Consider the following 67,147-nt stretch of genomic DNA (forward strand, 5'->3'; position numbering starts at 1 on the left):
CTTTTACGTAATGATATTAGTGAGGCCTTAATAGTACTTTCATACTTCTCTGTCGGATCACAAGGGAGTTGTTTTATAGAAATTTTCATCTGCCAGTTGGCGAAGCCCTTCTTTGATGTAGTCAGTCCTGTCGAGTACAACCACAGCACCACCCTTATCAGCACGTTTAAGGACGATGCTCTGGCTGTCACTTAAACTGCGCAAAGCCTCCCGCTCCTCTTTGGACAGATTGTTGCGAATGGGTCGGTGCTTTTCATATTCCCAGATTATATCACCTTGGACGGCTCAAATGTACATGTCTAGATATTTGTCTCATTGTTCACCTGCAGTCCAAGATTTATCTGAAAATTGATTTTGTTGCGTGATGCTTCGATCATGAAAATATTCTTTTAGACGCATGGTTCTGGCAAAGTTGTCCAAATTTTGGTGAAGTTTAAACTCATCAATTTTGCCAGAGGCGGGGCAGAAGGTTAGACCTTCTGATAGCAGCTTTGTTTGCGCAGGTGGCAAAGATTTGCTGGAAAGATTAACCACATTGGTGACATCAGTGCTCTTTTGTGGAGATTGACGAGAGGTAACAGGTTGATCTGTATACGTTGTGGGAGGATTGCTGGCGGAGAATTTTAAAGTCGGCCACGCACCGTCTCGCCTCAATTTCTTGTCCTTCTTGCCCTGAATTGTCAATCTATTTTTTCCTTCGTATTTGGCCAGCTCTTCTGTTTCTGACTGCGTCAAGCTTGACTGTTTTAGTCGCGGCTTTTCTTCCTCTTTAAGTTCCGCGGCCCTACGTGTACTGTGTTGTATTACGACCTGTGTAAGCCTAATAGATGCATCTTTTAAGATATTGCTTCAAACTGTGAGGGTGACCCTCTGCTACGGGAACTTGTACCATTTCACTTATATCCTCCGAAGAAGGGTGGTCCACCAGCCGAAACTGTTAGGATTAAATAAATATTTTATTGTTTTGTTTCCTATAATGCACTATTCTCGATATATATATATATATATATATATATATATATATATATATATATATATATATATATATATATATATATATATATCTTCAAAATACGAAAAAAGTTATGAACAAGGAGTGTCATTGGAGCCGATGTTTTGACACGCGTTGCAAAATGCAACAATGGGCCCTGCACAGCACAAGAATGCTGGTTGAACGCTGTAGCGTGTTCATGAATTTTTCACCTCACAAAGCCTTGGCAGTGGCAATAAATCTTCACTGCACTGAGAGGTTCATCCTTTGCACTGTAAACACAATGAGAAGATAGCCTTCTTTTGCTGTCAAATGTTCGTCAAACACAATAAATCAATCAATCATTAAACATTATTTGTGTTCTTTCCACAAACAGACAAAGTTGTGGCAAATGCCATCTGTCTACCGATAGCTTGACGAGCCCGCTGCCCCCTTACAAGGTCTAATGGCAGCACAGTGACCATTACGTTTGCATACAAGTTCAAGAAAAAAAAGAAGGTACAATAATATAAAACCACACATCCCTTGGAAACATAGGTTTGAATTGGAGAAGAAAAATAAGCGTGATAGAAGAATATATACGTATTTTAACCTCTAGCATTTACAAACTTCAAGCGTAAGTTGCCCTATGCACAAGAACACATATCGTGATTATATAATAATTGAGAGAAAAGGTCAGGTATGGCACAAGCATAGAAACGAATTGTTGAATATAACTATTATTTTAAGAAAATACCAATCTGTTAGTAGTACCAACCTGTAATTTGAATATGTATTTCGCTAACAACTGGATGCGGCCTGCCGTAGAAAAAGAAATTTTAGGACAGTATCTCTATCTCTGATGTTTGTTTGAAACAATATGCTATTGTTATCAGGAAACATATATAAGTCAAATTTTGTCAACAGTTTGTCAGTGAGGTTTTGATGACCACAATAAGGTTGACTTAGCTAAAATTTTTGAAGCTTCTTTTACTCATTGCATTCTGAAGCGGCTGGCAGCTGAAATATTGTTCCTTGTACTTGGTCGTTTCTTCTTTTTGGCCAGTCGGTTTTTTAGAACGCGTAAAATTTGCACACTGATTGTGCGATAAAACATGAAGTCGTGTCAGACTGAATTTTATGCTTGTGTTCATTTCTTTCATTGTGAACGGTTACCTCAAAGGGCCAGTAAAAAAACCCAAGTCGAAAATTTGTCCCGAAGCGAAATATGCCCATGTTTTCTATGTGTACATGCTGTCACAAAAACTCTTCGCATGCATGCTATAATAAGAAAGCTACAGGGTTGAAACTTCAGTTTCGACAGGTTTCAAATTTTTGCTCGGTCTCGCCACCATTCCCTGCCATAGAGAGAGATGCATGTCGTAGCCTGCCGTCACAACTACGGGTTCGAGCTTGTTTACTGCCCCTTTAAGGGATGCGATATAGGTCTAAAAGAGCTATATCACAAGCTCTCACTGGATTGGGCACCTACCTCAACGGTCTCGTCTTGTCCCCTGAATTTGCTGCATACGTATCCGTAAAAGTCCTGGCACGGGTCCACGCTTGGGCTTATTCTAGCTCGAAGCCATTGAGCAGCGATGCGGCAGATAGGCGTCGAGCATACACGTGGGTTTTCGCCTGGGTTCGAGGGTACAGGAACCACCGCATGCGTCTTATTTGGCACAAACGCTGGTGGTAGCGGCAGAAAGTCAGGAACTGACACCGTTGGAATCCACAGCCCGGAATGAGTATCGATCCCCTAAGAAGAACGAAAGTGTGAACTTCATTGCATGCGTGTAGTTAATCAAGTGAGGAGGGCTTACTAAATATGTTGAGAGAGCTGCCTTTCAGAGAACCCACAATTCAATTTTTAATGGCCTTTTTCCGCCCTCTTTTAATTTGGGAAGTATAACTTCTTAGACTGGTAGAGACCTTGAGATTTTCTTCACAAGTAATAATAATAATAATAATAATAATAATAATAATAATAATAAACAGAAAAAAGCAATGCGAGACCAGTTCCTACACTGCAATTGTCTACAAAGAAATTCTTGGAACCAATCATGATGTTGGGCATATTTTGGGAAAGCCGGCAGGCCAATGAAAAATAAAAAAACTTAGAGGCAAGATTTGTGATTTCGGCTACTTCTCTTTTCAACGAGCACCGTTAACATTAGTGTCGAATTTCTTTCTATTGTGGCATGTGCTGAGTGACTCGAGTGTTCGCCTCGCCATTGCTTCACGCCAAATGAGGGTACTGTTACGTTCTTTGAGTAGCTCATCCTATTGCTTATACCTACAACTGCACCATGCATTCGAAAACAGAAATATCGACAGAAAAATATACCAGAAATTTGGACGCACCAAAAAGACGACGAAAGTCTAGCTCGCATTTATGAAAGGCGCCGTGAGTATACAGGCATATTTTATTTTATATAACGTAGCACGAGAGCGCTTGCGTGTATGCGCTAACACATACGGTGAGGAGTATGGGTTCACTTGATTTCTCTAGTCTTGCTCAAAATGAACAATGTTGATTCATTCTCTTGGAGCTGTTTATTATGGCCGAATTTTCAACGAAGATGAAGTTTGATAAATATTCATTTGGAGCGATGTACACGCATAAGGGACGACGACAGAGGATGAACGATAGTGGAAGTTTATAACGAAGTATCACCGGTAACTTTACGAGGGCAAAAGAAAACGGTTAGTACACTTCACATTAAGGCGCGCCAGGCAAGGTCACAGAAGAGATGATGGGCAGCTAGCTCGTTGTGCTTTTGGCTAGGCTTTACACTGCCAGCTCTCCCACGCCCCCGATTTTATACAAAATATGGTTGTTACAGGCCCCGCATTCCTGCTTCTCTTGTTGACCACCTGTACTGAGTGATTGCGTAGTGATTTAGCGCACGCGCGTCGAACACTATTTTCTATGACACACGGCCAAATCCGAGCTTTGGAGACCTGCTGTAACAATAAAATGCCATAGTTTTGGTGCAAGGGTCAAGCAATGAATAAGGCAGAGACAAGTTAGAAGCTGACAAGTTAGAAGGATAACATTTGTAGAAGCACTGTGAATAGTGAATATGAGTTGGAGAGGCAAGCAGGTCACATCAAGAAAAACTTGATCACCGCCACAAGCCACGCTCAGAATGGGGCTGTTGGTGAGAAACGGAGTATGAACGCAGATTACTTTAGGTCATGAAACAAAAGATGTCGCTTGTTAGGGTACTTGCTTGGGCTGGTTGGTGTCTATAAACTGTTAGGCTAGTGACTGTGACTGAAGTCGCACGTTAGTTTTTCTGCAATGTTTCGTTTTTTCAAGTGCTCTTGTTAATAACATACTCTTAATAATGTAACAAAAAATAAGACAGCTTGAATCTGAGGTAATGCATTGGCGCTGCAAAGCGTTGCATTCACGCCAAGAAATCATGCATTGCGTGCGTGAGTACTTCAAACAGAGCCATTGCACACTCCACTCTAGCCGCGACGCACTCGAAACGCTGCTGGCTGTGTGCTGAAACCTACAGCATAACCACAGTGGCAGAGTACAGCAGATGCAACTTTATGACCGTGGTGACGTTTGCGTTGCCCTTGTCAATGTTCGCGGAAGTTAAACCCCATCAATTATTATTGATTCCGGAACATTCGTTCATGGGTGGAAACGTTCTCCTCCCCGAAAGCTACGACTTTAAATAGATGATTAAAATAGCCTTCAGTTTTAATTGTGTAAAAAAAAGAATAACACCTACTAGTTTCCAATATTATCAAGACATAAATAAAAAGTTATGACCGAGTGATTCCAGATAAATACATCGAAACAAGCAGACTTCTTATATTTTTTCGTCACAGTACATGACTTCTAAAAATAATCACACCTAGGGAGCCGTTGTTGATGCTCTTGCAGTATCATGTTGTTTTTCTCTTGATACATTATTTTGTTGGTGTAAACAGCACGCTTTGTGCAAAAATGCGAGGGTCAGAGTCCCATTGGCGGCCCCGGTGGCCTTAAGATATAAAAGTTAAAATTTAAAAAGAAAGAAAGAAGAACACCTGGGTGCTTTGATTGACGTTGAACAGCCTATAGAGTGGTTGGTGTTACCGTGGTTATACTTTACTATGCCTGGTATCGCGAAGTAGTTTTTTCGTGTAAAACCGTTACATTTATTGCTATCGCTGAAGTGTAAACGAGTCAATAAGAATCCTTCCGTGCCCTTTGAGTTTTCTGCTATCTTAAGAATCTACTCAACTGCGAATGGAATCAATACTTTTGTTATACCAGATTCAAATCAAGCATTACTTCAGTCAGCCGCCTGGCAGAGGTGCGTCACCAGATTTATCAGGTCATCGTTGTCGTAGTGAGAGAACCCTGAATGACTAATCGTCTCATCGCAAAGTAAATCATCAGAACGTTTTCAGTGTGCAAGCAGGTGGTTTAGGCAAACGTATTGTAACAATAACCACTGCTGTTTGCCAAACAAGAACAACGATTTGACTATGACGGACGGCGAGGTGGAGGGCTGTGAAAGTATTTATGACTCGGGGTTGTTTAACGTACATGAAATCTAAACCCAAATGTCTCAAGTATTCCCGCCTCCATCGAAAATACGGTTGCTGTGGCCGGCAATAAATCCAGCGACCTTTCGGTCAGCCGCCGAGCACCGTAACTAGACCACCGTGGAGGAATTCAAGCAAACAGTTTTATGTGCTTAAAAAATTGCATTAGGCAATGTCACTCTTACATTCCTTTCATATTTTTCTGGCACATCTTGAGGCACTCGGTATACAAGGTCTCGCTTGTTGCTTTGCATCACTTATTCTCGAAGAGGGCTTCAATCTAAGCTCGCCTTGCAACGGGAAATGTTTAACATAGCACTACACTGGATGAAATATGATGCCAAGACTGTCGTTTACTCCTGTCGATTACCGATCATGAGTTGTGGTTATTTCGACCGGGGGACTGCTCTTGTAATGGCTTCCTCGAGCCCAGCCGGAGCTAAGCTTGGTGGTGGGTTGAGTGGGGAGACGTCCTTTAAGCGCGGAAAGAGGTGAGCGTCACGTGAGCTGGGCAAGTGCCAAGGGGTGTCAAAGTGTCCCTCAACGGAGTACGTTATGTTGGGCTAGTTGGTACATATTAGGCTGAAATACGTGGCGCAAGGTTAACAAAGAGAAAAAAAGACGAGACAGAAAGAACGCGTTCAGCAACATTCGGTGTTCGGAACAGTGCAAGAAACATATTGATCAGATCTGTGTTATTCTAATGTACAATTCCATGCGTAATTACGCAATAGTGCAGCTTGTGAACAAGTTACCCGGGATGATTTTAACACACTTACCGTTGTGTGAAGTTCTTCAGATGGCTGAAAGTACGGGAGGTATATGACCGCGAACACGCTGCCTATCACTACTAGCACCAGTGTGACCACGAACAAGAACAAGACACGGTCATAACCAGGTCGCTTGCTGAACTTCTCAGAACTGTGTTCTTCAAAGAGCAAGAAGTTGTCAGGTATCCGGGCCCGTTGTTCCTGCGCAACGAACATTGAGAACCCGACAGTTACGCTTGAAGCCGGCGTATTCAATTTTGAGGGAAATAACCACGCTACAGAACGGCATTGATAAAGCGTGCTGATTTATTCAATAGCAGGCGTTACGCATAGTACGACGAGCATCGTCATAACGTATTGCTACCTTAAGTGGAACTCCACCAATTGGTAAAAACAAAACACCGCCTACGAAAGCATGATGAAATGTTAGAGCCTAAATTAGATAGGGTCTAATCTTATTTGAAAGAATGCCTTCAAAATACAAGCTTTTTCATATAAAACGCTAGTCTATACACAAATTATTCAGTGAATAACAATAACATCTTTGGGTGGATGCAAGCATACTAGAGATACAAATAAGGTGATCGTAGTTGTCTTATCAGATCTCTTTGCAGCTTACCTTATTTCGTAGCTCGTGCAGGCTTGCTGAACATACAAAGTGTACGCACAATTCTCACATTGTTCTTAAAACCTTCGAAAAGTAAACAAAATAAATTACTTTCAGAGCTTTTTCGCGCTATTGTAAAAAAGAGGAGACCACTTTCCAACGAAGTACAGACTTCAGTACCATCACCTCCACTTGCGAGATCGCCTTCCGAAGTAGCCTTCACTTTACGTCCACTTCGCGCCTTCACTTCCAAGATAACAGAGCATAATTGTAGTTTTTGGCACCGTATTACGACTTTTACCTACAGGACTTGAAAAAACCGTAGGCGAAGCACGATGAGCATGGATAACGCTCTTGCACAGCGTAGCATAGAGTGGCTATGGACCAGTTCGTTTTTTTGGTTTAAAGTGCTTGCTCATGTTAGGTTCGTGTGTTTGGAAGAAGGCGCTTTTTATCATATTCTGAGTTTTTTTTTTCGTACGCCGTCATGTTGATTCATTGTTTGTACTTCACAATAAAGTTCAGTGGTAAGTCAGCGGTCATCTTCGTTCGTGTAATTGTCTCCTGTTTTTCCTTGCGCTGTATAGTTACTCTACAAAATTGCTTAACTGGTCTGCCACGAGGCTGTTGCGAACATAAAACGAAAAAAAAAAAACAAAAAAATATCACTCTCCTTGAGCGGCTCACCTCACGAAAAGAAGTAGTTTGCACCGGCTAACGGTATCTGATGCAAAAAGTTTCAACAATGCGTCAGTTCCACTATGAATAACTGAAATGATGCAAATTGATGGCGAGGTTGCACCACGTTTTTTATGTGTGATCAGCGTTGCAATCCGTTGTCAGCGCAAGCTGGGGATAAAACTGCCTCATATCAGAGGTATACGCAACAGACGCGATTGAATGCGGTGCTGGTGCCTGCTTAAAGCGAGCTTGAAACAGATGTTCAGTGCCACTCATGCAGGAACCAGTAAGCTCACAACAGTTTATTGTATGCAACACTCCTCAGTGCACGCAATTTGCAAGGCGGCACAACAGGGGCAGCAATTGTTGTTGACTGACAGTATATTTCAGAGCAACAGCAGCGTAACTAGCAGTGCCTATTCGTGCTACCGAATATACTAGACACTTTAGACATGCTACACCAGTCATTCCAGAGGTTGCTGCAAATGGAGTCAGAGTGTATATGATGCGTAGAACGATTTGGATTACGCACGAGCAGCAAAAAACCTTCAGTAAAAGTATTGCTACATTTTCACGTAAAAGAATCACAAGTTTTTCAAGCAAAAATATTTTGCTACGTGAAATAAAAGCACTGTAGAAGCTACTACACAAGCTCTTCTGCTCTACTGGTTAAGCATTTAGGAAAAGGATTGAACAAAATTGATACTAAAATGTTGGGCGAAATTACAATAACTGCAAATGGGTACGCTCTTTTCTAGAGAACGCTTAGTACATCAACGTATACAAAAGAAACACATCACCATTGGTCTTGAAAGCATCCAGGTGAATTCCGAGCGATTGGAACACAGGCAATGCCCGTGATATGCGCAGGTCACGTAGGCTGCCTAAACTCTGTTAGAGTGTTCAAGCGTGCCTGCGAATATAGGTCCACCCCGAAATGACGTCGGGTGCTTGGGTTTATACGGAATGGCAAGACCCACTATGTGGTATCCTCAAGCACTTGAACGTTAGTGATAACCAACCACCTCTTTATTGCGTGCCGGCCATCGTTTGTAATACATTCAATAACTCGCAAGGTACTTTCTCATTTGCTTTGAACAGAATAAAAAGAAAAATATATTTCAGTAGGCAATGAGGGCGCAATGCTAAAGAGACCGCAAAGTCGATGGACACCTGTGGAGTTGTAAGACTACTCAATTATTGACGAATGCCTCACAGTGGGTATGAACCACTAGAGAAGGTACCAGAACAAGAAGAAGATTTAAAAACTTTGTCTTCACTTTCTTCTCTTCATCTCATGGCTCTTACCAAATGCTGGCGTTGGCCGAGTAGTAGGGAAATTTTTTTCAGGATTTCTCCTAGTGTATTACTCTTATAAGCTAGATATAAGTGATATCAGGAATTTTATTCAAAATTATTGGTAATAAAATATTTAAAACTGAAAAATAAATCAAATTTTTTTCAAACTGTCAAATAGATTCCACAATGGCAAAGAAAACATCCCTGTAAAGGCGCTAAAAGTAAAGTAAAGGCGCTAAAAGAAAGAATAACTGATTCTGTACCATGCAGACCTAGATTCTTAAGAGCTGGTACTACAAATCTTTTAATGACGCGAACCAGTGGCTGGATAAAAATAAATGACTAATTATTCCCGTGTCATTACTAAACACAGCAGAGGGAAAAGCAGTTAACTAGCTCTATGCAGGTATAATGATTCATTGATATGTGGAGTTTAACGTCCCAAAACCACCATATGAATATGAGAGACGCCGTATATAGTGGAGGGCTCCGGAAATTTCGACCACCTGGGGTTCTTTAACGTGCACCCAAATCTGAGCACACGGGCCTACATTTCCGCTTCCATCAGAAATGCAGCCGCCGCAGCCGGGATTCGATCCCGCGAACTGCGGGTCAGCAGCCGAGTACCTTATTCACTAGACCACCGCGGCGGGGCTCTATGCAGGTATAAACTGAAGGATGTAACACGGCAGCGAAATTTCGTTTTAGCCACTTCCATTACTCTCGACCACGATAAACGTCCTACAATTCTGGAGAGGCTGTGAATACACGTTCTGATTAGTTTAAGCGTAACAGTTTTGATTATATATACACATGCAAATTTCATTGGTGTAGTATTAAGTGGTATAGCGTGTGTATGACAGGCCTGTGGCACGGAGGTGACAACAATTGGTTAATTTTAGACCAGTGCAAGTTGAGAATGAGTGTGAGCCAGTTGCATCGTGCCGCAAAAGGACAGGATGCATCATATGGGCCATGGTATTTTCGCCTCCAAAGTGTATTAGTATTAGATGATTGAGTATTAGATATTGAGTATTAGATGATTCCTAGAGGAGAGACAGGGAGATCAAAGTGGAGGAGAGTGGGAAGAGGAGACATGCATGCTAACTGGGGGTGCGGACGTCACAGAAGGGGAGCAGGAGCGAGTGTAAAAAAATTCTACAGGTTCCACGTACCTGGGAATCGACATTATGCGAAGCATGCGGAGGGAAGGTGACCGTGTTGCAATCTTTTTATTGAGAGACACGTCATGAAACGAGGCTAAATATATATGTTCAAATGTTGCCCTCACTGATATATGTTGAAGAGTTGCAAATGTTTATATAACCAGTGGTTTCCACTTGCGCAACGACGCCAACTAGAACATGCGTATTAGCAACACCATAGGAAGTGTTTGACGACGGCATTGTGACATCATACTTGTCTTGACCAAGGCGTCATATTTGTCAAACCATCTCATCCTCCCATGCTAATTTTGGTTCATGCCAAGTTAAGGGGGTGACCACGAGAACAGCCAAATGTCAGCGGATAGAGATAGATAGATAGATAGATAGATAGATAGATAGATAGATAGATAGATAGATAGATAGATAGATAGATAGATAGATAGATAGATAGATAGATAGATAGATAGATAGATAGATAGATAGATAGATAGATAGATACGTTCAATGTCGCTAAATTTCGCCAAGAAATGCTTCGCATATAAACAATTGGCCGCGTATCTGCGTGTTAATCAGCAAATGTCGTCCAAAGATGATAGTCTTGTGTGTGGAGAGAGTGAACAAAAGGTTTTATGTGATGTTCTGCGCAAGAAATTAGGTGAATGGTATTCTGGATGCGCTGCGTCAGAGTGCCTCGAACGTGCAGCGGAGGAGAACGAGTGCATGAAATCAGGTCACACGTGAGTCATGAGCGCCATCTGGCAGTTTTCTTGGAAAAAGAAACACGTGGCTCTGAGACGGGTGCACGCGCCCATTTCAGAGGTGAAGGTGTAGAACGCAAGGCGACGGGTATATGCCACCACAGTCTCGTCTTAGTAAAGCGTTGGAAACACTCGCCTTTTCGTGCAAGCGTTGCACGGTTACCTATGTATGCCTTTTCTAGTAAAAGACGCACGTGCAAACTGTATACGTGTTGTTATGATGCCCCTGACATGCACAATAATTGCTTTTTAATTGACAATCGCACAAGTATGAACGCTGAATCTTGAGCAACATAGGTGGGTGATGCGGATGGGGTCGGCCGGTTCTAGTTCCCGGTGCTGTTAAGAGTGGCGGAACAAATGAATATACAGACAAACAGACAGACCAAAGTTTTTGCGATGAAGGTCCCCAAGAACGACTTCCGTCTTTAAAAAATGAGAGGGTAGGAGTCGCGAATGCGCATTCGGGATGGACACCGCTGGAAAGACTGGAAGTGACGGGCGCAGCCCCCTCTACAAGACGCTTCGCATCGAAAAAAATAGCGTCCATTCAACTTTAGGTGCAGGGTAAAGAACCGTAGATGGTACGACTTTCCAGAGCTTCTCACTACGGCGTCTTATCTAATCATACTCCTCTGTGGAAGCGTGGAAGCGCAGCTATGATACTTATATAGGGTGCATCCATTATTTCATCGCTTCAATCGCTCGCGTCTGTCCACGTGGCCCCTGGCTCGTCCAACGCTGCCTCTGCGGCTCTGAGCAGGTTGCCGTAGTGACTGAGAAAGAATGGGATGCGCTTGGGGAAGAATGGGGTCGCTGAGCGACTGTGAAAGTACCCAGGGATAGGTTCACACTATGCGCTTTGCTACACAGGTGCTGCATAGTCTATACATCGTTTACAAGGGAAGATGTAAAGGATGAAAAACCAGGGAAATGACCTATTCTGGAGTTCCCGCCCCTTATCCGTACCTTTCTCGCAGCCGAAGGCTCTGTGTGGAGGTAGTAAGTGCTTTCAGTTTCGAATGGTATTCTTAGTGCTTCAGTGTAGCTCTGGGGTTTCTTTGATGCGCCATCTGCGTTGGGCACTTCTTTCAGTAAACGCGGTTCGTGAGCTCTCGGAATGCTGCGTTAGCAAACAGGGGGCCATTTTCTGCGACCCAGATGATACCCGCCCTTTGTAACAATGAGGGGTGTATTGCGAGTCAATAGAAATATGTCGAACACCTACGTTATCAAGCGATAGCAGTTACATCAAGGGAAAACGCCCCTTTGCCATCAAAACTACGCACGAAGAGAGGTGAAATGAGCAGGTATTTCGAGCAAGGCCACGCGCAGGGGTAAAAGAGAGTCAGAGTGGTAGTACAGCGGCAACGAGAGATGCATATTTACGAAGCGCGCAATAAGTCTACCGACCTGTGCAGACTATGTTGCTACATTGTGTAGTGGAGAGGAATGAAAAAAAATCTTTCTTTTAATCCTTCAGGACGCATTCAGCGTATAGCGGGCATATTCCACGTAGGGACCGACAGGGAATACCTGGCGGCCGCCTCGTGGGGCTGCTGGTGCAGTGAAATCAAAATTTTCATTGCTGAGCCCTGCCTGCCGACAGCAGTCACATTGAAAATGGTACAAGTAACCTGACATCTTGACGCAGGGTCCGTAGGCCTGCCAGTCGGAAGGTGCTGGTTTTGCCGAATGAGTCATACACTGAATCTTTGACCGGAGTGTTCTAGGTTGTAATTTTCCTAACATGTACGCTAATGTAGAAAAACGTAAGACATTGGGGGCCAGTGTCATACCGAAATGCCCCCTCTCTCTACAGGTTTAGTGTTGTGAATGTGAAACAGCAGCATAATAGATACGAAGTTAGGTGACGTGTCTATGGCTCACGTAGCAGATTTTCATATTTATTAGTGATTTCGAGTTCTAGCACCAAACCAGGCCAACTACTTGAGCTTCAAATGTTTCCATAAAATAAATGTATTTCAATCCAGCTGTCTAGCTTTGTACTTTGGCATCTGTCTTAAGTGCACCTAGAAAGCAAGTGCACAAGGAGGGGGCGAAGAGTTGAGCATTTTCGTTATATGAAAGAAAACCTTCATTGCGATTTTTCGACACCTTTTCATGCCTTCTTTTCGTACAGCGAAAGTTGGCAAAATGGGAGAGAAAATACTTAACCAGGAAATGATCCAGGGGTCCATTAAACCAGGTGTGAAACAGCAACCCTTTTTGCGTAACAAAAACATATCGTTTTCCAGTTCAATCTTCTTGCTCTATTTTTTCGTTTCTATATAAACTAGTATTCGGTCAACACTCAAAAAGTGTAGTAACTATGAACACGCAAAAAAGCATCTGCTGTCTTGCGAACACAAGTATGGCCTTAGTAATAGAGCGTCCATTCGTCCACAGACAACCAACCATCCTGGCAAATGCGGGCTTGCCAAGCGAGACACTAGTGAGCAATCGGAATTTCTGCATTTTGATGCACACCTTTTAATTGTTATGATAGTTCTCTGACTGGCCGCACAAAGAACGTAGGCTGAATACCTTCACCATTGAAACACGTTAACAGCAATGGATATATTCAGTGAAGCTTACGAATGTGTTTTAATATACTTCTTGTGAAATCTTTTTTCGACTCGAGGGCACTGAAACATGACCAACAGATGGATAGAATGAGGTACAGAAGTAACGAATTTACTACCAAAAAGTGCACTTCTCGTGTGGATTCATGGGTGTTCTTGCAGCGCAGCCAAAAACGTCGGAGAACTCCCGCATGTTCATCAGTGGCACTATGCAACGCGCGCGCGGTGATGCGTAGGGTGGTACTGCAGAGTTGTCTTCAGAGCACCCCTTCGCGCAGTGGTTGACGAAGAACAGCTGCTGCACTGACATGTTGAGCCCGGCGAGGTTTTGGTCCCTGTATTCACTCACTGTATGCTCGAAAGCATCATACGCCATCTTGGTGCCCACGAGGTCAGCCAGGTTCTCGCTGTCAAGCTCATCACTCAGCGTTTCTTCCTGGCCACGTAGGGACAGCTGGAAATATAAAACTTTGCGTGGAATACTTATTTTTATACGAATCATTATTTCAGAATGCTTCCAACAAAAAAAGGTGGTAGAGAAGTAGTAGGGTCATTAGACGTTGAATGTATCTGTGTTTGTCTGCCTCTATTTTCTGGGCGTCACATTATTATGCACTTTACGTGCATACGAACACTGCGCAAGTTTGTCCACGTCCTTATGTACTGTACAGTGAGGCCTCGACACTGACGGTTACCAAGTCATTAATTCGGACTCTCTCTACATTTTTACACAATGCATCTTTAGTGGATCATAACTCTAGAACAAATTCGCTCCATTCCGTTACATATCAGCACCTGACTGTCCACTAGTAGCATTTAAATTCAACATATACTTGTGTGTTTGACAAGGAAATGCTCTAACTCAAAATAACGTGTACTATGAACTAACTGAAATTTGTTTGCTTTCGTTTGTACCAATGTTTATGGTGTCCAAAAACAAGTCAAGTAGAATAAACGTAAATGTGGCATATACAGCGCACCATATATACCAAGCTCACGTATGCTAAAACATAACGAAAGAAAACACGAGTGTATTGACTAAATTTTTATTGCAAATATTACAGTAGTGACAGAAATTAAGGGAGATCATGGCGTCAACACTGACTCATGACGACATTACAATGATACTACCGATGTTAAATATTATCAGTTGCTTATTCGGTGCCTTGATGGTGACCTAAGCTTTGCACATTGAAATCAACATTTTTCGGGCAGACGCGACCCTTGTGCATGTTTTCTGCTATTAGGATTCACAAAAAATTACGAAATTGCATTGTCAGTTAGTGAAGCACGGCAGCCGGAACCCACGTTTCGAGATATGAAATGAATGATCTACAACACCACTCGTGAGCTACGAGATAACATTGCTGTGAAAATGACACGTCGTTTGCCACTGACAAGTACAGAAGAAGATACATGCATTTTTGCTTTTATTAGTTCGACGATAGTACTGTGCTTGTCATTGAACTATTCGTATTATAATGCATTGAAAAGCAACCTATTAGAAGGAATTTACAACTAGAGGTATCAGAGAATGGCTGGCCACAATAAACAGAAAAAGATACATATTTCTATACTGCTGTCGGATTTGGCAGCTTTACAAAATATTTGTATGCTTAAGGCAACACTGATCGAATCATGTAGAACATGTCTTCAAGGTATAGACTCCCACGTACGTGCAAAAACAAGGGCATTTGAATTATCAACGTTTCTCCTGTTTCAATATAAAGTACCACGAGCTGCTCACGTGCAGCACTACTTATGCGTGTTCTAAAGTTTAAAGTTCACTGGGAAGTTGCTCACACCTACGTACAGATATACGCTTTCTTGAAAGCACACAGTCCTTACCCTCGAGCGGCTTCTTTGCATGGTCATCATTACATAATCCATATGTACTGTTTAATCTCACGTTATATAAATTACTTTTATTAAATGAAATCTTCTGGGTATTATACATCCTGCTTCAGCCCGTTGAATACTTCATTGGCATAGGCAGCTTACATTTTAATAATTATGATAGTTCTCTGACTCCTTTTGCTACTACATGCGCTGCATCCTGCCGAACCTCTCCACAGGGCCCCTGGGACCACCACTCTACTTTGAAGACTGTTAAATTGACTAGCGTCATGGATAGAACAGATCTGCGCTCTCTGTGAACCAGTTCTCTACGCTTCCTGTTCTATTCAGCCCCACCACAGCACCAGCAGCCTGTCAACACGCAGTTGAAGTAGGACAACCTCAGCCAAAGGCGCACTCCGGAATGTGGGCTCAACTAGCAAGATGTGGCGAAAATTCATGTCAGGTGGGGGGGGGGGGGAATCTTCTGATGTTCATAGACGGGTCTGTTCAACACTTTTGCTCTGCCGTGATAGCAGCCATCGAGTGCCGCCTTCCCTTCTACGCCAGCTCCACGGTAGTTGAATTGGCTTGCCTTCACATATCAGTGAACTACCTCACTTCTACAACGCCCCTGCAGCCCTTGGTGATCCTCTGCGACCCCGGCCAGCACTGCAAGCGCTGCTGCAGCCAGAACGACCTTGGGACCTTGCGACGCTGCTGCACGCCAAAGCGATGCAGTATCACGGCACAAGAGTATCGCGAGAGGATCTCATTGGCAGTTCAATAGTATTGAGTATCTGTATTTCTGTGTCAAGATGCACTTGTAGAATGCATTCCTATATCATTACCGACACAGATGGGCGAAGTTTCGATTATATTGAGATATACGTTGTTGGGCGGTAGTATCACGTTGCACATGTGTAAGGAATGGTCACGTGTGTTTGCGATGTAAAAAGGAAAGTTTTGTGCATAAACATGGAAAAATTATGACACTGCTTGGCAACACAAAGAGGGTAACAAGGGTGTTCCACACACACCACGGCGAATCTCTACTGGATAGAAGTTACGCATGTGTGCTGTGTGGTGTCCTATTTCACTCGCAGCCTCGAAGTGATACCTGTACGTGGCGTGACCGTATGCTGCTAGCAAGTTTCTGAGTTTCGATTACCACCGGAAACCTTGCGACGGCGGCCGTCTTATCAGGATCAGGGCGAACACCTTGGGCGCTGACGACATGCCCAAGAAAACGAAGCTCTTCGAAAGCTAATCGGCACTTCTCTGGCTTGATTGTCAAATCTGCCGAACGGATTGCCTCTAACACTGACCGAAGGCGCTTGATGTGCTCCTCAAATGTAGCCGCGAAGATGACCACGTCGTCTAGGTACACTAGGCAACACTGCCACTTCAATCCGGAAAGCACAGTGTCCATCATGCGTTGGAACGTTGCCGGCGCACAACAGAGACCAAACGGGAGAGCCTTAAATTCGTAAAGTCCGTCCGGGGTAACAAAAGCAGTCTTTTCGCGATCACGTTCATCAACCTCGATCTGCCAGTATCCACTTTTCAGATCTAGTGATGAGAAGAACTTGGCACACCGAAGTCGATCTAACGTGTCGTCGATGCGTGGAAGGGGATATACATCCCGTTTAGTCACAGCATTCAGTTTCCTGTAGTCGACACAAAACCGTAGCGTGTTATCCTTCTTCTTGACAAGCACCACGGGAGATGACCACGGGCTGTTAGAAGGCTGGATAACATCATCTTCAAGCATTTCTCGTACCTGCTTCTTGATGACTTCCCTTTCCTTAGGGGAAACACGATACGGGTGCTGGCATACCGGCCTGGTTGTCTCGTCCGTTATGATCCTGTGTTTTGTAATGCTCGTGCGCCGTACCTTTGAACTGTTGGAGAAACAGCTGCCAAATTCCCGCACGAGGTCGTATAGCTGTTGACGTTGAATCTCTGAAAGATTAGGATTTACGTATATTGTGTCGCAGGCATCAGATGGAAGTTTCACATTCGGTGACGTCGTTTCAAGACTGCATATTTCTGTCACTTCACAGAACTCATGAAGAAACGCTATTGCCGTCCCTTTTGCGATGTGCTGGAATTCGTTACCGAAATTCGTCAAGAGGATGTCTGTGCACCCGTTTCGCAGCTGGATAATCCCTCGTGCCACACAAACGCCTCTTTTCAAGAAAACATCCACGTTGCTCTCCGCCACACCCTCGTAGTCGCTGAATGCATCATTATGCACGAGAACCATTATACTGCTCCGTGGCGGTACAGTCACATCATCGTCGACGACGCGCAGTGGAGTGGTACATCGTTCATCTGATCGTGCTACCTTTAAAGCTTGCTCCGTCGAAAAGGACACGCTCGACCTCTGTAAATTGATAATCGCACCATTAGCTTGTAGGAAATCCATTCCCAGTATCACTTCCCTCGAGCACACAGGCAGGACGACAAAGTCACCGACGTAAGTGAAGCCCCGTATCATGACCCTTGCGGTACATCGGCCGGAAGGGGTTATGAGGTGACCACCTGCAGTACGTACTTGAGGTCCACCCCATTCGGTCAGAACTTTCTTGAGTCGCTTCGCTAATTCGTAACTTATCACAGAATAATCCGCACCAGTATCGATCAAAGCATTGAGCTCTAGTCCGTCAATCACCAACGGCAAGTCTGAAGTAATTTTCTCTGTACTGCACTCCTTTACCTGGAAACAGTCGTCGTTATCAGGCTCGTACCGCAGTGGAGGATCTTCACATCCCAAGTCGCCAGCGGCCTCGCCTCCACAGGTCGCCCTCTTCAGTTTCCCGGATTTGGGCTAGGCGAACGCTGCCTAGACGTGCTTGGGAAGGGACGTGGGCTAGACGAGCGGTAGCGCATAGGGGATGGTGAGCGTGGTTGATGACGACGAGGCGGGTCAAATTCCCGACGTGAGCATAGGTATTCTTCAATCTCGGAAGGTCTTTCGCCGTTTCGCGGACACGGTGCATTGATGGCGAATCCCCTAAGACCAGCTTGACGATATCGGCAGAATCGGTACAGGTGGCCAGCCTCTCCACAGTGGAAACACAAGGGCCTACGTGTGGCATCTCGCCACACATCGCTCTTCCGTGGCATCATCTCTCTCGCACGAGGTGGAGTGCGTGTTGCCTCTACGATTTCAGGCGGGCTGCGCATTGTCTGCACATAAGTACTTGGTGTCTCGATCGGCGAACAGTGCAGAGTAGGTCGCCTGAGCACCTCGGAGTACGTTACCGCCCGTCGTGTCGCCGGCACATCACTCCGCGGCTCCCGCATGGCCTGTCGAATTTCGTCTCGGACAACTTCAGCAAGAGACAGCTCGGGGGTGACATCAGGTGACTGCAGTTTCCTTAATTCTTCCCTGACAACAGACCGGACGAGCTCGCGCAATGTGTCAAGATTATCCACGACGCCTGCTGAGTAGACTCCTGCGGATGCACCGGCTACGTCGCGGTTGTACTGTCGGGCTCTCTGCTGAAGCGTCGTTTCGATGGTTGTTGCTTCCGACCGAAACTCAGCAACAGTACGGGGCGGATTGCGGATGAGTCCCGCGAACAATTCTTGCTTTACCCCGTGCATGAGGTGGCGCACTTTCTTGTCTTCCGTCATGCCAGGATCAGCTCGCTTGAAAAGGCGGGACATGTCTTCGATGTACATCGCGACAGTTTCGTTCGTTCGTTGAATCCGTGTGCGGAGAGCTGCTTCCGCCTTTTCCCGGCGATCACTGTTGGCGAACGTACTCAGTAGCTGCCGCCGAAACTCTTGCCACGACGTCAGAGATGCCTCGTGGTTTTCGTACCACACTCGTGCAGAGTCTTCCAACGCAATGTAGACGTTACGCAGCTTGCCTTCCTCGTTCCACTGATTTAGATTTCCCACTCTCTCGAAATGCTCTAACCAGTCTTCGGCGTCCTCGTATGGGTCACCATGAAACACCTTTGGGATGACCGGTTGGCTTACGATGAGTTGTGCCGGCGTAACTTGGCTCGTCATGGTGGTGGCGGCGCTTGTCTCCGTCACCGATGCCCTTGATACAGAAGGGAGTGGCCCAAATTCTGGCAACTCTCCTCGGATACGGCGGCTGACTCGTTGGTGCACCGGTGTAAGCTCCACTGGTTGCGGCTGGTCAGTGCTTGGACTTCGCTCTTGCGTGGGGCTCGGAATCATGTACCCAGCACCTCCACCAGAAAATGTAACGGATATAACAACCTCACAACCGGGACGTCCTATTTACAAGGTTTAATAAGGGCGAACTTGTGCCCAAAGCCAAAAGAACTACACAGTAGCTGGGAGAAAGCAGCGAACGCTCGTCGTCCTCTTCTTCTCTTCTTTTCCGCTGCTCGGTAGCAGCTCGTGCACAGGCTGGGCCGGCTCGTGCCTTCCGGCGGGCTTCATGAGTCGTAGCGATGCCGTCAGCGTTCCTCTTTTAACAACGTCTGCGTTGTACTGCGCCTTAACAATTCCTCGTGGCATTATTATCAGTGGTTCATTTAGTGTTTGCATACCGCATAAGCTCTGCCAATAAACTCCGAGCTTTTTTTTTTGAAGAAGGTTTTCAGGTCAGTTACGACTACAGCTGAAGTTGTATTGGCTGCAGCCTTGTCAGATAAGGTACTGGACTGGATTTTGATGGCTGAAAAAATTGTGATATGAAAGACGTTCGCCATTGACGCGCAGTTGTGCTTTGTATCAGCATCAGACGCAAGAACTTAGGAATGTCTTTAGTGCGATGTGGTAAACGTTTCCACAGTGGTGTTATGTCCAAATAGCGCGTACGCACGAAGGCACAGAATATTTGTTTTATGTTCCCGTTTCGATAACACCGCTTTTCGTACGCATCAATCCCCTCTTATCTACGCCCTATGTGTCGTCAGAAATAACCTTTCCTCCAGTGTGCTCGGTGGATCTATATTTAGGGTGCCTGGCCGCTAGCCTGGAGGTTTCTGCTTCGATCCCGGTCGTCGCGGTCGCATTTCGGTGGCGGCGAAATGGTAAAGACCCGTGTCCTGTGCGATGTCTGTGCACCAGGTGGTCAACATTACCGGAGCCCTCCACTTCCGGGTCAGTGAAATTCATATAGTTGTTTGGGTACGCAAAACCATACACACGATTGCATATGCTTAAATTCTACTGACAACAAACTTTATGCATTACGTCTACAGGACCTAAGATTCAAAACGTGCATCATTCCCAGACTTTGTAGAGCTCCGTTCAGAATGACGCCATGAGTTGGATGTTGCGTAGCTGTTCTGAATTTCGTTTCTCAGTGGCTCTCCTTTCTTTTCAGAAACAGTGACCCCAGCGTCATTGCTTCGAGCAAGCACAGCTAAGTCTGAATTAAACATTTGTTGCATTCAACTTGATTTTTTTCTAAGAGAGCCTTACTTTATTTTAGCTGAATAAGGTGGTGCTCATTGTCGAGCTTCACAACGGCGGTTGCCAACAAAAGTCAACTAAAGAATTTCTAATAAAGTTGCAATCAATTTTCAGCGTGATATGTCTTATAAAAAACGGTTAAAAGCTTTTCAACTTCAAATATTTGAAATTTATTTGTTAGGCCAATTAGTACATCTAAAAATGTTGACTTTTTTTCACAGCACATTCACAATTATTACTGTTATTCTGTTTTTGTGTACGCTCAGGAGCTAAAAAGCTTGAAATAAACTGCCCTCAATTTTTATTTTTGGGTCTAAAAATCCTTTCTTTTCGCAAAGTTTCTGCGACCCCAGCCACAGAGCTTTGACATTACGCGGTGCAAGGAAACTGAAAAAAACATGTCACAGCATAACGACTACTTTATCCTGGTTGTACAGAAACGGGCAATAAAGCAAAATAAATCCCCGTTGTTTAGCTGCTACGCCGCTGAGTTCCTTCATTGTACAGGGCCTCCTGCTGTTTGATAGACGCGCCTCTCTAGACGCAGCCACCGCGCTCATCTGTGAGTGTGAGGCCGTGCACGATGCACTGACGATCGAACTCAGCCATATATTAGCTAAGGAACTCCTGGACGCACTCGAACAGCGGCATTAGATTAGCGGTACTAAGTAGCGATATGTATTTTATATTTCGCGTGTTTCGCGTGTTTTTGACTAATTCAGAAAAAAAATAATGAGGCTGATTTCATCCCACAAATGTTTGAGTCTTGGTTTATGTTGGGTAACGTACAATATGAAAGTAATATTTGACATATTCGAGCAAGAATAAATAAGTATCATAAAGAAATGAACTAAATATTTAGCTCTTTAGCGGGTGTATGTACACACGACTGCTATTATTACACAACACGCAAATCTTTTTTACAGCGCAATTTTTTTCTTTTTGTTCTCACTAGCATATATATATATATATATATATATATATATATATATATATATATATATATTGAAAAATGTTAGATGAGGCAAAACCTTCGGTAGGTCTACTCACGACGGACTTATGGGATCTCCGCAAACACTGAGCTCTTTTCGTGTATTCTCGAATGACGTCGTCATTTTCATCTGGAACATAGCCTTCGAGGGTATGTATGCCTCGCACATCTAATGCACGCATCATCACGTGGCCAATCATCTGAAAAAGAAATTGTCGGCGGTAAGATACATGAAGCACTTACGTAAAAACAAAGCGCGATCGGTACTTGCTGAATGCACTTGAACGACGAGATAACTTTAAGGGTGTGCGGAGAGCTGACTGTTTTTTTATCCGGTCAAGTAGCGGCAATCAAAGGTATTTTCGTCATGAAATAGCTACTGGGGCCTAACTGCTTGAAAATCATGGAATTGAGTTTGCAATTCCACGTGTATTCAGAACGTAAAAAAGTACCTAAACACAGCAAAGTGTATTTCGAAATTGCGACAAGGTTAATGGGAGTTCATTTGTATAATAAATAGAATTAAAAACGAATACAATTGAAATTCGTTGCGCACAATCAGTATAATTTACAACTTCTGGGGAGTTTCTGGCATGAATTCTAAAAGGCAGATCGCTTCAGTCTTTGCCCCACTGTGAGAAATTTCAGCGTTTTGCCATCAACAATGGTTTTCAATTCTATTTTTGCACATGCACTTGTGATCAAACGTCACTGTACTGTGGATTCACGAAAAGCTGCAGCATGGTGTCCTGGCAAGCACGACCGGTAATTTATCTTTCTCATGAGCGTATCCACAGGGCACTTTAGGCTTGACCACTTGGTAGATTTTTTTCTTGTTGAAATGAAAGTACTATTTCTAAAGAAACACCAAACACTGTGTTGATAATTAAAGTAATAAAATATTTTATTGCGATATATATATATATATATATATATATATATATATATATTGTGGCGAAGCTTTCGAACAGTGGGTCGTCCTTTCCAGCGCCTTCTAGTGGGTCGCCCTTTTTGTAAAAAGAAGAGGCAGCTCGTGCAGAGATTCGGTGCCCGCATTGACTGTCGCTGTCGTGCATCATCGACGAGTGTCCGCCAATAAACGTCTTAACAACATATATATATATATATATATATATATATATATATATATATATATATATATATATATATATATATATATATATATATATATATATTGTAAGATGGCGTCCAGTACCCTCAAGACTCTTCTTTATTGTCTCGAGTATGTGCCCCACAACCTAAACTGGAGTGGTGATGATGAGTATGTACAGATGAAAAGATGGAACGAGTATTGATGCTCACACTTATTTTCCCCGCGCACTTGATCGGCCGACCCGGCCGAGACTTAGGCGGGAAAAGTGCGGCGAACAAAAGGTTTAAGGCGTGAAACGTGAACTATCTCGGATGCACGGTAACGACGGTCCGAGGAATCCTCGACGGGAGTGACAAGGTAATTGACAGGAGATGTTCGTTCACTAACAACGTAAGGTCCAAGAAAGCGTGACTGAAACTTTTCACACAATCCGGGTGTACGAACAGGCGTCCAAAGTAGTACTTCATCTCCAGGACGGAAGGTAACCTCTCGACGAAAGCTTTCATATCGTTGCTTGCGGTCTAGTTGACTGGCCTCCGTGTTAAGTTGAGCACGTTGCCGTGCGTCAGCGAGCCTGGAGACGAAATTTTCTGGCGTAGTCGTGAACGTTTTTGACGTTACATTGAAGAAAGAGGCGTCAATAGTGAATGTCGGCGCACGACCATAGACGAGGAAGAAAGGTGAATACCCGGTGGTTCGTTGAACAGCGGTGTTGTGTGCAAACGTTACGAACGGCAAGATTTTGTCCCAGTTATCGTGGTTCGGTCCGATGTACATGGATATCATGTCGATTAGAGTCTGATGGAATCGCTCTGTCAGGCCATTTGTCTGCGGGTGGTAAGCGAATGTGGTCTTATGAACTGTGCCACAAGTTTTTAGCATTTCGTCAAGAATTGTCGACATGAAGGCCTTGCTCTGGTCACTCAACAACGTGCGAGGTGCACCATGACGCAACACAATGGCTTCTAAAAAGAAGGCGGCAACGTCTGAGGCGGAGCTAGTGCGTAGAGGAGCGGTCTCCGCGTATCGTGTGAGGTGGTCGACGGCTGTGACGATCTAGCGGTGGCCCGCTGGCGTTACGGGAAGTGGTCCGATGAGGTCTATTTCGACAACGACAAAAGGTGTATCGGGACATGGAATGGGTTGTAATAATCCAGCAGGAGCAGAAGTTTGTCGTTTCCGGCGTTGACACAGTGCACAAGAAGCGACATAATTAGCCACAAAGGTAGAAAGACCAGGCCAGAAGAAACGGCTCCTAACGCGGTTGTAGGTCTTCTGAAATCCCAAGTGTCCAGCTGATGGATCGTCGTGGAGTGCTTCGAGAGAGAACTTGTTTTTGCAGTGAACAGGGAAGTACTGGCACCCACCGATGCCCATCCGCATTGTAAGTATAGCGTTGCAGAACATTGTTGTCTAGCTTTAACTGCCGTAGCTGACGACGTAGTCTGGCATTAGGTGGAGAAGACGAGTCATTCAAGTACCCGGTGATGCGGTTACAGTATGGGTCGTCACGTTGGCACGCGGCAAACTGAGTGCTGCTGTTTAAAGATAGTGGCCCAGCAACTGCCAGGGGTGATAACGTGAGTGCAGAGGAGGCCGCTTGATCACCTGAGGGGCATCGAAGATGTGTGGTTGTAGATGAAAGTGGCAAAGGGCAGCGAGAGAGAGCGTCGGCATCCAGATGCTGTTTGCCAGACCTGTACACAACGTCAAAAGTGTACTCTTGCAAACGGAGTATCCAGCGACCGAGTCGCCCAGACAAATTCTTCAGCGAGGACAACCAGCATAGGGCATGGTGGTCGGTAATGACAGTGAAGTGGCGTCCATACAGGTAAGGTCGAAACTTCTGGATGGCCCAAACGACAGCAAGACATTCCTGCTCTGTTATCGAGTAGTTCTGCTCTGCAGGTGTTAGTGCGCGGCTGGCATACGCAACTGATCGATTGATTGATTTGGGGGGTTTAACGTCCCAAAACCACCATTTGTTTATGAGAGACGCCGTAGTGGAGGGCTCCGGAAATTTTGACCACCTGGGGTTCTTTAACGTGCACCCAAATCTGAGTACACGGGCCTACAACATTTCCGCTTTCATCGGAAATGCAGCCGCCGCAGCCGGGAATCGAACCCGCGTTCTGCGGGTCAGCAGCCGAGTACCTTAGCCACTAGACCACCGCGGTGGGGCTGGCATAAGCAACTACTCGCTCACGTGAAGTGTCGTCATGCTGGAGAAGGACGGCACCGATTCCGTGGCCGCTGGCATCAGTGTGAAGGAAAGTGGGTGCGCTCTCATCGAAGTGACGGAGGACGGGGTCTGCTGTCAAAGCATGTTTGAGGGCTTGAAAAGCACACTCACACTCGTCAGTCCAAGTGAAGGCCGTTCCTGACGTCAGAAGCTTGTGTAACGGCCCCGCGATGGCAGCAAAGTGACTGATAAAGCGTCGGAAGTAAGACGCCAGGCCCACGATTGTTTTTTATTGCCCAGACGTGGAAAATTAATTACGGCAGCAACCTTGTCAGGGTCGGGTCGAACGCCATCTTTGCTGACAAGGTGACCCAATACTTTGATGCTCCTGCTGGCGAAGTGGCACTTCTTTGTATTGAGCTGAAGCCCAGCGTTCGAAATGCAAGTAAGAACTTCGTCCAAATGCAGAAGGTGCTGAGGAAAAGTAGAAGAATAAATTACGATTTCGTCCAAATAGCATAAGCAGGTTTTCCACTTTAGACCACGTAAGACAGTATCTATCATGCGCTCGAATGTTGCTGGAGCGTTGCATAAGCCAAAAGACATGACGTTGAACTCGTAAAGCTCATCAGGCGTTGCAAACGCTGTTTTCTCCTTGTCTGCTTCGCGCATGGGTATTTGCTAATACCCGGATAGAAGGTCAAGGCTGGAGAAATATTCTGCGCCTTGTAAGGAGTCCAGGGCATCACCTATGCGTGGCAACGGATATACATCTTTTTTTGTTATCTTATTTAGCGCTCTGTAATCAATACAAAAGCGGACAGAGCCATCCTTTTTCCGGACAACACCACAGGAGACGACCAAGAGCTGGATGAAGGTCGAATAATGTCCCGTTTGAGCATGTCGGCGACGTTTTCCTCAATCATTCGCCGTTCCCCCGAAGACAGACGGTATGGGCGGCGGCGCACAATGGAGCTGCTTTCGGTTTCGATGCTGTGCTCTGCAACAGATGTGTGGCCCAAAACTTTAGAATGTACGTCGAACGAACAGCTGTGCTTTTGGAGAAGGTCTAAGAGGTCTCTCTTTTTCTCAGCAGTGAGGTGAGGACCTATGGTAGCATTTAAAGCAGCAGTGGTTGCCTTGGTATCGGTTGTAGCAGACGAAGGCGGTGATTCTGCGTGAAGAGGAACCAGCGAAAAAGGCTCGCTGTCAGCGAAGCAGCTCACAGCAGTGCCCTGGGGCAGCATCACTGGCGACGAAGTTGGGTTCAAGGCGGTGACCAATGCCTTACCGTCGTTAAACCGCACAAGGCCGGGTGCAATGGTAAGCCCCGCAGGTTTGGAGGGAACTGATGGAGCAATGAACACGTCACCGTTAACTATAGTATCCGAAGCGATCGTGAGAATTCGTTCATCTCCTGGCGAAATGAAACAATCCGCGGCAGAAACGAAACGGAAGCTGTATGGATCGACATCAGATGAACTCTCAGTAGCTGACATATGAATTACTCGCTGATGATTCGATATGAAAGCTGATGCCGAAGAAAGGAAGTCCCATCCTAAAATGACTGTGTGAGTGCACAAAGGAAGTACAAGAAACTGAATGTGGTGAAGGATACCGTCTATGAAAACGCGGACTGTACAAACACTTGAAGGCTGAATAGGGACTCCATCTGCGCATTGAAGGGGAGGGCCATCGTATGGCGTCCTAACTTCTTTCAAGCGGGCACAAAAGTCTGCACGAATTGCGGAAAGTGATGTGGCTGCGTCTACTAGTGCCTCTGTCTGTATACCTTCAACATACACCAATAAAACATTTGATGGGCGGTGTGGAGGAGTTTGAAGCAGTTCGAAAGATGCAGCTTTCCCTCCCGAAGCTGCACTGTTTAGTTTTCGAGTTGGCGGTCGGGAATCGAAGTACAAGGTCGAGGGGGAGAGGAGGAACGCCACATCGGTGAAGGTGAGCGACGATGGGAGAAACGGGAACTGCCAACTGAGGCAAAGTTCTGCGGAGACGGCGACCGGCGTGTGCTGTTCTGATACTGTCGGTGATAGGGTGGTCCAGTTGAGTAGAAGTCGTCCCGTTCATAGTCCCCGTAGCTTCGTCTTTCGTCTTGTTGATGGCGTCGGCAATACCTTGAAATATGACCACGGATGCCGCAATAAAAGCAAGTCGGTCGTGTAGTGCGCCAGGTGTTGTAAGGCTGGGAAGATGGTCGCGGTGCGAGCGAGTGGAACGAGCCATGCACATCGGGCACTGGTAGCTGCATTGGGCTGTGCTGGGGTGCAGGTGTCCTAGCAGCAACCTGAGCATAAGTTGGCATGGCCACAGGATAAGAACTCGGAACAGGTGTGACAGTCATCGAGGCCAGGCTTTGGTGGGGCGCAGGCGTCGTTGCAGCACCTTGAGCATAACTTGGCATGGGCACAGGATCTGAGCACGGAACTGGTGTGCCTGTGATCAAGGCCAGTTCCTCCCTCACGACGTCGCGTAAACTAGTAGCAGGTGGCATCGTTCGAATATAAAGGTGGCGAGTGAAGCCTGTGCGTAAAGTTCCTCGCGGATGATAGAGCGGATCAATGAACGCAGCTCTGTGGTGTCGTGACTCGAGCTGAGATCAGGCCTATCAGGTTGCACCCGAGTGGTTTGAAGCTCCTCGAGGCGCTTACAGGTAGCTACAACATTGGCGACGGTCTGCGGATTCTGCACCACAAGCGCAATAAAAGCGACCGTCGCAATGCCTTTCAGCAGGTGGCGCACGCGGTCGTTTTCCGCCATATGGTTGTCGATGCGGCGGCAAAGGGCGAGAACATCTTCAATGTAAGAAGTGTGAGACTCGCCGGGGCGTTGGAAACGTGCACCAAGCTTTTTCTTGGCAATATCCGAGCGCACTGACGGGTTGGCGAAAATCTGGCGGAGCTGGCGCATAAAGGCGGGCCATGTCAAATAGTCGGTAGCGTAGTTTAAAAACCACGTTTTTGCGACGCCGCTCAAGCAGAAAGCAACGTGGGTGAGTTTTGCAAGCTCATCCCATTTGTTGATGGCACTCACGCGGTCATACTCCTCGAGCCAGTCTTCCACGTCCTCACACGGAAGCCCTGCGAACAGCGGAGGATCCTTTTCAGGGCTGGTGACCAGGTGAGAAGGGTGTCTTGGCAGTGGGAGCGGTGGCGCAGCTGCTGCGCTGGGCTGGTCGGCTTGCGACACTACCGCACCCAGGACGTTTAAGCGGCGGCCTGAACGGAGCTCCAGGGATGTGTTGTAGAAGACGCTGGGGTTGTGCGAGAGCGCGAGAGGACGCGGGAATCAGGCAGCACTCTCCACCACTTGTAAGATGGCGTCGAGTACCCTCAAGACTCTTCTTTATTGTCTCGAGTATGTGCCCCACAACCTAAACTGGAGTGGTGATGATGAGTATGTAGAGGTGAAAAGATGGAACGAGTAATGATGCTATATATATATATATATATATATATATATATATATATATATATATATATATATATATATATATATATATATATATATATATATATATATATATATATATATATATATATATATATATATATATATTGATATGTGCGGTTTTACGTCCCAAAACCACCATATGATTATGTTCGACGCCGTAGTGGAGGGCTCCGGAAATTTCGACCACCTGGGGTTCTTTAACGTGCACCCAAATCAGAGCATATGGGCCTACAACATATCCGCCTGCACCTGAACTGCAGATATATATATATATATATATATATATATATATATATATATATATATATTATAAGGTGGTTTATTGACTAAAACCAACTGACTGGTTCAAGGGGCGTCAATTACAGTCACGAGCTGAGCTCTTCGCCGTAGCCGTCTTCTAGGTGCTCCGAATAGATACTGTCTTTGTCCCTCTTCCTCACTACATTTGCCCTGTTGGTGAAGAGGAGCCATCCTGGCGACTCACGGCAAAGCAAGCACAAGGCGATTATAGTAAGGTTTTAGGCGGCTGATGTGGACTGTCTCACGACCACGGCATCGTCTGTCATCGGCACGTGTCACTAGTTCAACGACGTAGTTGACCGGTGATGTGTATTGAACGATGCGGTACGGACCATTGTACTTAAGTGCAAACTTTCGGGAGAGGCCAGGGGACTGAAATGGAACCGAAAGCCCTACAAATGAGCCTACGGGGAAGCTGTGAGCAGGCTTGTCTGGATCAAGTCGTTCTTTTTGAAGACCTTGTTTGACGGACGTAAATGAACGCGCTAATTGGCGGCACTTTTCGGCCCACTGAACAGTTTCGGAGGCTTGGCGGAATTCTGAAGCATCTGGGCGGTTAGTACGTATCGTGCCAAGCGTAGAAGAGGGCTCACATCCGTACAGTAGAAAAAAAAGGTGAAAAGTCAGTAGTTGCTTGCGCGGCTTTATTATACGCATACGTCACGAAAGGCAGAACCAAGTCCAAATTAGAATAGTTGGAGGATATGTGCATAGAAAGCATTTCTCCGAGCGTGCGGTTAAGACGCTCTGTCAAACCGTTTGTCTGTGGGTGATAGCTTGTAGTGGTGCGATGAATAATATTGCACTCACTGAGAAGCTCCTAAATGACTTGCGATAGAAACGCCCGCCCACGGTCGCTAAGCAGCTCACGTGGCGCGCCATGGTGACGGACAAAGCTACGCAAGATGAACAAGGCGACATCACGAGCAGAAGCGGCTGGCAAAGCGGCGGTTTCAGCCTAACGGGTTAGATGGTCAATGGCCACAATAATCCAGCGATCTCCAGCAGGAGTACAAGGTAGTGGGCCGTAAAGGTCGATGCCGATTCTATCAATTGGCCGAGCTGGACAAGGCAGTGGTTGTAGTTCACCAGAGGCATAACAAGTTGTTTTGCGTCGCTCACACTCTGTGCAGGAGCGTATGTACTTGCGAACGTACGAGTATATTCCACTCCGAAAAAATCGCTGGAGAAGCCGGTCGTGTGCTTTGGAAACACCGGCGTGCGCGTTTCTAGGGTCTGTGTGGAAGTACGCGCACATGTTGGGGCGCAAATGGCGAGGTATAACATAAAGTCATTTCCTACCATCCGGCTAATAGTTGCGATGGTACAACAAGGCATCCCGTTTCGCATACTGGGTGATTTTCCGGCGTAGTGCCCGAGGTAGCCCCGCCGCGGTGGTCTAGTGGCTAAGGTACTCGGCTGCTGACCCACAGGTTGCGGGTTCGAATCCCGGCTGCGGCGGCTGCATTTCCGATGGAGGCGGAAATGTTGTAGGCCCGTGTGCTCAGATTTGGGTGCTTGTTAAAGAACCCCAGGTGGTCGAAATTTCCTGAGCCCTTTACTACGGCGCCTCTCATAATCAAATGGTGGTTTTGGGACGTTAAACCCCACATATCAATCAATCAATCGTAGTGCCCGAGGTAGACGCTGGCGTGGTGTCACTGAAGATGAGGAAAGAACGTCTATGAGCGAGGCTATCCAAGGGTCCTTGCGTTGTTCCGAATTCATGTCAGCGGTATCGATGCTATCGATGGCAAAGGAAACAGGTGCAACGGCTAAAGAATGGGGCGAACGAGAAAAAGCGTCTGCGTCAGCATGCTTGCGGTTTGAGTGGTAAATGACGTGAATATCGAATTCATGTAAACTTAGCACCCAACGTCCAAGCCAGCCCGAAGAATCCTTGAATGAAGTGAGCCAACAGAGTGAACGATGATCTGTACCTACATCAAATGGGGGTCCGTATAAGTAAGGACAAAAGTTTTGTGATGTCCAAACAATAGCCAAACATTGCTTTTCGGAAACCGAGTATTTGTGCTCTGCCTTGGTTAGGGTGCGACTGGCATATGCAACTACATACTCCGAGAAGCCAGGCTTGTGTTGAGCAAGGACAGCATGAAGTCCTATGCCACTGGCATCCGTGTGCACCTCGGTTGGAGCAGTAGGGTCGAAGTGGTGTAAAGTAGGTATACCTCACCTTGTATGACGTGCCTTATGGCCGGAGCAGATGATCTGGGGCCAAAGGATGCGTTTGTGCCGGTTCGGGAGTGCTCGATAAAATGGACAGCTGCCAAGTGACCTCCTCACGCACGAACTGCTTTATGCGAAGCAACATATCGTTCTGGTCTCCGAGAGTCAAAGCCGCGATTAAGTCACGTTGTTCCAGAGAGCGCCGTGTTTGGGCGCGTTGCTAGGGTAATTCATCAAAACGCTGGCACAAGCTGACGAGATCAGCTATGGTTTGTGGGTCCTTGGCTAACAACAAATGAAATGCGTCATCGCATATGCACTTGAGGATTTGTTTGGTTTTATCGGATTTGAGCATCGCTGGGTTCACCCGCTTGCACAAGTCAGCAACGTGTTCAATGTAGCTGGTAAATGTCTCTCCTGGCTGTTGAGTGCGCTCATGAAGTCGTTGTTCTACTCAGACTTTTAGCACAGCAGGGCGATCGAAGACTTGCGAAAAGGAGATCTTGAATAAATCCCAGCTGGCAATTACGGCTTCGTGATTGCGCAGCCAGAGACTAACGACGCCGGATAAGTGAAAGCTTACATTGGTCAGATTAGCCGCATCGTCCCACTTGTTCGCTGTGCTCACCTTGTGGTAAATAGTTAGCCCCTTTTCAACGTCTTGACCTTCAGTGCCGCTGAAAGTTGGTGATGATGCAGTGGCCACATGCCGAAACATGTAGAGGCAGGAACTTGCGAGGTACCTTGGGTGGAGGGTTCTTCCGGCATTGCTGGGACTAGAGGTACGGTGCGACTTCGTAGTTCCAGCTTCTAAGACTACCGCAGCACTTTAACCAAATTATAGGAGGGTTTATTGACTAAAACCAACTGCCTGGTTCAAGGGGCGTCAGTCACTGTCACGCGCTCAGCTCTTTGTCGTAGTCGTCTTCTAGGTGCTCCGAATGGATACTATCTTGCTGCCTTCCCTCTTGCTCACTACAATATATATATATATATATATATATTGTCACGTGATTACAGAACGACCACAACGTCTGTTCACAGGAGACGTCGAGCGGAACCGAACGTTACAGCACGAGCACACCAACCGTCCTCTTCTTCTTTCACACCATGGCACATACTCGAATTGGCATGGCTAAACCTCGTTCCATGCCTGTGGCATCACCCCCCCCCTCCCCTTCGAAAAAAAACCACCCCGATGAACAATGCCAATTAAAAGGTAAATAGTCGCGTACACGCACAAAGACGCATGATGAAGCAGTGTCAGGCGGATAGGGGGTAGTGTGGCTTCATCCGTGAAACATGAACAATGTCGGCCTGCTGAGAACATCGAGATCGCTGAGCTGTGTCTTCAAGCAGAATTTCGTAGTTGACATCTGTGAGGCGCCAATAAAAGTTTATCCAATCCAATAAAAGTTTATCCAATCCAATCTGTGAGGCGCCGTAGCACTCTATAGAGACTGAAGTAGCGGTGAAGTAGCTTTTCCGAGCGACCCCTTTGGCAAACGGGGATCCACTGCCAGACCAGATGACCGGGTTGGTAAATAACATGACGATGACGGGAGTTGTACCTCTGCGAGTCGATTCGTTGATGTTTTCGGATCCGCTCGAGTGCAAGCTTGCGGGCCACGTCGGCGAGCCGGATAAAGTCGTTCGCATCAGTAGTAATATTGGTCGTGTCAGGCAACAGCATGGCATTAAGCATCGCAATTGCTTCTCGGCCGTGAAGCAACCGGAATGGAGTGAAACCCGTAGTCTCTTGAACCGCAGTGTTGTAAGCGAACGTTACGTATGGCAAAATTGCATCCCAGTTTTTGTGATCACGGTCGACGTACGTTGATAGCATGTCAGCGACCGTTGGTTTGTGGATGGTATGCGGTTGTTTTGCGATGAGCTGTTTCACTAAGTCTCGTGACGTCTTGCATCAATTGGGCTGTAAAGGCTGTTCCACGGTCAGTGATAAGAACTGTTGGCGCTCCATGACGGAGGACGATGTTGTTGATGAAAAAATACGCAACCTTATTGGCGGTGCCTCATTGTAGGGCTTTCGTTTCGCAGTACCTCGTTAAATAGTCCGTAGCGACTACGATCCAGTGGTTGCCATCATGTGACTTCGGGAAGGGCCCAAGCAAGTCCATGCCGATTCGTTCAAACGGTTGTGACGGGGGTGCAACAGGCTGCAATAAATCAGCAGGGCGCACAGGTGGGGCCTTATGGCGCTGGCAATGATTGCACGTTTTAACGTAATGCTTGACATCCTGGGTGAGCTTTGGCCAGTAGTAGCGAGTCCGAATCCGGGCAAGGGTACGTGCGAATCCTAGTTGGCCGGAGGAAAGCTCGTCTTGGCCGGCAGATAAAATGTCAGCACGTAGCCCTGGTGGAACGACGAGGAGGTACTCAGTCGCATAAGGTTCGAAGTTCTTTTTGTAGACGATGTCGTTGCGGAGACAAAATGACCCTGAACGCCGAATGCCGATGCTGGAGTCGAGCTGCGACCTTGAAGGTATTTGATAAGTTGTTGGATCTCTGAATCATTCCACTGTTGTTAGGCCAAGTCAGATTCACTGACTGCACAAAGAAAATGGCCATCGGTATCATCGTCCCTCGATGTCGTCGCGAGGAGTGCGCGCGAAAGGCAATCGGCATCAGTGTGCCTGCGGCCCGACTTGTGGACGACTGTGACCTCAAATTCTTTGAGGCGTAAGCTCCACCTCGCGAGATGCCCTGAAGGGTCCTTGAGATTGGCCAGCCAACAGAGGGCATGATGGTCCGTAACTACTCTGAACGGACGGCCATACAGATACGGTCGGAACTTTGTTATCGCCCAAATAACAGCAAGACATTCCTTCTCCGAGGTCGAGTAGTTAGTTTCCGCATATGACAAAATGCGGCTAGCATAAACGATGGGACGTTCAGCACCGTCTTTCCACTGGACGAGCACTGCACCAAGACCGATGTTGCTTGCGTCAGTGTGAAGTTCAGTGGCGGCATCTTCATCAAAGTGCCCTAGTAATGGTTCACTCTGAAGACACTGCTGAAGCTGAGAAAAAGCGGCCCTCTGCTCTGGACCCCACACAAAAGGAGTATCCTCCTTCGTTAAACGGGTAAAAGGTTCAGCGATGTTGGCAAAGCTCTAGACAAAGCGCCTGTAGTAGGCGCAGAAACCCAAAAACTAGCGCAAATCCCGCTTGTTCGAAGGTGGAGGAAATGCAGCAACAGCCATGGTCTTTTCTGAGTCTGGTCCAATGCCAACGTGACTGATAAGGTGGCCGAAGAACTTTAGTTCTTCGTAGCCGAAATGACACTTTTCCGGTTTTAGCGATAGGCCTGCGCATCGAATAGCGACAAAGACGGACTGAAGTCGTTGTAAATGTTGCTCAAATGTTTTGGAAAAAACAACGACGTCGTCTAAATACACAAGGCAAGATTCCCACTTGAGACAAGACAGGACGGTGTCCATCATCCTTTGGAACGTTGCCGATGCAGAGCACAATTCAAACGGTAACACTTTGAATTCGTAGAGGCCATCGGGAGTTATGAATGCTGTTTTTTCCCTGTCACGTTCATCGACCTCGATCTGCCAGTAGCCGCTGCGTAAATCCATTGAGGAAAAATATCGGGCATGTCGAAGTCGATCCAGTGAATCATCTATGCGTGGGAGAGGGTAGACGTCTCTCTTCGTCACTTTGTTGAGCTTCCAGTAGTCGACGCAAAATCGAAGAGTGCCGTCTTTCTTTAAACGAGTACGATGGGTGACGCCCATGAACTGTTCGAGGGTTGGATGACGTCGTCATCGAGCATCTGTTTCACTTGAAAACGTATTGCCTCTTGTTCTTTTTGCGACACGCGGTAGGCGTGCTGTCGTACAGGCCGTTGGGTAGGGTCCGTTATAATGCGGTGCTTCACAGTTGGGGTCTGCTTTATTTTGGAGGTGGACGCAAAGCAATCACTGTACATACGTAAAATCATGCGTATCTGCTGTTGCTGCACACAGGATAGCTGGCAATTCACGTCAACTGTACTGGCTAATGCAGTGTTACCTTCGGCAGCAGTGACAATCGGAGCAATAGTGTAACATTATTCGTCATGAATGGCTTCAAAGTTCGCGACCGCTGTTCGCTTTGCCAAGTGTTCGTACTGACCACCAAAATTCGTGATCAGAAGCTGAGTCCTCCGATGTTTCAGTTTGACGATAGCACGCGCGACACAAATCTGCCGAGCCAAGAGCACCGAGAGGATAGTTTCTGCGATGCCACTACTCTTGTTGTCACAGTCGCTCTCCACAGTTACCAACATCCCAGTTCGCGGCGGCAGTGCGATGGTGTCGTCAGCAATTCGAAGTGTTGTGGTCGGCGCAACTGCATCCTTTCGTAGGGCTGTATGGTCGTTAGATAACGTTATGAGCAGGTCCCGAAGGTTAATAATGGCTCCATGCTCACGGAGAAAATCCGTTCCGAGAATCTGGTTTTGGGACCATTCGTGCAATACAACAAAGGACACAATGTACGTCGACTCACGAATTCGGAGGCGGGCAGTGCACATTCCTAGCGGTGTCAATAGGTGACCTCCCGCAGTCCAGAGTTTGGTTTTATGTCCCCAAGGTGTCGTAACCGTTCTTAGCTGTGCAGCGAGGTCAGCGCTTATAACAAAATAATCGGCACCCGTATCTACCAGAGCGGTCAGCGGGTGGTTGTCAGCAAGGACAGAGATACGAGCAGAGACCCGTTTGTTGTCGATGCCACATGTCGGTGAGAGAATGTCTTCGGATGTCGGCAGGCAAATCGGGGGAGGGTCTTGAAACGGTCGATCAACAGCGGCCTCACCCCCAGAGGTCGCTGTTCTTAGTATCCCCGGCGTGGGCTTGTGGATCTCGGGGATCTTCCTGCAAGGACGTCCGCAAAGGTTGATTGTTGGCCAGGTGATGTGGAACGCCGTGGAGATGGTGAGCGGGTTGGCGACACGGAAGGGTTGAGGATCGTTGGCTTTCCAAGTATTTGGCGATAGCACGGGGCCGCTCACCATCTCTGGGTGGACGAGCATCCGGACGAAAGCCAGGAAGACCCATGTGCCTGTAGGCGCACTCACGGTAGATGTGACCTGGTTCACCACAGTGATAACATAGAGGCCGGTTGTCGGGAGCACGCCATACACTGGATTTCCGTGTAAGGGGTGAGTTGCCGTACTGCGGTGGTCCCGAGTAGAATGACCGTGCCGTCTGCAGGGTGGACGGACGGGACGGATAGCCAACAGCCGGTGCAGGAGTACGTAGTGCTTCCGCGTACGTTAATAGCGGAGCTTCGGCTGGACGCGGGGCCATCATGGGTTGGACTTCGGCTGCACGCAGAGTCGTCATGGGGTGCACTAGCTGCCGGACCTCTTCGCGAACGACATCCGTTAGAGCAGCAACATGGGACGGAGAAGACACCACGTGCAGCTTTTGCAGCTCCTCGCGCACAATACTACGCACGAGCTCTATCAGGTCTTTTACAGTCGTGACGTCAGGTGTTGGCAGGGCTGACGACACTGACGAAAGACTGCCAGGACGCTCATACTGGCACGAACGCTGCCTTAGCATTTTCTCCATTGTCGTGGCTTCACGGAGGAAATCCTCTACAGTGCTGGGAGGGTTCCGCCCTATTCCCGCGAACAGCTGCTCTTTCACTGCCCGCATTAGGAGGCGCGCAGTGAAAGAGCAGCGACATGTCCTCAACGAACATGGCAACACTCTCGTTTGGACGCTGGTTTCGGGAATTGAGGAGCCGTTCCGCTTGCTCCTTTCGGTCAGAGCGTCGGAAGGTATTTTGCAACTGGTTGCGAAACTCTGGCCAGGTTGTCATAGTGGCTTTATGGTTTTCGAACCAAGTGCGCGCCGAGTCCTCGAGATAAAAGTAGGCATACCGAAGCTTTCGCTGCTCGTACCACTCGTTGACGCTGCCGCAACGGCTGTAGTCGTCAAGCCAGTCGTCGACGTCCTCGTAAGAGTCACCGTGAAATGGCTTCGGAGTTCGCGGGACGTTGAAGAACCATGGAGGAGGCAGCGTTGATGTTTCTTGGGTTTGCGTTCCCGCACTAGCCATAGTACTGCCGAATTGTGGAATTGGTCTGAATTCAGGAGGTAGGCCTAGTTGTCGCCTGCTACGCCGTAGGTCAGCTGGTTCTTCCAAGTCGCGACTAGTGTCAGGACCTTGCTGCTGATTGCAGTGCATACAACACTACCCAGCACCTCCACCAGAAAATGTCACGTGATTACAGAACGACCACAACGTCTGTTCACAAGAGCAGCACTGGACGTCGAGCCGAACCGAACGTTAGAGCACGATCACACCAACCGTCCTCTTCTTCTTTCACACCATGGCACATACTCGTATTCGCAAATATATATATATATATATATATATATATATATATATATATATATATATATATATATATATATTGTTATGGCGTTTATTAGCCGGCACACAGCGAGTCTACACAATGGCGACAGTAACGGCCAAAACACGGGATCTCCGCGCGAGCGGCGTTCTCTTTGGGCAGACCCACTAGAAGGCACATAAGAGTTCGACCCACTTCAGTGTTCGGCGGCTTCTGTACAAATACCCCGGGGTCGAAGAGGGAGCCGCCTGGCGACCTAACAGCTTGTCACTACGAGCGGGTCATAGTAAGCCTTCAGACGCTCCACGTTGACTATGTCGCGCCCGCGGCGGCGCATGTCCGAAGATTGTTCAATTGGCTCGATAAAATAGTTGACCGGAGATGTGCGCTCGATCACACGGTAAGGACCTTCATATTTCGGGAGTAGTTTGGAAGAAAGGCCAGCTACAGAGGTCGGGATTGAGAGCCATACAAGGGAACCAGAAAGGAAGGTGGGCTCAGAAGTGGCGGAGCCATCACGAATACTCTTCTGCTGCTCTTGCTCATGCGTCGTAAAAGTCTTGGCAAGCTCGCGACACTCTTCAGCAAGCCTGGCGGTCTCGGAAATAGGTGTACACTCGGATGGATCCGGCGTGTACGGGAGTATCGTGTCGATGGTGTGTGACGGGTGCCTTCGGTACAGCAAAAAGAAAGGTGAAAAACCAGTCGTGCTCTGAGGGGCGGTGTTGTAGGCGTAAGTGACGAAGGGCAGTATGGTATCCCAATTCGTGTGGTTGGCGGCGACGTACATCGACAGCATGTCGCCGAGGGTGCGGTTAAAGCGTTCGGTCAGACCATTCGTCTGCGGGTGGTAAGCAGTAGTTTTGCGATGGACAGAATGGCACTCAGTGAGAATGGCATCGACGACTTCTGACAAGAAGACACGGCCTCGATCGCTGAGAAGCTCCTGGGGTGGACCGTGGCGCAATATAAATCGATGTAGTAGGAAGGACGCAACATCACGCGCAGTAGCCGCAGGGAGAGCGGCGGTTTCGGCGTATCGCGTTAAATGATCTACGGCGACGATGGCCCAGCGGTTGCCAGTGGACGTCAGAGGAAGTGGTCCGTACAAATCGATACCTATGCGCCCAAACGGACGGTCAGGGCAAGGTAGCGGTTGCAGACCGGCTGGTGACATGTGTGCGGACGGTTTGCGGCGTTGGCAAGCAAGACAGGAGCGAACGAACTGCTGGACGTAGCGGTACATCCCGCGCCAGAAGTAGCGTTGTCTAATGCGATGGTAGGTTTTGAATACCCCAGAGTGCGCGCACTGTGGATCAGAATGGAAGGATTCACATATCTCCGACCGCAGACTGCGGGGTATCACGAGTAGCCACTGCCGGCCATCGGCGTCGTAATTGCGTCGGTGTAGGAGGCCGTCACGAATGGCGAAATGGTGAGTTCGACGACGCAAGGCACGCGTGGATGGCGTTGCGGACGGATCAGAGAGCAAGTCGATCAGTTGGGCGATCCAATTATCCTTTCGCTGTTCGGTAGCGATGATGTCAACATCAATGGCAGAAACAACAACCGAGGATACTGAGCAGAGCACGTTAGCTTCAGGCAGAGGGGAGCGCGAGAGGGCGTCGGCGTCAGCATGCTGGCGTCCGTTGCGGTAGAGGACGCGGATGTCGTAGTCTTGTAAGCGAAGAGCCCAACGGGCGAGGCGGCCTGAGGGATCCTTCAATGATGACAGCCAGCATAGTGCATGATGGTCAGTGACGACATCGAATGGGCGACCATACAAATAAGGTCGAAACTTTGTAAGAGCCCAGACGATTGCCAGGCACTCTTTTTCCGTGACGGTGTAGTTTGTCTCGGCTCTTGTGAGCGTACGGCTTGCATATGCCACAACATAATCAGGGAACCCGGGTTTGCGCTGCGCCAGGACAGCGCCGAGGCCTACACCACTGGCGTCCGTGTGCACTTCTGTTGGGGCCGTAGGGTCATAGTGGCGGAGAATGGGAGGAGACGTCAACAAGTGGCGGAGCTTCAAGAACGCGTTGTCGCACTCTGACGACCACGAATTGAGGGGCCCGTTACTTCCGAGGAGCTTCGTCAGCGGCGATATAATCGTGGCGAAGTTTCGTATAAAGCGTCGGAAGTATGAGCACAGGCCCACGAAACTACGCAGTTCTTTGACGGACGCAGGTTTTGGGAATTCGGCCACGGCCCGAAGCTTGGCTGGGTCAGGAAGAATGCCATCCTTGGACACGACGTACCCTAGGATGGTGAGTTGGCGTGCTGCAAAGCGACACTTCTTCAGATTTAGTTGCAAGCCAGCATTGCTCACACGTGCGAAAACTTCTTTTAGACGTTGGAGATGGGTGGAGAAATCTGGAGCGAAGACAACAACGTCATCGAGGTAACACAAGCACGTGTGCCATTTCAAGTTGCGCAGTACGGTGTCCATCATGCGCTCAAATGTCGCAGGTGCATTACACAGACCAAACGGCATGACGTTGAATTCGTACAAGCCGTCGGGTGTGATGAAGGCAGTCTTTGGTCGAGCGTCATCAGCCAGGGGTACTTGCCAGTACCCCGAGCGCAGATCGAGAGAAGAAAAAAATTGGGCTCCGTGAAGGCTGTCAATTGCGTCGTCGATGCGCGGCAGTGGGTAGACATCCTTGCGAGTGATCTTATTGAGCCGTCTGTAGTCCACACAGAACCGCACAGAACCATCTTTCTTCGCAACAAGAACAACAGGAGACGCCCATGGACTGTCCGAGGGCCGAATGACGTCGCGTCGGAGCATATCGTCAACCTGCTCGTTAATTTGCCGGCGTTCAGCAGGCGACACGCGGTATGGACGTTGCCGTAATGGTGGATGGGCACCAGTGTCAATACGATGCGTAACAGTGGACGCGCGACCGAGAGAGCTTCGCCCGACATCCAAAGAAGAACGGTATTCTTGCAACAGGTCTAGAAGCTGGGAACGCTGCACTGACGTAAGGTTGTCATCAATGAATGGGCCAAATACATCAGGAGATGATGGGTCAGAAGTAGAAACAGCACTGATGGTACGTGAATCGGGACAACGCGAGTCTTCGGGTACGTCCAGGACTTGTGCGTCGTCGACTGCTTCCACTCTGGCGAGACATTCCCCTTGAACCAAGGTAACAGTGTACGGGGATGGGTTGGTCACAAAAATAGCGGCGTTGCCTTGGGTGATTTGCACGGTCGCGAAAGGTACTAGCAACCCTTTCCTCCTGGAAGCACGGTAGGATGGCGAAACAAGTGCAATTGTGTCGGAGAGACCGGTGCGGTAGACCGATACGCCCATCGTCGAGCTTGGAGGCACTATAGTATCGTCTTTCACAAGAATCTTGTTCAGTGTCGAGGGACCGTCTTCTGGCGTCAAATGCGAGAAGGGCGAGAGTTCAATTTCGGCGGCGGCACAATGAATGACGGCGTCGTTGCGGGAGAGAAAATCCCATCCCAAGATGACGTCATGAGAGCATGCAGGAATGATGATGAATTGGGCGACATACAGAACGTCCTGAACGACAACGCGAGCTGTGCAGCCTGCTGTAGGATTAATACGATGTGAGCTAGCGGTACAAAGGGACAGTCCAGAAATCGGCGTCGTCACTTTTCGAAGCAAGTGGCAAAGGTTTTCGCTCATAACTGATACCGCAGCTCCAGTGTCAATAAGAGCAGATGCATGAACACCGTCCACAAGCACGTCAATGACATTAGATGGGCGGCTCTGAGGGCTTTCACAATGCGATAGCGTCGCAGTCCTTGCCTCTGGGACTGCAACGACTAGTTTTCCCGCTCATGAGCAGAAGAACTTGGCCGCATGGGGGACAGAGACCGACGTCGTGGAGACGGCGACCTTCGAGCAGACGGACCTGGGCGAGACAGTGGCACAGACGGCAGTTCCTCGTTATACGAACGGCTAAGGTGGCCAGCAACAGGAGAAGTGGGAGCCGGCTGTAGTCGAGAGCAATAACGGGCTACGTGACCGGCGTAACCGCAAGCAAAGCAGATGGGCCGGTTGTCGGGTGTGCGCCATCGGTTTGCCGGGGTGGGTCTCGCCCGGAACGGTGTCTGGAAAGGCTGCATGGTGGGCTGAAAATGAGGCTGAGGGGTTGCGCCAACATATGCAGCCGGCATACCCGCTGCAAAGGACGGAGGTCATGCGGCAGCTTCGGCGTAAGTCACTGGTGCAGGCGCTTGAACGACTGGAGGCGGCCTTGCGACCACTTGGGCGTAACTTGGGGGTGCAGGGGCTGGAAGTTGTTGTGGGTGGTACGCAGGCATGACCTCCGCTATTTCCTGCTCAATTGCTCGGCGGATGGGTGGAAGAATGGTAGGGGCCGATTGTTGAGCAGCCGGTGGGTGGGCAAAGGGCAGGAGAGAGAACTGCCTCGCGATTTCCTCACGTATGGAGGACTTGAGATCTGCCAGCAGTGCAGCCTGATCACAGCTCGCTTGCAAGCCTGCAAGCCCTGCATCTCGTGATGTGGAGCGACGGGTCATCGAACGCTGCCGGTGGAGCTCCTCGTAGCTCTGGCACAGCGTGATGACCTCAGCTACTGTGCCGGGGTTTTTGGCAAGCAGCATCGTGAAGGCATCATCGTCAATGCCCTTCATGACGTTCCGGATCTTGTCTGATTCGGACATGCTGTCGTTCGACTTCTTGCACAAGTCCAGGACATCTTCAATGTAACTGGTGAATGACTCACCGGCCTGCTGAGCGCGTTCGCGTAAGCGCTGCTCGGCTTGCAGCTTGCGAACGGCAGGGCGGCCAAAAACGTTGGTGATAGCAGTCTTGAAACCGGACCAGGTTGCAAACTCGGACGCGTGGTTGGTGTACCACAAACTTGCAACGCCCGCAAGGTAGAACACCAAGTTTGTCAACTTGCCGTCCTCGTCCCATTTGTTGGGGACGCTCACGCGCTCGTAAATGGCGAGCCAGTCCTCCACGTCAGTGCCATCGGCGCCCGTGAAGATGGGTGGATCGCGGATCCTGGGGACACCGGGACATGGGGGTGGCATGGGAGGAGGCGTTTGCTGAGAGGCGTCGTGGGACATGGTAGATTGCAGCGTACGTGAGCCTAGTTCCAAGGGCATCGAAGGGGATCGTAGCACTCTCCACCAATTTGTTATGGCGTTTATTAGCCGGCACACAGCGAGTCTACACAATGGCGACAGTAACGGCCAAAACACGGGATCTCCGCGCGAGCGGCGTTCTCTTTGGGCAGACCCACTAGAAGGCACATAAGAGTTCGACCCACTTCAGTGTTCGGCGGCTTCTGTACAATATATATATATATATATATATATATAGCAACTTGTCATGAGATGAAGAAAACATCAGGTGCTCATTTGAAAATTTAAACAAGCTGGGTGCAATACTGGTTATTTTGAACGACAATTTCGGCTATTGCTGATGTTTTAAAGGAAGCAGTACTTTCGTGCTCCCCTTGTTCACTTAGGGTTGCAGTGGTCATTAGTTCAACAGCTGGCCTTAAACCCTCTGCTGCATAGTAAAGCACTTGGCTTTGTCCAATACATCAGTGCTTTTTTAGCTGAAATGAGTGGTGCTGCCTCGGGAAGAGTTACTTTGACCTCACACTTATGTTTTTGAAAGAGGACGCTCGCTGCCATCTATTCTAAAGATGGGTTGGCGCATGTCTTAATTTGAGCGGAAAGAGAGACAACCAATGCATTCCATTTGAAAGATGTAGGGGCCTGACTGATGTAACTCAGAGGCGTCCAGGACGTTCAACATGGGACACGTGGAACTCATTGCAAAGACAATGGTAAGCTGAAGAAAACATGAGGTGTTCATTTGAAAATTTAGACAAGCTGGGTGCGATGCATGCTGGTTATTTTGAACGACAATTTCGGTCGTATTCCCACTAGTGCCGTTGCACTTGTGGGGAATATGACGTGCGAGGCCTTCGATGGCCTCACAAGATATGTTCGTAGAATTGAAATTAGACCTGCGCTATAATTAGTTATAGAGTTAAAACTCTGCACTTTATCTACTTACAGTGCTCGCTTCAAACGAAGGAAACCAAGTTAGCGCTAATAAATGGTTTGCCCAACTGACATTTATTCAAGTGGGATATCACCGTATATTTCGTTTCATCTTACAGACACACCGAATTCAGTGCTCTCAAATTCATTCTCTTTATTTATCAGATTTGTGTGAAGGAGAATAATTGAATCACAGTACAAAATGAGCACAACCGTCTATATTCTGAAAAAGCGGTCGTAGGGGATTGGTGTTAGTTTGGGTCACAGTACACTGCAGCGTCCCATGCTGTCATGGCATACTCTTTTTTTTCGAAGGTTTTGGCGGTGTTTTCCAATGTGAACGGCACAGAACGCACTTTGTTGAGCTGTCAATTGATAAGGCCGCACTCCTCTTTTCTCCCACGAACGTGTAAATACGTACTCAGCCACGTCATTAGATAGATAGACCGATAGATAGATAGATCGATAGATAGATTGATAGATAGATAGGTGGACAGACAGACAGACATACAGACAGACAGACAGACAGACAGACAGACAGACAGACAGACAGACAGACAGATAGATAGATAGATAGATAGATAGATAGATAGATAGATAGATAGATAGATAGATAGATAGATAGATAGATAGATAGATAGATAGATAGATAGATAGATAGATAGATAGATAGATAGATAGATAGATAGATAGATAGATAGTGCTTGTCAATCGCCATAGATCCCCCTTTTAAACACTGCATAGGCGAGCCATTGAAGCTGTGATGAATGTTTTCATTGATTAGTTGGCTGCATAAGTTGTCATAAATTTTTATAGCAACTCAGAAAGTTTGAAAGGAGGCGCAGCACGAGTATCAGAGCACGATTTCATTATGTTCCACAAGTGCAACTGTCTTCTGAGTGATCTGAGTTGGTTGTATCGCCTCCTGGCAGAGTGTTCAATAAGACGTTATTCAGTTCATTGATTTACGAAGTGTATGAGAATAACGCATCACGACGACAATTTATGCCCTGGTGACATTGTCTTGCAGTACAATATACTCTCCTTGTTTCTTTATCAAGTAAAAAATATTTTTCAAGTTGTATCTTAATAGCACCGTCATATAGTGAATAAGGCCGCTGACACTTTAAATGCACGTGTGCAGAAACCTGCGAAGCTGGTTGCTAATTTAATCAGGGGAAAAGCGAAAAAATGGCACACTTTTTATCTCCTAACATGCGTCTTCAGTTGTGTTTCTGGCAAATATATTGTCGTTCTCGAAGAAGAACGGCTATTTGGGCGAGTTGGTTAAATTCTAGCACCTTCGTGCTTGTGCTGCAACCCTTATTACTATGTCGTTCTCGAGCGCGTGCAATATGTTTGTGCCAATATTGTTGTCCTGCTGAACAAATTTTCATGCGACGGTGAGCTGTAAATATACAGAGCGCAGAGAATACGTGATAAAAGACTACGTGCGCACCGTTCCAAGGCCACCGTAGTGCAGTGCGTCTATCCCGTGTGTATACATGAACGGAGGAAGCATGGATGCTGTCGGTACAGTTACATCATTGCTGACACCCGTGTAATAAGGAATGGGACGAGTTTCGTCGTACAACGGGGTCGTTGTGTCCATCCACATGTACTGAGCAGACAGACCCAGAGCCTTTATCCACGTAGGGAACAATGCTTCTATGTCCAGTGGCACATCCGGATAGGGTTCTGAGTAAGAAGATCAACGAAAAAGTTACAGATGTTGAACAAGGAAATCATACAGGTTCACAAACGACAAAATATTATATTCGCAAAAAGTAACCATATTTTTTCCATCTTAGCATGAGACCAGACCAAGCAAAGTATTGTCAGACTGCTCACGGTGTGACTGCTTTTTGAGAGAAGTCAAAATTACCAACTTGACAATAGGCGGTGAACACGCGTATCGAAGTGTTCATTGTGTTCCATCTTAGCATGAGACCGGACCAAAGAAAGTATTGTCAGACTGCTCACGGTGTGACTGCATTTCGATAGAAGTCAAAATTACCAACTTGACAATAGGTGGTGAACACGCGTATCGAAGTGTTCATTGTGTTCCATCTTAGCATTAGACCGGACCAAAAGGAGTATTGTCAGAGTGCTCACGGTGTGACTGCTTTTTTAGAGAAGTCAAAATTACCAACTTGACAATAAGCGATGAACACGCGTATCGAAGTGTTCATTGTGTTCCGTCATAGCATGATACCGGACCAAAGAAAGTATTGTAAGACTGCTCATGGTGTGACTGCTTTTTGAGAGAAGTCAAAATTACCAACTTGACAATAAGCGGTGAACACGCGTATCGAAGTTTTCATTGTGTTCCATCATAGCATGCGACCGGACCAAAGAAAGTATTGTCAGACTGCTCACGGTGTGGCTGTTTTTTGAGAGAAGTCAAAATTACCAACTTGACAATAAGCGGTGAACACGCGTATCGAAGTATTCATTGTGTTCATATTTAGGCCTGTAAGACACCCTTTTATTTTTACTTTTTTTCACAATCAGTAAAACTATAGGAGTTGCTGTTACGTATGGTTATAATGGCGCCCGAACTAGCCTATTATAGGAATATACATATTGCGCATATTTATTATATGCGTGTTGTAAGGAACAATAATTCAATGATTGATTCATTATTTCTGAGCACAACTTCAACCGAAAGTAGCAACGCATTGGTGTTTACAGAAACGGGAGTGTAAGTCATGACGTACTTTTAAATCACATGCTAAATGCAACTCCCGTAAGGTGAAAATTCTGAAAGTGCAGAGGACGCCATGATTGTTTAGAATGTCTTGATGCCCACGTCACCATGTTTCGTGGGAAGACATATTGTCTATAAAGTGTGAGGCAGCATACAGTGCCTTGAACAGGGACAGCGCTACAATCGTGTCAGTAATTAAGTATTACATACATTCTGTGACTGGCATGAGACGCTGCTGTGCGCCACTTTGTTCAAGTTTAAAAGCAAAAAACCAACAAATATTTCGCTTATTTTGTCATAGCGTGCGAACAAACAATTGGGAGGCTCAAGTAAAACTCCATTGCTGGTATCGGAACGACGGCACCAAGACATGTTCGGTTATTTGTCAACTCGAATGAAACTTATGAGCCTGTATATTTCGTCGCTTGCAATGAGCATGTTGTTCTACAAACATTGCATGTTATATACACTATTACCGCAGTAGCTTCATTACGCAAATGTTATGCGGAGCCTCACCTGCAGAGGACCTGTTAAGCTTTTGTTCAGGCTATGGGTAGGTAAGATAAACTCAGCTTAGCTTGCAGATACCTACGTTACACATTTTAAACTTAGGTAAACTTAGAGTAGAAAAACTAATCTTAGCATAGATTTATTAGGCTTGGTCAAACCAAGTTGTAATAGGTGATACCAATAAAAGGTATTCAATGCTACTCAATTTTAATAACAACTGGCCTCAGCCACATTTAGCTTAGAAAATTTTAGTTGAACGAGTTTCTCCCGGCCTGATTAAGCTTGGACCAGCCAATCAATACTTATATCTACAGGTAACAAATAATGAGTGAGATAGCGCAGAAACTGTTGCCTTGTGCTAATCCCGAACAAGATGAAGTAGTGTCGCTATAAAGATAAAACTTTTCGTTATGGTGCTATTGTAGACTAAGCAAATCCGTACTTCAACAAGTTATTATTGATTAAATTTACAATGCTTAGCAAGGGGGCTGTGTTTAGTTATAAAAAATCTGTTCACTTTTACGAAAAATAAGACTACGTAACCAGTTAGATGAAGGCGCGTGTGCACGCTAAGCTGCCCTGAAATATGCCGGATTAAGCTTCCCTTGAACAGTTAAGCACCTTGAAATTGCCTAGCTAGTTTTATGACTGAGTAGGGTCAGGTTAAGTCAGTTGGGGTAGCCTCGAATATATTACTCCGGAGAGGCACAACCAACACATCTTTAACAAACCCGCGCGAATTTATACATAGTGAATTCCCACTAAAATTATACAAATCTGTCAAATACCAACACGCACTTGGCCATGCCATGTACTCTATGACACGACTCATGTTATGAGTGGTCAATAACGTTATGAATTTGTTTTTATTATGACTTGACATTTTTGGTGAAGGTGAAGTAACTAAAGAGTTTGCCAAATCGCTATAATTGAGTAGTGTTTAACGGGACGTACATACATCGGGAGCCTAATTTTTCTGGGAACAGTAACTTACGCACGTCATATATCTCTCATAAATTTGAGTATTCATCACAGTCATAAAAAAATGAATTGTCCATTCGCCCGCTCACTATGCTGCCTGTGAATGGGAAGCATTATTTCATCATGTTAAGATGAAGGGGCGTTGTAACAACGAGAGCTCTCGAGAAGAAGCTTTGGTCATTAAGATGGAGGGTGATATCTGTGTAAGTGATGCCAGTTGTGACCTTACGACGCAGAATGGATAATGTGCGTTAGGAGTTTCTCTGTTTGTGCTCATCTGCGCAATTTCGTTCGGAGGACCAAAAGACCAATGACGTTCTCCAGACAATGAAACAGTATTTGGCGTTTTTGACGTTCGTGTTTTCTTTGCGATGTTCCATTGAAATACTTCGCAATGATATGCCTGCTAAAATGAACGAACTAGTCTCTCAACACGTTCTTATCAATAAAACAGCTGCTACAGCGTCACGAACAGTTGATGTTACAGTACGCACCTGGCATGCATTACACTATTTTCGTCCTAAGAGTTTTGTTTTTACAAGATATGCCAGCTCACTGCAGTAGGCACCAACTTGATAACACAAATGCTATTTGAATGCAATTTGGTATACATGAAGCAACCGGGAGCCATCTATTTAGTAAAGAAATTGCTTGAGCCCCATGAGCGATAAGTGTCCGTTCTAACACTAAAGACATCCTTGACATGATTTCCATGTTATCACCAGTCAGTTTCTGTCGCCATACAATTATGTCATCAAATGCGAATTTCGGTGTTTATCAGGTTAATGAAGTGACCAAGAGATCAAGAAGACCTGTGCGTTCAGTTACATAAAGAAAAATTTTTTTAAATGCCCATGATTCACCATATTGACTTCGTCTTCAATAATGAATGCCTAACCTGTTGACTACCAGAAAATGATGCGCACGCCCTGTAATGAGCAGGAATGAATTCCAAAAAATATCAGCGCATATTACTAAAAGACACATGCACCGGTGGAAGTGCAGTAAGAGCCGGGTGGAAGCAGAAGAGAAATCAGCAAGCCACTGCTCTGAATGCTCGCTGTTTTGCCGAGGTCAAGCACAGCAAGATAGAACGCACTCTTCCTAACCCTCATCTTAGCAGCTGTTTGTGCCCTCACATCACAAAAAAAAGCCGGCCACGCCTAGACTTAGCAAGAATATTGTCCGATTTTAGGGTTATAAAGAAGAACAATAACACAATTGTAGGACAAGAGACAGTACTGACGTCGAAAGAATGGTAAAACTAATGACTATATTATTCAGTGATGAAGCATTATTATTATCATGATGTGAAGTTTCGCGTCTCGAAAGCACGCGATTATTTAGCGAGAAGCCGTTGTGGAGGGCTCCAAAACTTTTGACCATCAAGTGTTATTTAACGTGCACTGAAATAGCATACTGTGCGGGGACTCCAGCATTTCGTCTCCACGAAAATGCAACCGTCGCTACTGAAATCGCACGCGTGACTTTCATACTAAGGCAGCAATGGAAGATGGTGGCGAAATGCCAGAGTGAGAGTCGACAAACTCAATAATTAACGAAATATTTTCAAAGAAGCAGCTACAATATGGAGATCAACTCCACATCTAAAACAGGGCTTTCTGGTCTAATGGGCTGCAAAGGAGCAAGTTACAGAAGCAGTAAGTGACATCAGAAAATACATTGTCAAATCGTTTGAGCCAGCAGTAAAGAAAGGAAGCTCCGTTCAAAAAGAAACCAAGGCATACTGAAAAAGCAAATAAATAAATACCAATCCTTCAAAGGACAGCTATATTGGAAACAAATTCTGCACTGAGCAATACAGTTCCAAAATAAATATTCTTTTTAGTAATGAATTACTGACGAGCAAGTTTAGTTCCATAAGTAAGTCGAAAAAACATGAAACTTTGATACGACATACGCCAAGTGGCAAATCCGATGATAATGATGTAGAAGCAGCAGATGTGATTAGAGAAGGTCCATAATTTATTGCGAAAAAGTAGTGCCTCACAACAACAGTTGGATTGAGTAGATATGCCAAGGTTATGCTAATACACAAGGAAGAAAACAAACTAAATAAGGAATTACAGGCCCACGCGTTAGCTTGTGGTGATATTCGAAATATTTACAAAGGTATTTTGAAACAGTGTAACAGTAACACATAACTTCATTCAACAAGGAACAAAATCCGGTTTCAGGAGAGGCTACTCTACGATGAATTGCATTTCACTGATAAATCAAATAACGTGGAAAACAGAGGCATGCAAGGAGCACCTTCGCAGTCAAAAAGAACAAACACATGTAGTTTTTACTCAACGAAATAAAACTTTGATCAATACTATTCAATATGTTAAATGAACTGCCGTAACTTCAGTACAGCTCTTCCTCTCTTGATTAGCGTAGATCAAAGAAAAAGCAAGCTTGGCAATGGCTGAAAAAATCATAAAGTGGCACAAAGTTACTTTGACCTCAGTTTGTTCACCGGCTTTATTTGAATGTGGCAAGTGAACAGTTTTTTCTAGGCAACATGATTGCATCGAAGCCGCTGGTATTATCAAAAACTAGCATAAATGTACGACTGCTGCCTAAACAACGATGAGAGAGGACAAGCATAGCGAAAATGCTGGGAAAACTCCATGCCCTACTAGATAAACAGGGGCCCCGCCACGGTGGTCTAGTAGCTAACGTACTCGGCTGCTGGCCCGCAGGTCGCGGGATCAAATCCCGGCTGTGGCGGCTGCAATTCCGATAGAGGCGGAAATGTTGTAGGCCCGTGTACTCAGATTTGGGTGCACGTTAAAGAACCCCAGGTGGTCACAATTTCCGGAGCCCTCCACTACGGCGTCTCTCATAATGAAATAGTGGTTTTGGGACGTTAAACCCCACAAATCAATCAATCAATCTAGATGAACAGGGTAACGGGCACTCTTTCCTCACCTCCCCCCTTCCCCGCCATTCTGCCTCTTCCCTCAGCAGACACGCTCATGTTCCTATAGTGCATTAAAGACACGCGTTTTTATCAATACTCACTGTAAAGAGCTTCGACGAAGTTAAGATCTAAGCGCTTCCCGGCACTTCCCACGTAGGACACCATGTCTTTAATCTTCTTTTTAGCCGCTTGTCGAAAGTCGGTGCTGAGCCAGGTTGAATATTGCAGGGTCCTCAGGTAGGCTTCACGGATTTCGTCCGCCATGCTATTTGCCTTTCCTATCGTGTATGGCTGAACCTCTGTTGACGAAAGGATCATATAGGCAAGCCATTGAGACAAACCATTATTTATTTTAGTATGGTGCCGAACCACGTTGATGTCTCTCATTGTTTTTCCGTCTCTTGCAGTGAAATTGCGTTGAAGGGTACAATTTGAAAATAAAGTTCACGCTATAAGGATGAGAAACTAGTTGAAACAACGACTCTGTGACATATTTACCGAAATGTCACTTAAGTGAATAGTTTTGTCAACTGGCCAGATATAATTGCCTCTAGGTGACTGACACCATTATGACTGCTGCTGCAGACCCAATGATGCTTGTGACAGCAGTCAGCCAGCATAACTACCATTATTTATTCGTTTTATTACCCATAAAATTTTGAACTTTTCATCTAGAATATTCAGCGATAAATCATCTTTTAGTAACAAAAAAAGCAAGAAGCAACCTGTATATCTGATCAAAGTTTGAGGCGCTGGAGGAAGTTTTAGATTCTTAGAGACATATGCAGCTTGACTAGTTCATTCAAAAACATTGTTTTGTAACGCACATGGATTGTTGCAGTGTCCTTTCCTGACCGCTGTCTGTGTAGTCGAGAAAGCAAGAAATATTTCGCAAGTACTAACCTTTAGGGCAGAAACATTGAGACAAATATATAGAGTGCAGAGATTGTTAAATTTGACGCAGCTGGGATGGAACGGGAATATAAGCATTACATTAAGGACACGTATTCTGCTCTTACATGTTAGTTTTTTCTAACATGTAAACTTCCTACTTCCTACTCAAAACTGTAAATGTATCCACAAAATCCCGGGTTGTAGCGCTTGTGAAAGTTCCCAATGTTTTGTTAATATAGTTGACAAACCGTTCCAAATCTCTTAGTTGATATATATGGTGTCTATAATACCAAGATAGTACGTAAAGAAATTGTGTTCGTTTTTTGCACTATACGAACGGTATACGTGAGGGAGCTTGAAGATGATGAAATTCAGTAAAATCAGTTTGCCCTTTGAAACACTACCGTAATTGATTTTCGCACTGCAAAACAGTGTTTAGTGTCATATTATGATGTTGGTTGTTTGAAGCGTCCAATATTAGACAATGACCAATATTAGCGTCCAATATTAGACGACATCGAAAAGTTGTGTATCGCGAGAACAAAAACCCGCTCTTCGACATTTTAGGCACTGTAACTAAGAACGATTAGACGGGCTCTTAGGGTAAAATAAATAGCAGTTATTTACCTTCCCATAATTTCCTTTAAATATACTAAGCCCTTGTTTCCTAATATAAGACATGGCCCCAATATTCTGGTATACAGATGATGTGCACAAAACACATTATATTTTTGTTATTGGGGCGGCAGTAAAACCATACGAACAAAGAACGAAAAAATTTCAATCAAAGTTTCATGTTTACACTTTCTGCCGAAACAACCGGGCATAATGGCACAAGGGTACGAAGATAGTTTTTTTGTATTTTATTGACATTTGTCCAACGAAGAAAGCTGAAACTGTGTATTTACACGGATATTTTAGGTAGGCGTCATCATTATACTGTGTTTTCAAAGCGTGTACGTTTAAAAACCCCGGGTGGTTGAAATATCCGGAGTCCTTCAATGCGGCGTCTCTCATAATCATAGGGTGATTTCGGACGATCCACCTCACATTTCTATCAATCATCAATGTTTTCAAACACTTTCTGGCATACCAAGCACCTTGGCTTATTCGCGACGTACCTTACTAAGGCAATAAAAAATGGAAGATCCCACGTGCAGTGGGAATTGATTATATGCGAATCACGAGTGAGGAAGGGTGATATATAACTTAAAAATCAGCCAACGTTAACAGGTGGAGGTAAATTATGCCGTACATGACTGCCATGTCATGATTATCATATTTGGATGCTTCATTTACCTTTGTCGTCTGTTAACGTCACCTGATACCAACATTGGTATATATTGAGCTAGCCAACCGGCCACAAACGTGCTATGAGCGTAGCATTAGTCATTTTTACATAAAATTCATATCATTATTGTCATATTTGGACGTGTCCATTGCATTCACTGTCCATTCACGTCACGTAATACCAAATTTGATGAATGTGGAACTAGTGAAACAACCGCGAAAGGCTATGGGTGTATATGTAGTCATGTTTTACATGAAATACAAGGTTTGATTGTCAGGTGTAGACGTGTCATTTACCTTCGTCGTCTATTCACTTCCCGTCATACCAAATTTCGTTCATGTGGAGCTAGGGCAACAGCGGCGAGCGCGGCATGAAAGGCCCAATATGCTCCGACGCAACGTTGACGCACACGCAGGCTGGGTGGCGAGCACTTATAGTGTGAAGCCAGGAAAGACCGGCGCCACCAGCGTCCGCTGGCGCAGCGTGGTGGCCACCGGCGCGAAATGCGACATGCTGCATTTCGCGCCGACGACGTTACATAGACAGAACCGCACCTGCCTCTTTTCGTGACGGAGGGTCACTGTGTGCGCTCAGACGCGCATGCGTCAAAGCAACGCAGCGCGGCGCAAGCCTTCGAGTATATGGCATGCATATCAACAATGAAGGTCAGTTTGCAGATTGACTGACCTCTACTAGGGTGATATCGGCACCTGGCGTGGCATCGCCGGCGTAACGCGTGAAAAGAAACGCCGGCGCGCACGCACGCCGGCTCACGACGAAATGCATAGGTGCCTTGAGTGTGGCATTTTTTAATGTTCTTACACGACATGTATCTCATGATTATCAAGTTTGCACTAGTCACATTCTTTAGTCATCCATTCACGTTGTGTAATACAAAACTTTGGCATATGTGAAGGTAGCGAAACGACCGCGAACGCTTCATGAGTGTGGAACGTAGTCATGTTGGTAAATGACAAGATTGTGATGATTCTCATGTTTGGATTTGTCATTTACCTATGTCGTCCTTTCACGTCATGTAATACAAAGTTTGGTACATGTGAAGCTACATGTGAAGCTCATTATCGTAGCCTATAGTAATGTTTGTACATAACACGAATCTCATGATAATCGTGTTTGCACCAGGCCACATACCTTCGTCATCCATACACGTCCTGTTATACCGAATTTGGTTCATGAGAAGATAGCGAAACAGCTGCAAGCGCATCATGAGCATGGCATGTAGTCATGTTGTTACTTGACACGCATCTCATGATTATCAAGTTCGCACCAGTCACATACCTTCATCACCCATTCACTTCCCGTAATACCAAATTTGGTATTTGCAAAGCTGGTGAAACGACTATGAGCACATCACAAGTTTGGCATGTAGTCATGTTACATGGCACGCATGTCATGATTTCGATGTTAGGGTCTGTCGCTGGTGTTCGCCTTGCAGTCGTGTCATAACATACCAGTTTTACAACATATCATGTGAATGAAACCACCGCAAGAGCAGCAAGACCACAACATGTAAATCGGGACATTTATGGTATGATTGTCATGATTTCCATGTTATGACTAGTCAGTTATATTCTTCATGCAGTCATGTTTATCATACCAAGTTTGGTATCGATACCATTATCTAAACGGCCAGGAAAGCTAAAAGTCGTAGTCGGATAGATAGATAGATAGGTAGATAGATATATAGATAGATAGATAGATAGATAGATAGATAGATAGATAGACAGATAGATAGATAGATAGATAGATCAATAGATCGATAGATAGATAAATAGATAGATAGATAGATAGATAGATAGATAGATAGATAGATAGATAGATAGATAGATAGATAGATAGATAGATAGATAGATAGATAGATAGATAGATAGATAGATAGATAGATAGATAGATAGATAGATAGATAGATAGATAGATAGATAGATAGATAGATACGCTCGAAGTCACCGAAGTTTACAAAGAAATGCTTCGCATTTAAAATTTTCTTCAATTAGTGTCGCTTCAACAGAAAGCTAAAAGACTGATCTGTTACGGTTACTTCGTTTTCTAATTTTCACGTTAGCTACAGCTCGTCTCTCCAACCACGACGAAACGCTGAATTGAGCGTGCTCACGTTGGATGCCTGATCAGCAGTCGATATATGGTGGGTGCTCACTGACACCACTCTGACTCACGCAGCAGATCATGGCTTTCGCGGTGTAGTTATGTAAGGTTTTAAGAGCCCACTTCGTCGATGATAGAAGGACGGTGCTCACGTGAATGCCACTAACAGTGCACAGCAGAGTATACTCACCTGACACCAAGAATGGACTGATGACCGCCAGACCCATGACATTTCTGACGTGCTCGTAACAGGCTTCACTGGCAGGCCTATCACCAAGAAAGAAGTAGGGGTCGGTGAACCGGACCAGGTGCGAGAAAAATTTCCAAGCAATCAGATATCGAAGCTTGTCTTCGCCCATATTTTTGTAGATTTTCTTGAGAATCATAATTGCAGCTTCCTTGTAGTAAATGTAGTCTGAAGAAGTGTAGGTGTTATTGGTGTACAGCGAAATGAAGGCGCTCCAATACTCTGAAAACAATGCAGGTGCAGACAAGGCAAACGTTCAATTATTGTGTCAGTGTCGTGCTCTCGTTTCTAAGTCTTGCAATGCGCTTCATATACATCATTCGATGGTTCCCCAGGGTATAGTATATGAATACTTGCGCAATTTTACGTTCAATTTTAACTTGAACTGAAGATATGTGTGGTTTGGTCAGTAATGTAAATTACGTTAGTATCACAGCGGGCTTTGGCAAGGAGTGTTTGTGTCCTCCATTGTATTTCTTAGGTAAGATTGTAGTTTTTTGACAGCTAAGTAGAATGCACTTTTCATGAAACGAACTCTGACATCTGATACGCCTATACAGCTCTCCCAAGGGTTTCTAATAAAAAGTGTTTCCATGATTTCTTGAGCCCTAACATCCGTATTTATAAACATAAAAGTTTTTTTTATAAAGAACAGGCGTTAACTTGAGAACCTTACAGTGGGAAGCTAAATGGGTCTCATATTTGGCAGTAAATGTATTAAAAGGCACTAAAAGGCAGCTATTTAGGCAGCGGGACATCTCTCCTATTCAAACTCGCCCACATGCCATTGGGATATTATATAAACAATGGAAGCGCATGGAACAAACTGGTCAATGTGTAATATGCTACATTACCCTTTTCAGGAGGTATTTGATTTTATAAAGTTTATTGGGAACAGCAGCCAAATCTTTCCAAGTTTGTTAGGGGTGCTTAGGACCACGTGTATACGCTCTAGTTTGCGCCGACCTCTTTTAGACTTGGGCGCAGTGACGTTTTTAAAGACGATAGTCTTTCTTGGGAACCTTCGACGCAAAAACTTTGGTCTGTCTGTCTGTACCTTTGTTTATTTGTCCACCTTTACCGCGAACCAGGTACTTTAAACAGCCCCAGCCAACACCCCGAACAGCCGACTCCATCCGCAGCGCCCACCAATGTTGCTTAAGGTACAGCGTTCATTTGTGTGTGATTGTCAATTAAAAAGCATATATTGCGCATATCTGTGGTACCATAACAACATGTATACATTCTGCATCTGCGTCTTTAACTAAAAAAGGTGTATGTAAATATTTCTAACGACCGTAGCGTTAATAACGCTGCGTGAACCATGCAACGCTTGCACGAACAAGCGAGTGTTTCCAACGGTTTGCTAAGACGACATTGTCGTAGCACCTACACGTCGCTTTGTGTTTTACATCTTATCACCTCTGATGCGGGAGCGCACGCCCGTCTCAAGGCCATGCGCTTTGTTAAAAAGAAAACTGCCAGATGGCGCTCATGTCTCACGTACGACGTGACGTGATGCGCTCATCTGCGTCCGCTGCACGCTCGAGGCACTAATGCAGCGCCTCCGAGATACCAATCACCAATTTTCTTGCGAAGAGCACCAAACAAATGTTTTGCTCACTTTCTCCACACGCAAGACTGTCGTGTTTAGACGACATTTGCAGACTACATGCAGATACGGGGACAATTTTTTTTATCTAGATGGTTCGACACAACTTTTAACTTGACCTGTTTTAAAAGCTTTTCACATTTTCAAAGTCTAAGGTCCGAAGGCAGAAATCCACAGTCTGTTTAAATGTAGGGAAATGCTAGGGTTCATGAGGTGCCTACATATTTTCGTTGGAGCTGCGCGGAAGCAAGAACGTGCAATGCCATCTCTAACTGTTTTAGAGTGTGATGACTTACCAAGAGGGCGACAAAAAATGGTACTTTTGTGGTCATACTGGTGAACTACAATTTGCGACTACAGAAGACCCTCAGTAAATGCAAATCTGTTAAAGAGAACAGCTGCTTAAGAGGAACAAGTGCCTCTAACACAATTAATTTTCTACTTCCATTTTGCAGCCTTATTCTTCTTTCAGTAAACGAAACCCCTGTTAATTTGAACAGATTTTCCTAGTTCTTTCAGGTTTCTTTGAATGATAGTCTACTATAATGAATCCGCAAAGCCACACAAGAGAACTATCGTGCGTTGTGCATACGATGCGAAGAATTGCCTCTTCCGGGCAGAAAATAAGCTTCTTTCGTTGTGATCTTGATGAGCTTTTGTTAATCGACGCAAAAGTACAGTGCACCAATTTATTTTTTAATAACACAACTGAGAAAACCAAGGAGCAGGTGGATGGCAAGAGAACGTTGTCTCTGGGTATCTGCTGGACTTGTAGACGTGTAGCGTCTTGTTCTTTTTACCAGCACCTTGTAGACACGTTATCTAACGAGTACTTTTGTGGGTTGGGAGAAGAGGTGTCTGGTTAAATTGGGACGCTGCGACAGAACAATCTGGAAATGAACTTAGCATTTTAAATACTTTTATTGCCCCACGTGTGTAATAGTTCAGTACATATTAGTCAAGCTAGAGGCAACTGGATGTGTTAAATGATTTTTGATTGCACTGGCTACCATAAAGTTTATGTAGTCTAAGTATTGTTAAGAATTACCAATAGCTATTTTCACGTTCACGATCAATAGCTATCTTTAGCAATAGGTATCCTCATCTTTTACATCACCAAGTCATTTATTTACAGGCGCTTGAACCAAAAAAGTATACTTGTTACAGTTACGCCATCACTTTTTGTGTATTCTGGTTAATGGTATCTTGTAACGTTCGCGAAAAATCAGGGTATACAGCTCACGCAATGGGCACGCAGAGACAATAGCATTCCTTGTTACCAATAATTTTGTGAAGGACAAATCACGTCGAAATAATAAATGCGCCTTATGGTTCTACCATAACCCCGATTTGATTTGTGTATATCATCGCATAAACACTCTCTAGGCCGAGCTGTTCGTTATTTACATTTATTTGCGGAAACGTTCGAGGCACTTTGAGATAGCTACTGTGTGACCCAATAATGTGCTGATCATCTACTGCTTCTTGACTTCTACTGTGTAGCTAATCACTCTGCCCACAAAGATCATCATGGTTCAGTGATTAAGATGCCCTGAGTATTCCCGCATCTTTACGTACCAAGCATAACTGCATTAGGTGCCATTGGCAGACTTATGGACAATAAAGGTTTTGTTACTTAAAGCGGACATAGTTAAGAAATGACTTCCTACCTGAAGTAACGTACGGTTCCGTAACGCTGCCGAAGTTGTTCAGACGAATCGGCTCGAATCCTTGGTCACTATATGTTGTGTATTCAAAATAATCAACTGCGCAAGGAATAAAAAAAACATGATGTAGTGTTCCAAAAACACAACTCATATACTTTGACTTTTGCGAGAGGCACACAACGTCCACCTGAGAATACGATACAATTCATATAAATGTATCGGCAAGAGCACCGACACAGCTTTAAAAAAATCACAGCACAACAACAATCCGTCCATCCGTCCATTCGGCCAAATGGACACACGGACGGACGAATGGGAGCATACACGAACTCATGGGTGCTTGGAGACACGCACGGGCGGATGGACAGAAGTACAGACGCACAGACGAAGAGACAGACCAACTCACGGATGAACACACGGCTGGACGGAACCATGGACACACAGACAGACGCAAGGACGCATGGACGGAGAGACGAAAGCAGGGATGTACAGACAGACGAACAGAGGTGCATTAGAAGGGAATGCGATGTTCGCGTTCCCTTCTAATGCACTTCTAAAAAAGATTGCCCGCAGCTTCCCTCGGGGGAACACTGAGGAGGATGCGGAGCATATAATTGGTTAATGGGGTGTTAAAGTGCGACTTACTTGGGTCGATGGCTAAATTGGTTAACGTGGTTGTGAAATGGGGTGTTAAATTGCGACTTACTTGGGTCGATGGCTAAATTGGTTAACGTGGTTGTAGGAGGGGGTGTTAAATGAGTGAACACGTACACACGTATGCGAAAGGGCGACGCTGGTCGAAGGGACGTCGATCATTGTGTTTGTGGATTCGTTGGAATTCATTTCACCGCGACCTTGGACGTCGACGCGCCGTACAAACCAACCGACGAGCGCCAACTGAGCGAGCGAGCGCCGACCTTGAGTATATATACAGCGCGACGGCGCATGCACTGTCAGCTGTTGAATGTTCTCGAAGCGCGACGGCGCGTCCACTGCGCGTCCACTGGAGAATCGTGCGCGTCCACTGGAGAATCAGGAGAATTGTAGATTGTTCTCGAAGGGGAGAAGCGCGCGCGGCACAGATGGTGGGTGACGGTGCATGCGCGCGTCAGCTGTCGAATGTTCGAGAAGGGGAAGAAGCGCAACGGCGCATGCGCGCACGTCAGCTGCCGATGTTCTCGAAGTGCGACGGCGCAGGCGCGCACGTCAGCTGCCGATGTTCTCGAAGTGTGACGGCGCATGCGCGCTGCATTATACAGCTAGCGAATGTTCGTGAAGAGGAGAAGCGCACGCGGTGTGTAGAGGCGGAAGGGTGCACAGATGATGGAGGAGTGAAGCGCGCGTGGTGTGTAGAGGAGGAAGGGTTGCACAGATGGTGGAAGAAGGAGGAGGAAGCTTGCGGATGGCGCCGCACTACAAGCCTCGAGTATTAGATGCTCCGCATCGAAAAAACGAAAGGGTGCGATTGAAGGCTTTTGCCTTACTATAATTCTGTCTTGCGTACTCCGCAAGCCACAGTTTATGAAGTAACGCAAAGTGCTGGGTGAGAAAGCATGTATTCATGGGGAAGCATAGCACGAGGCAAACGGCACAGAGCAAAACCACATGTCAGGACCGTACTGGAAACCGAAGTATAAAGGAAAGAAAACTCGCGTCTTATAGTCGACAAGGACATCACTGATAATACCCCTATTGAAAATCTTGGGCTGCTAGATGCTGGTATCGTTGGTGAATGTGGTGTAAATAATACTGCATATGGTGGAAATGATAGCAGATATGGTGGAAGCTGTAGTGGACATAATGGCTGATCACTGCGAGAGTGAACAAATGGTGGCAGATGGTAGTGGTGGTGGCGAGCCAATGGTGGTGACTGTGGCCGATGCCGGCTGATGGTTGCGTTTCAAGACATGTTTGGTGGATGGCTTGGTTAACAAGCTGGATGACGGTGGTGTGATGGAATCTTGGTGAATGATGGTGGCATGATGAAAAACCCGATGGCAGTATGAGAAACCATTCAATTATTCGTAGTGTTCTACTCGGGAATGCGCAGAGAAATATGTTTACGGTTGAAAGAAACCAACACCGCTCATTACGCTTTCTAGCATTCTTTTTTTACTGTGGCCTCAACTACGCTTAAATTTTTGTGGTACGTAAATTGTGGCCGCGAATGTTTACATCTCGTGCACTTATGCATCAGTTTGACATGCACATTTTATTGCTTTGTGGTGATAGAAGACTAGATGTGTCATTGTGAGCAGTGACTGTAAATGTGTTACATCTCAACGCAGTTGTCGAGAAAGAAGTTCGCAAATCTCCAGTTCGCAATTTCCCCTTTCAACGGTACACCATAATACAGCGGTCACTTGATGCCGCCACGCTAGAAACGCAACTCTGGCAATTCTTGTAGACCCAATTACTTGTACCGTACTTTTAAGTTAACAAAGTGCGTGCGACGCTAAAAAGCGTAAACTTCTACCTGCGACATACGTCAAGACAAGTCCCAGAGACTTTGACTTTTACCCTTCTGTTCTACCACCATGACTTCAACCAAAAGTTGGGCCTACCAACCGAGCCTGTTCAAGTGTTATCGGCCCTTTGGGTTTTAGAATACACAATTTAGACGAGTAAGAACCACAATAAAGCACATCCATGTCATCATTTACCCTAAATGAAACATTTTTAGAGTGTACAGAGTCCGCGCAAAAAGCAACAAACATCAATGAGACGTGCTGCCAGCACATCCTGCAAACGTATACGCCTCCCGCGACCGACAGCCGCCGGTCGCACTCGCTGGCACTTCTCTGGCTTTTATGCGAAAACTCAGATTGTCCATTCGTATGCTTACTGAAGCAATAATATGATAGCATAATGTTTCCTGCGCATTGCATTATTTTGGCCAAGCTGTTATGTAGTTGTTGCTAACAATAGAGCTACAGCACTGCGCTGGCCCGACTGCGCTGTACGGTGCGCGAAAAACATCTCATTACTCAATCATTTGTGTGGGGCTGTCTGTCAAATGAGCCGAGAGGCGTAATACTCCCGTATTCAAAAACGCGGCTAAACTTTAACGTTATTTGCCACCGACTTCAATGCAGCACAAACGCGTTTTTAACGCGCTGTTTTTAGGCGGTGCCAAGGCAGCACAAACCACAGACTCGTTGAAACGCGCTGCATTGAAGTCAGTTTCAAGTCAAGCTGAAGTCAAGGAACGTTTCTAAACACGGGGTATAAAGCCTGAGCAGATGTCGCCCTTTAGTGAGGGTGAGAAACTAATAATAAACTTGACAGTAACCGCCGGTAAACTGTGCCTGCTCCTCAGTCCTTCGTTTTTTCTTCTTGTGGTTGGGAATTGTAAGAAAAAAAAATTGCAAATCCCACGTACAGTGGAAATCGATGATATGCGAAGCACAGATGAGGAAGGTTTATATGCCAGTTTAAAATCAGAACAACGTTATGAGGGGTAGGTAAATTATGCCGTACATGACTTCCATGTCATATTTATTACGTTTGGACGTGTCATTTATCTTCATCATCTATTCACGCCACCTGATACCAAATTATGGTATATGTGGAGCTAGCGAAACGGCCGCGAGCTTGCTGAACGTAGCATGTAGTCATGTTTTACGTGACACACATATCATGATCACCATGTGCGGACGTGTCATTTAACTTCGCCGTCTGTTGACGTCATGCAATACTGATTTGGTATATGTGAAGCTAGAGAAACGACCGCAGGCGCAGCATGAGCGTGACATGTGGTCGTTTTGCTACATGACACGCATCTCATGATTATCATTTTTTCACCAGGCACATACCTTCGTCATTCATTCACGCACTGTAATACCAAATTTGGTATATGTGACGCGAGTTAAACGGCGGTAAGAGCATCATGAAGGGCCCATAATACTGCGACGTAACGTTGACGAGCGCATGCTGGGCGCAGCGATGCTACGCTAGCAAAACGCGAACACTCTATAATCTGACGCCAGGTGGACCAGCGTCCGTCAGTGCACCCCGAACGACAACCGACGCGAAATGTGACATGCATTTCACACCGATGCCATAGAGTAACATAAATATATGCCGATGCGTTACCCAGACGACACTGCGTCTCCCTCTTTTCGTGAAGGAGGGACGCCGGACGCGCTGAAACGCGCATACGTCAAAGCACCGCAGTGTGGCACGCTCCTGCGAGTTTATGGCAGGACCGGCGCCTAGTGTGGCAACGCCAGCGTGACGCGACGAAATGAACGCCGGCGAGCACGCGCACCGAGTCATGTCGGAATGTATTCACCCCTTGACTGTGGGATGTAGTCTTGTTCTCACATGACACGCATCTCATGATTATGTTTGCACCATTCACACACCTTCGTGATTCATTGGCGTCACGTAATACCAAATTTGGCATACGTAAGCTAGCGAAACGGTCGCGAGCGCATCGTGAGTGTGGCAAGTACTCATGTTATTACATGACACGCATGTCGTGATTATCATATTTGGATGTGTCATTTACCTATATCTTCAGTTCGCGTCACGTAATACCGAGTTTGATACATGTGAAGCTAGCGAAAACACCCGAGCGCCTCATGAGCGTGGCATGTAGTCATGATGTTATATGACACGCAGCTCATGATTATCATGTTTGCACCAGTCACATACCTTCGTCGTCAATTCACGTACCGTAATATCAAATTTGGTATATGTGACGCTTGCGGAACGGCCGCGAGTGCATCGTGAGCGTGGCATGTAGTCATAGTGTTACATGACACGCATGTCATGATTTTGATTTTAGGGTCTGTCACTGGTATGCAACCATGCCAAACCATACAATTTTCACAGCATGCCATGTGAACTAAACCACCGCAAGAGTTGCAGGACCATGAATAGTAAATCATGACACTCATGACATATATGTCATGATTTTCATGTTATGACTAATCAAATATGTTCTTCATAAAGTCATGTTATGCCATACTAAGTGTGGTATCGATACTGTTACATTGGCGGCAAAGACACCGGCGGAGACATGAACTAGTCGGTGTCACCAGGCAAAGGACAGCGGTGATTGACCACTGGAAGCATATATCATGAAAGAGGGGAAACGGGGTGGAGAGGGAACAAACTGTAACACGCGTAAGTGAGGCCGGTTCAGTGTACTTAAGGGATGTAATAGGCAATCTTGCTATGCTCGATGTGGCTTATAATCCTGGTGATGGGAAACACCGGCACTTCACTCATTTTCAAGGTACCTGCCATGCTCGGCTTGACCGAGCTTATGCGACCTCAGACGTAGCAACCTGCTGCAGGAACTACATGGTGAAATAAATATCGTATACTGATCACAGTTTGGTCATGTTCGAGATAGAGACCAAGACTAGAAAGGAGGTTGAATGGGAACTTTGGAAGTTTAATGAAAAGCTTTTGAATGATAAAAAATTCATTGAACTCGTGAAGAGTAAAGTCAAATCTTTGGTTACACAAAGGGAGTAGGATAAGTTGGAAGAATGGGAAAGCTTTAAACAATGCTTTAAAATCAAAGCAATAGAAAGAGGATGCCGCATAATGTTTCAGATCCGTAGAAAAAAAACGTGCTTGCGACCCCTTTAGACTGTTTAATACTTGAAAAACAAGTAGTCCTGGGTTGTTCAGAAACAGAATAGGGGAAACCAAGACAAAATTTGAAGCTATAAAACACGAAAAAGGGAAAAGAGCAATGATTCGGGCCCAATCTGAGAAACTTGTTGTATAGGAGAGGTGCCAAACAAGCGTTCCCTCTCATACGAGTAGACTTACGCGCATAGCAATGAAATATGTGAAATAGAGTAGAGAAACTTCGGCGACTTTAGGATATCTATCTATCTATCTATCTATCTATCTATCTATCTATCTATCTATCTATCTATCTATCTATCTATCTATCTATCTGTCTATCTATCTATCTATATATCTATCTATCTATCTATCTATCTATCTATCTATCCATCCATCCATCTATCTATCTATCTATCTATCTATCTAATCTATCTATCTATCTATCTATGTATCTATCTATCTATCTATCTATCTATCTATCTATCTATCTATCTATCTATCTAACCGCCTACGACTTTCATCTCTCCTGGCCTTTTCCATAAAGGTATCAATACCAAACTTGGTATTGTATAACATGACAATATGAAGAACATCTTTATGAAAAACATTTGACTAGTCACAATATAAAGATCACGGTATGTATGTCAGGAATGTCAAAATTTACATTTCATGGTCCTGCAGCTCTTGCAGTGGTTTCGTTCACATGGCATGTTGCAAAACTAGTATGGTATGGCATGATTGCATGGCGAACACAAGGGACTGACCCTAACATGAAAATCGTGACATGCGTGTCATGTAACACAATGACTACATGCCACGCTCATTATTCACTCGCGGCCGTTCCGCTCGCGTCACATATACCAAATTTGGTATTACGGTACGTGATTAGACAACGAAAGTATGTGGCTGGTTCAAACATGATAATCATGAGATGCGTGTCATGTAACAATATGACTACATGCCACGCTCATGATCCGCTCGGGGCCATTTCACTATCCTCACATGTACCAAACTCGGTATTACGTGACGCGAACTGAAGATATAGGTAAATGACACATCCAAACATGATAATCACGACATGCGTGTCCTGTAAGAACATAAGTACATGCCATACACACGATGCGCTCACGGCCGTTTCGCTAGCTTACGTATGCCAAATTTGGTATTACGTGACGCCAATGAATGAGGAAGGTGTGTGAATAGTGCAAACGTAATCATGATATGCATTTCATGGGAGAACATGACTACATCCCACAGTCAAGGGGCCAATGCATTTCGACATGACGCGGTGCGCGTGCTCGTTGGGGTTCATTTCGTCGCATCACGCCGGCGTTGTCACACTATGTGCCAGTCCTGCCATAAACTCGCAGGAGCGTGCCGCACTGCGTTGCTTTGACGCATGCCCGTTTCAGCGCGTCAGGCGTCCCTGCGTCACGAAAAGAGGGAGACGCCCGAGGGAGCACGACCAGTCCTTGAGCCGTAAGCAAGGGTCGGCATTCAAGGAAGAACCTGAAGCCGTACTCCCTCACCTCTACCAGCAGAAGATTAGGTCATGAACCAGCCCCGAAGCTAGGCCAAGCGTTGCCGCTGTGTCCCAATGGGCCCACGGAAGGTTCGGCCTGCGAGCAAGGACGTCGAGGTCGAGTACGTTTACCTTGAAGGAGTTCCTGTTGGAGGAACTCCTAGTTCAACCACCACGACTCTATGCGACCACAGTCACAATCGAGCTAAATATGTGACGCTGGATGCTTTTGACTCACCAACGTTGTCAGCTATGACTCCAAACAGCACGACAGTGGTCGAATATTCAACAGCCTATGTGCTGTGCAATGGCGTAAAGGGTGGCTATCTGCTGCCTGGTGGGGCGTTAGGAAGCGTGGTCAGTGGCTGACCAAGCACGAGGGCAGAAGTTTCAGAGCTCTCTTTTTCTGGGTGTCCTATGCATGGGAGAATCCACAGCCCTACCTCCTGTCACCTCAGCGTAACCGATTCGCTCCCGCCTGTTCTGCTAATCGAAGATCGGGCCAGAAACCGGGCATGAGGCCGGCAAAAATCTTGCGTTTGTATGCCGCCAGGCACACTGAGGGCTCAGTGCGTGAGCACGTGGAGGCTGAGTAAGTCTACGCTGCGGAGTTCTCGGGGGCGGAGCTCTTGAATCAACGGCCACTACTCTACGCCTACACAGCATCCACGAAGCTACGCCATCTGACGCTTGACGCTTTCGACTCGGCGGCCTCGCCAGCCAAGACTCCCAATAGAACAAGAACGATCGACTATTGCGCGTAGAGGACAGAATATTGAACCCAACTGTATGTTTATACTTGTTCGGTTATTTTGCGTCTGTAAATACATCTTACGCAAGCTTGTTCACCTGCACGCTGCGTCGTTTTTTCTGTGACGAGTCCTGAACCCAAAATAGCACCATACCATCACAATAGTGATCCAGGTAATGCAAGTCCTTATTTTCAAATTGTTTAAATTTATACAGAAATCTATTGCACGGATACTTAGAAAAATTGATGTCTGAAACTGCTATTTGCTGCATAATATCCGCAACCTAAACTGTTGTTCTAGCTGCCTAATTTGGGCGCATAAAACACACTTTCTGACAGCCGATAAGTCCGCCGTCTCGTCATCATCGGTACATGCTGGCAAGTTGCATCATAAATATTTCTGGGGATTATGACCCCGTACACATTTACACCTAACAATAGCTGTAGGCTCCAATACTGAAACCGCCCCCTAATTAAGTGTGAAAGACAGTCGTGCTTGGTAGCTTTGGTGGTAAATGAACAATTGTCTGATAAAATCTACCTCAAAACTCTAGTTCTGCAACTAAAACAACCGAGAGTCGGTGTGAGCATGAGTCGGTGCGGTCGTCAAGTATACTAGTATACTAAGCGGTCGAGGAGTTGTCAACGTCACACAATGATTGAGTACAGCTTCCTTTTTGACGCACTAAGTGCGGAACTTTCATGCCGGAAGGAAGCTGACTTGTGCAGCCGGAGATGCCGGTTCTTCATACATCTCAGTACGTTTTGAAGTGCACTGATTACGGGCAATACAAATATTTTTCACAAAAAGATTTACGAAAAAACATGGTTCAAAGAAAACACTTACACACATAACAAGAGAAAACAAATATCGTCAATACAATCGTGTAATAATACTTATACCTGACATATGGAATGACCGCAAAATATTATTCAAGTCGTAAATATTATGAACTGCTGATATCAAACTGAATGAAAAAAATGGAACGACATGACACTTTTGTGAATACTGTATGAATGTAATTG

At 45.9% G+C, this 67,147-nt stretch overlaps 1 protein-coding gene across 1 annotated transcript; it reads right to left on the reverse strand.

Annotated features, from left to right (window-relative positions):
• Positions 1–13,499: 13,499 nt before the first annotated feature.
• LOC142802946 (neprilysin-1-like) lies at positions 13,500–54,957 on the reverse strand. The gene is made up of 5 exons (XM_075888030.1): positions 54,921–54,957; positions 50,523–50,720; positions 44,835–44,989; positions 21,692–21,832; positions 13,500–13,847 (listed from the first exon to the last, which is right to left on the reverse strand). Exons 1-5 carry the CDS (start codon positions 54,955–54,957, stop codon positions 13,509–13,511), a joined length of 870 nt encoding a protein of 289 aa, XP_075744145.1. The 3' UTR covers positions 13,500–13,508.
• Between the last annotated feature and the right edge of the window lie 12,190 nt (positions 54,958–67,147).

This window comes from Rhipicephalus microplus, chromosome 3 (genome assembly GCF_043290135.1).
Source record: "Rhipicephalus microplus isolate Deutch F79 chromosome 3, USDA_Rmic, whole genome shotgun sequence".
Taxonomy (NCBI): domain Eukaryota; kingdom Metazoa; phylum Arthropoda; class Arachnida; order Ixodida; family Ixodidae; genus Rhipicephalus; species Rhipicephalus microplus.

Bases quoted from the DNA above. Each gene is read 5' to 3' on its own strand.
- LOC142802946 (XM_075888030.1), bottom strand. From the start codon at position 54,957: ATGGGTCTGGCGGTCATCAGTCCATTCTTGGTGTCAG. The intron at 50,721-54,920 runs GTGAGTATACTC...TTTCGTCAACAG, and splicing joins CAGTCCATTCTTGGTGTCAG to AGGTTCAGCCATACACGATA. The intron at 21,833-44,834 runs GTAACTGTACCG...TTTCTTTTTCAG, and splicing joins ACACGGGTGTCAGCAATGAT to ATGATTGGCCACGTGATGAT.